Source organism: Somniosus microcephalus, chromosome 3 (assembly GCF_052327205.1).
Source record: "Somniosus microcephalus isolate GS21.2 chromosome 3, FLI_Smic_1.0, whole genome shotgun sequence".
Classification (NCBI taxonomy): domain Eukaryota; kingdom Metazoa; phylum Chordata; class Chondrichthyes; order Squaliformes; family Somniosidae; genus Somniosus; species Somniosus microcephalus.
Window position 1 is genome coordinate 117,570,540 of NC_140989.1, and position 72,089 is coordinate 117,642,628.

The 72,089-nt window shown below is 48.0% G+C and overlaps 1 pseudogene; it reads left to right on the top strand.

The window, feature by feature from the left end:
• The first annotated feature begins 26,007 nt into the window (after nucleotides 1–26,007).
• On the top strand, nucleotides 26,008–27,829 carry LOC147121299 (uncharacterized; annotated as a pseudogene).
• The last annotated feature ends 44,260 nt before the right edge of the window (nucleotides 27,830–72,089 follow it).

A 72,089-nucleotide genomic window follows, 5' to 3' on the forward strand; every position in this document is an offset into this window, starting at 1 on the left:
ATATGCCGGGCCATGAGGTTACAGGTTGTGGTGGAGTATAATTCTGCTGCTGCTGATGGCCCACAGTGCCTCATGGATGCCCAGTTATGAGCTGCTAGATCTGTTCTGAATTTATCCCATTTAGCATGGTGGTAGTGCCATACAGCATGATGGAGGGTGTTCTCAGTGTAAAGAGGGGACTTCGTCCCCACAAAAACTGTGCAGTGGTCACTGCTACCAATACTGTCATGGACAGATACATCTGCAACAGGTAGATTGGTGAGGACGAGGTCAAGTAGGTTTTTCCCCTCATGTTGGTTCTCTCACCACCTGTCGTAAGCCTAGCCTGGCAGCTATGTCCTTCAGGACTTGGCCAGCTCGGTCAGTAGTGGTGCTACTGAGCCACTCTTGGTGATGGACATTGAAGTCTCCCACACAGAATACATTCTGTGCCCTTTCTGCCCTCAGTGTTTCTTCCAAGTGGTGTTCGACATGGAGGAGTACTGATTCATCAGCTGAGGGAGGGCATTAGGTGATAATCAGCAGGAGGTTTCCTTGCCCATGTTTGACCTGATGCCATGAGGTTTCGATGTTGAGGACTTCCAGGGCCACTCTGTCCTGACTGTATACCACTGCCCCACCACCTCTGGTGGGTCTGTCCTGTCCCACTGGCAGGACAAGGATGCTGATGGAGGAGTCTGGGACGTTGGCTGAAAGGTATGATTCTGTGTGTGTGACTGTGTGAGGCTGTTGCTTGACTAGTCTGTGGGACAGCTCTCCCCAGATGTTAGTGAGGAGGACTTTGCAGAGTCAACTGGGCTGGGTGTGCCTTTGTTGTGTCCAAATCTGATGCCTAGTTCATGCTTATTATACTTTGTTGTAGCAGTTTGGTACACTGAATGGTTTGTTAGGCTGTTTCAGAGGGCACTTAAGAGTCAACCACATTGCTGTGGGTCTGAAGTCACATATAAAACCAGACTGAGTAAGTGTTGTGTATGTACCTTTAAGGGAATAACTGGTCTTAGACTGCAGTACCGGCAGTGACCACCCCTGTAAAAAAGGCCCTAGCAGGCTTCGGTAGTTTCAGTTTCAAGCTGCCTCTTGTTCAGTAAAGTATCTGTTAAACTGTTCTCCCGAAGTCCGTGTATTATTGAGGCACGGGCTTTACAGTGGCGACGAGTAAGTTCGAACTCACCTGCAGTGTGGCATCATCTCACGGGGATCTCGCCTGAAAGCAAGGTCCTGGAAGGTCGTAGTCTGAGCAACGGGCGTCGACCGAGGGCAACTGCCCAAAGAATCCATCGGTGTTTGGAGAATTGCGGGAGAGACTGTGGTTCCAGCGAATCGTGCTGGTAGCAGGTAGCGCGCTGACCCTTCCGGACTGCGGCGGGCTCAAGCTCGATCGAGCGGCTCTACAAATCGGGCCGCGCAGCGTCGCCGGGAAAAGTAAACAAGAGAGAGAGGGTGGAGCGCACAGGGCGCGGTCGGTGCTCGAGAACAGGACAGCGGAAAGATACTAAACGGGGGGGAAGGAAAGCGAGATGCGCCGAAGCTGCGGGTCGCCGCCATTACCCCGTAGAACGCTAGGAGCAGCGTGGCAGTAAGGGGAAGAAGCAAAAGCGCGGGAGGCGCCATTTTATCCCGTTGGGGAAGAAGCAAAAGCGCGGGAGGCGCCATTTTATTCCATTGGGGAAGAAGCAAAAGCGCGGGAGGCGCCATTTTAAATCGCCCAAGATGCCGAAAAGTGGCAGTATCACTGCTTTCGGCAACGAGGTAGAAGACTGGACCACGTATGTAGAAAGAATCGAAGTGTACTGCAAGGCAAATGAGGTGGCCGATGGAAAGAGGACGTCGGTATTATTAAATCTGATGGGTGCGAATACGTACGGCCTATTGCGGAATTTAATTAACCCAGCTAAACCAATGGAGAAAAGTTTTGAGGAGATTGTTCATATCTTACAGGAACACCTAAGCCCTACACCACTGCTGACAGCAGAAAGATTCAAGTTCCATAAAAGAAACCAGCACAAAGATGAGAGCAATGCTGACTATCTTACAGAACTACGTAAGTTATCGAAGCACTGCCAGTTCGGAGCAGGACTGGCAGACACCTTACGGGATAAGTTTGTCTGCGGGCTCCAGAGTGAAGGAACCCAGAAACGACTACTTTCAAAAAAGGACCTGACGCTAGAACAGGCTTTCAGTGTGGCAGTATCCTATGAAGCAGCAGCACGAGGAGCTGCGGAAATACAACAGAAACCACAAGAATACAGCGCTAACGAAATGGCGTATGGAACCGAAAAGTGCTATCGCTGCGGCAGAACAACCCATGAGCAGAAGGACTGCTGGTTTAAAGACAAAATATGCAGGCAATGCGGGAAAATGTGACATATAGCAAGAGTCTGCAGGTCAGGAAAGAAGACCAACACGACAAGAACTACGAAGGAACAGTACAGGAAAGTAAAGAAACTGACAGATAGTAGTTCAGAAGATCAGGAGAGTGATAAGGACTCCGGGAGCAGGCGACTAAGTTGTTTAAAGTTACACAACGTGATCGCAAAAGAAGATCACCGAACCATTTGGGTCACCCTCATGATAGCAGGGTCCCCAGTGAAGATGGAATTGGACACAGGATCAGCCCTAACTGTCATGAATCGACGAAACTATGAGCGGCTATTCTCACACATACCCTTAAAGGACACGTCCATTGTATTGAAGACATACACGGGGCAAAAGGTCTACCCCAGAGGAAAAATAAGGGTGCCAGTTGAATATAACGGAAAGGAAACACAGAAACTATACATGTATATACTACGAGATGGAGGACCACCATTATTGGGACGTGAATGAATCCGAAGACTACAATTGGATTGGCATTCCATTCTGGCATTGACTGTGACTGACAAAAAAGATGATGACGTCGCACCTGGACGTCTGTCACAAATTCTATCTGACGCGGAAGAGGTGTTCCAACAAGGACTTGGGACTCTAAAAGGAGTAAAGGCAGCCATAAAGATTGAGGATAATGCAACCCCAAAATTTTTCAAGGCCAGACCGGTGCCATACGCGATACGCCCAGCTGTGGGAGCTGAACTGGAGAGTCTGGAGCATTCGGGGGTGCTGTCTAAGGTGGACTGGAGCGAGTGGGCCACACCCATCGTTCCTGTAACGAAGAAAGCATTGAGCAGCACGCCTGGGGAGCCAAGGAAGGTTCGCATCTGTGGGGACTTCAAGGTGACTGTGAACCCAGTCCTGCACACAGTACAGTATCTGCTTCCGCGGATAGAAGATATTTTCACCTCACTATCTGGAGGGAAACGTTTTACAAAGATTGACCTGGCTCAAGCGTATCTACAAATGGAGGTGGAAGAAGCATCTAGGAAATACCTCATGATAAACACTCACAAAGGCCTTTACCAGTACAATCAACTGGTATTTGGGGTAGCATCGGCCCCGGCTATGTGGCAGAGGGCAATGGAACAAGTACTGCAAGGGATCCCGGGGACCCAGTGTTATTTGGACGACATCCTGGTTACGGGCGAAAATGACAACGAACACCTTGCCAACCTGGAACAGGTGCTCACGAGATTGCAGGAATATGGGCTACGAGCCAACCGTCCCAAATGTGAGTTCTTCAGGAGACCAATCTCGTATTGTGGCCACATGATTGATGAGGAAGGGTTGCATAAGTCGCCGGACAATATTGAGGCTGTAGTCAAGGCTCCAGCACCAGATAATGTGTCGCAACTGAGGTCGTTCCTCGGGTTCGTGAACTACTACCATAAGTTGTTGCCGAATTTATCTACAATTCTGCACCCACTGAACGCCCTCCTTTAAAGTGGTGTAACATGGAAATGGAGTGATGAGTGTAAGCATGCCTTTCAGGAATGTAAATGCCAAATTACTTCAAAAGAAGTATTGGCCCACTACAACCCAACACTACCGATTCGGTTGGCATGTGATGCGTCACCTTACGGCATTGGAGCGGTGCTGTCACACAAATTCCGTGATGGTTCAGAGAGGCCAATAGCCTTTGCATCGCGCTCGCTAACCTCAGCCGAGCGTAACTACGCCCAAATTGACAGGGAGGCCCTCAGCCTGGTGTGGGGGGTGAAGAAGTTCAATCACTATCTGCACGGGCAGAAATTCACCCTACTGACTGATCATCAACCCCTGGTCTCAATTTTTAACCCAAAGAAGGGCGTTCCGGTGATGACGGCACAACGGCTGCAAAGATGGTCACTTTTTCTAGAGCACATCAGTATGACATAGAGTACAAAGGTACGAAACAACATGGAAACGCTGATGGGCTGTCGCGCCTACCGCTGCCTACGGCGGAAGAAGCACCTGCAGTGGACCCTGTGGAGATATTCCATGCGACCATAGTCGAATGTTTGCCTGTTACAAACGCAAGTATTGAGAAGGAAACCCGAAATGACCCGACACTCTCTCAGGTCTATGATTTGACGGTGAAGGGATGGCCAGCATATGGCGACTCACTGTTGCCAGCATTCTCGCCAAGGAGGGAACAGCTGTCAGTGTGCCAGGGAAACTTGATGTGTGGATCCCGAGTGGTAATTCCACCCAAGTTGAGAGATAGAGTACTCAATGAGCTTCACGAGGGTCATCTGGTAGGGGTAAAAATGAAGAGCCTAGCCAGGGCGTTTGTGTGGTGGCCGGGAATCGATAAAGAAATCGAGGATATGACCAAGAGATGCACAGGATGCCAGAAGGTCCAAAACGCTCCACCACAGGCCCCGCTACATCCATGGGAGTGGCCCTCATCTCCATGGCAACGGGTACACATTGATTTCGCTGGTCCATTTATGGACTCAATGTTTCTAATCGCTGTGGACGCCCATTCGAAATGGCCGGATGTCATTAAAATGTCCTCCACCACCACGGAGAAAACTATTGCAATCCTAAGGACCATCTTCGCCAGGAATGGGTTGCCAGAACAGATCTGTTCTGACAATGGCCCACAGTTTGTGTCTGAGGATTTCCGGAGGTTCCTGAAGAATAATGGGGTGAAACATTACACATCTGCCCCATATCATCCAGCCACAAATGGATTGGCTGAGAGGTTTGTTCAGACCTTTAAAAAGGCCATAAAGGCAATGTATAATGACGACATACCACTGCAACACAAGGTGGATAACTTCCTGTTTGCTTACCGGAATGCGACACATGCAGTAACCAACCAAACTCCAGCCGTACTGTTTTTCAACCGGAGACTAAGATGTCGCTTGGATTTGCTCAAACCAAACATAAGACGAGATGTTGAGGATAAGCAGTTCCAGCACATAAATGAGAAGCCAACCAGGAGCTTCAAGATAGGGCAACCAGTCTTGGCCCACGACTACCGAACAGAAAAATGGCAGCCAGGCACGATATGCACACAGCAGGGACCACTAATGTACACAGTGGACGTTGGAGAGAGCATCGTGAGACGCCATGCTGACCAGATTCTAGAGTCACAGGAACAAGCCAAACCTGTACCACAAGCATGTGCACCTGGTAATGAGCCCGAAGTACAGATTGCGTCTACCTCAGAAGCAGGGGTATTGGAAGCTGACGAACCAACCAATGACAATGAGCCAGAATTGACACCACCGCCAGAACAGGATACTCGAGAAAGGCGCTATCCAGTCCGGATCAGGAAGCCTCCTCAAAGACTGAACTTGTAAATGACTATTTCAGTTGATGTATATGTTACTGAGAAAATTTTAATTGTAATTAGTTATTATTTAGTTGTTACATGAATGTTATGTACTGTTTATCTAAAAGGGGAGGAATTGTTGTGTATGTACCTTTAAGGGAATAACTGGTCTTAGACTGCAGTACCGGCAGTGACCACCCCTGTATAAAAGGCCCTAGCAGGCTTCCGTATCTTATGTTCATTAATAAATAGACATTCTTATTATGAACACAGCTAGCTTTTGCTAGTTACTTTATTGAGCACATGTGGACTAGGTACTGTATCTGTAGAGGCTTCCACCTTGACTGCTGCCTTGTGGGTGGCCTAGTGCCTCATGGGTAATGTAGTCTTAATATACATACAGCTGGGTAGTGTAGTCTTAATACATACAGCTATATACAGCTCTACACAGCTCTACGGCTCCACCTAGTGTCCACTATAGAATGACATGTTATTGATCATTACACTGTAGTTTCAGTTTCAAGCTGCCTCTTGTTCAGTAAAGTACCTGTTAAATTGTTCTCCCGAAGTCCGTGTATTATTGAGGCGCGGACTTTACAGTAAGGACGGCAGATTTCCTGCCCTAAAGGACATTAGTGAACAGGATATGTTTTTACGACAATCCAGTAGTTTCATGGTCACCATTACTGGTACTAGCCTTTTATTCCAGGTCTATTTAATTAACTGAATTTAAATTCCACAGCTGCTGTGGTGGTTTTGAATGATTAGTCCAGGCCTCTGGATTACTAGTCCAGTAACATAACCACTATGTTACCATTCCTGGTTCAAATATCCTGTGCTGAAATTTCAGCCAGGGAGTATGGGGTTACTTTTAACACCCAAAAGTGGGTGGATAGGGATCGGGTCACATGTTAAAATTTTAAAACTCTGGAACCTGACCCCAACCCGCCTACAACCTTTCGATTCAATGGAGGCAGTCACTCTATCCTTAATTATGGACTCCAGGGGGGAGAAATTCGGTATCGCCCGATTTGGGGCGCAATTATCGGCCGGGCACAAAGTTTAGTGCCTGCCGCTAATTATCGCTCCGATTGCAAACTTGGCTTCTATCACCCCTGGAGTTGATTGGAGCGCTAAATCAGGTGCTACACACCTCTCTTAAGGCGCTAACACCGAGGAGCGAGGTGCTACCTCAGAGCGCTGGCGAAGCTCATGTGATGTCTGTCAGCAATGGAACACAGACACACAGCTGCCGGCCAGTTCTTAAAGGGGAGGGTCGATCTTGCTCCCCATCCACACCCTGCTAATTGCAGGTTGAATCTCGGCCTGGAGAGACCTGTACATCAAATCTGCTGGAAAGAACAATGGAGAGGCCCAGGGAAAGAGCTCAGAGTGCAGCTCCCATAGTCTCTTCTAAATCGATGCAAGGAAGGTCAAATCAAAATGCACCTGCAAAGAACAATGGAGAGGCCCAGGGAACGAGCTCAGAGTGCAGCCCCCATAGTCTCTTCTAAATCGATGCAAGGAAGATCAAATCAAAATGAACCTGCAAAGAACAATGGAGAGACCCAGGGAAAGAGCGCAGAGTGCAGCCCCCAAAGTCTCTTCTAAATCGATGCAAGGAAGGTCAAATCAAAATGAACCTGCAAAGTGCTGTTCAGGACCCAAAACTCCTTCACACAGCGCTGAATCTCTCCAGAAGTCTCTCTCTCTCTCAGAATGTATGGTGCAAACGTGTCACCGACAAAAAAAGGCAGGAAGCGTTCACCTTTAAATAGCGTTCTCCCAGTCCTTTCCTGACTGCAAAACACTCCCCTCAACCTGTCGTTACTAGTGGCAGGCGGAAAGGCAGGGGGTGCCACTCAATATCCGGTCTGGGGCGCTACCGGGGCGTTTCACGCTCGACTGACGTCACGATCTCTGGGCGTTGGAGATCGTGGTCGTAGTGTTTAGCGCCGCCGCAAAATGTCTGGTCAATTTCACGAGCAGTGCAAACATCGCCGCGCTTGGGCGCTAATTGCTTTGTGTCCCATTAGTGCCCTCTTAGGGCGCTAACGGGAGGCGCAAAGCAACCAAATTTTTCTCCCTAGTAATTTCCCGACAACTGATGTTAGGCTAACTGGTCTATAATTCCTTGGATTTCCTCTCTCACCTTTCTTAAATAGCAGAGTGACATGCAATGTTCCCTCTACTGTAACTACTGACGCAAATTAATTATTTTAAATGCCTGTCGTTTCCTAATTTTCATTTACATTATCACCATTATCAGTTTTTAAGGGGCCCACATTGCTCTTGACCACTTATTTTTCCTAATATAATTGTAAAAAAACTTTACCTTAGAATATAAGAAACTAAATAGGGTAGAAGAGCAACATGATCTAGGGATACAGGTGAACAAATAATTAAAAGCAGCACCGCAGGACAGCAAAGCAATTAAAAATGCCAACAAAGCACTGGAATTTATTTCTAGGGGTATAGAATTCAAAAGTAGTGAAGTTATGTGAAACCTGGTTTCACCATAGGACCCTGGTTAGGCAGCACTTGGCGTACTGCGCACAGTTCTGGTCTCCACACTATAAAAAGGACACTGGAGAAACTGTAAAAAAGATTTGCAAGGATGGTGCCAGAACTGAGAGATTACAGCTATCGGGAAAGATTGAACAAGTTGGGGATTTTTTTCCATAGAAAAGAGAAGACTTCGAGGAGACTTAATAGAGGTCTTTAAAATGATGAATGGGTTGGACAGGGTAGATATGGTGAGATCGCTTCAACTTGTGGGAGAATCTAAAACTAGGGGCCATAAATACAAGATAGTTACCAATAAATCCAACAGGGAAATAAGGAGAAAATTCTTTACTCAGAGAGTGGTTGGAAAGTGGAACGCGCTATCATAGGAAGAGTTTGAGACAAATAGCTTAGATGCTTTCAAAAGGAAACTAGACGACTACATGAGAGAAAAGGGAACAGAATGATACGCTGAAAAGCTGAGATGAGTTAGATGGAATAGGAGGAGACCAATGTTTCCTCTAAGCTGCGTGCGTGCGCACAGTAATCTGTGAGGATCCGTGCCGGCCGCCCACAAGATCTCCCATTGAAAATACCACGCATGTGCAGAAATTTAAAGGGACCGCACATTGAAATAAACAGGCCACGCAGAACAAAGCGCAGCTTAGAGCGAGCTTTAGAGGAGGCTCGTGTGGAGTAGAAACACCAGCACAGACCAGTTGGGCTGAATGGCCTGTTTCTGAGCTGTATATTCTCTGTAATTCTGTGTCATTTTATTTAGTATGGTGAACATATTCTCGGGATGGCTCGAATCCATGGGTTGCAGAGCTTCTCAATGTAAAAATTAATGCTTAAATTAAATAGAAACATAGAAACATAGCAGATAGGAGCAGGAGTAGGCCATTCGGCCCCTCGAGCCTGCTCCGCCATTCAATGCGATCATGGCTGATCATCCAAATTCAGTACCCAGTCCCTGCTTTCTCCCCATACCCCTTGATCCCTTTAGCCTTAAGAAATATATCCAACTCCTTCTTGAATATATTTAATGAATTGGCCTCTACTGCCTTCTGTGGTAGAGAATTCCACAGGTTCACCACTCTCTGGGTGAAGAAATTCCTCCTCATTTCTGTCCTAAATGGCCTACCCCTTATCCTTAGACTGTGATCCCTGGTTCTGGACTACCCGACCATCGGGAACATCCTTCCTGCATCTAGTCTGTCCAGTCCTGTTAGAATTTTATAAGTTTCAATGAGATCCCCTCTCATTCTTTTAAACTCCAGCGAGTACAAGCCCAATCGACCCAACCTCTCCTCATACACCATTCCTGCCATCCCAGGTATCAGCCTGGTGAATCTTCGCTGAACTCCTTCCATGGCAAGAACATCCTTCCTCAGATAAGGCGACCAAAACTGCATACAGTACTCAAGATGTGGTTTCACCAAGGCCCTGTACAACTGCAGCAAGACATCCTTGTTCCTGTACTCAAACCCTCTCGCTACGAAGGCCAACATACCATTTGCCTTCTTAACCGCCTGCTGCACCTGCATGCTTACCTTCAGCAACTGGTGCACAAGGACACCCAGGTCTCGTTGCACTGCCCCTTCTCCCAATCTATTGCCATTCAGATAATAATCTGCCTTCCTGTTTTTGCCACCAAAGTGGATAACCTCACATTTATCCACATTATATTGCATCTGCCATGCTTCTGCCCAATCGCCCAACCTGTCCAAATCATCCTGGAGTTCCTCGGCATCCTCCTCACCGCACACATGCCCACCCAGCTTTGTGTCGTCTGCAAATTTGGAGATAATGGCCCAGTAATTCCTGTCGGGGGCTTGCCGCGCGTACAAGCTCCCGATGTGCACTTACCCGGTGCGCCGACATCTGAAACCTGGCCCGCAGTGGATTTCCTGTAAGTGGCCCGGTTCTGATGTCGGCGCGCTGTGCTAACCTGACCCAGCGGCGTAGTTAGTGCGATGTGCCGGCTGGGATCAGGTGAGCACTGTTCAGCCAATCAGGGGAGGGGAAACTTCATTCATAAGTTTGATAGTAAAGACTGTCAAACTCATGAAAAGTACGGCACCCCAAAACACTACTTAAACTTTAAATAAAATTTTAAAAAGCACCCCAATAATTAAATTAACTATGAATAACTTTAAAAAACTATTTTAAACAATTAATAAAATTTTTGAAAAAAATAAAACTTTTAAAAATAGGGTCTAAAACTAAACTTACCTTACTGTAGATTCTTTAAAAATAATAAACCTGTGGAAAAAAAAATTCTAAATTGTACTAAAAGACCACTTACCTGTAAAACTAAGTACTTACGTGTGGTTTTTCAATGTGTAAAAACCGGAGCCCTTTACACATGCGCAAATCTGTAAAAATACAGGAAATCCAAGTCGCACGCGCTGCCTGATACCGCGCATGCGTTCAGCCTCTTAACCCCTTGGGTCAGAGGACAGGAAATGCCGGTTTTCAGCGCATGCGCTGTGCATGCTGAAAACCGGCAATTCCTCCTGGCACACGCGTGAGTACCCTGTCCGTACTCACGCGTTGTGACAGGAATTACTGGGCCATTACATCTCGTTCCCTTGTCTAGATCATTAATATATATTGTGAATAGCTGGGGTCCAAGGACCGATCCCTGCGGTACCCCACTAGTCACTGCCTGCCACTCGGAAAAAGACCCGTTTATTCCAACTCTTTGCTTTCTGTCTGCCAACCAGTTCTCTATACAAGTCAATACCTTGCCCCCAATCCCATGTGCCTTAACTTTACACGCTAATCTCTTATGCGGGACATTATCGAAAGCCTTCTGAAAGTCCAAATACACCACATCCACTGGTTCTCCCTTATCTATTTTATCAGTTACATCGTCAAAAAATTCCAGTAGATTAGTCAAGCACGATTTACCTTTTGTAAATCCATGTTGACTTTGTCCGATCCTGTCACTGTTTTCCAAGTGCTCTGCTCTTACATCTTTTATAATGGACTCTAGCATTTTCCCCACTACTGATGCCAGGCTTACCGGTCTGTAATTCCCCGTTTTCTCTCTACCACCTTTTTTGAATCAATGTTTTAAAAAGAAATTGCAGATGTGTGATGTAACTAATAACAAGCAGCAGGGGGTTAGATACCCTTTTCACACGGTGGCTCAGTTCAGTGTGTTGGGCTTAAGCAGTGCTACAATTTAATGACTTGGTTTTCATTAATAAAATGCAATCCTTTTTCCAGTCATTTCTTCATTTACTAACAGTTTATAGTAATATTGCATGAATTTAAAGGAGTTCTGTTCCAGAATTGGACACGATACCCCAGCTGTGGCCAAACTAGTGTTTTACAAAGGTTTAGCTTTTGTACTCTATGCTTTTATTTATAAAGCCCCAGGATCCCATATGCTTTATTAACTGCTCTGTTAACCTGTCCCGCCACCTTCAAAGGTTTGTGCACAAACACCCCCAGGTCTCTCTGTTCTTGTACACCTTTTAAAATTGTACTATTTACTGTGCATGGTCTCTCCTCATTCTCCCTACCAAAATGTAACACCTCACACTTTTCTGCATTGAATTTCATCTGCCACGTGTCCGCCCATTCCACCAGCCTGTCTATGCCTTCTTGAAGTCTATTACTATCTTCCTCACTGTTTACTACACTTCCAAGTTTTATGTCATCGGCAAATTTCAAAATTGTGCCCTGTACCCTCAAGTTCAAGTCATTAATGTATATCAAAAACAGCAGTGGTCCTAGTACTGAACCCTGGGGAACACCACTGTATACCTCCCTCCAGTCTGAAAATCAGCCATTCACCACAACTCTGTTTTTTATCCCTTAGCCAATTTTGTATCCATGCTGCTACTGCCCCCTTTATCCCACGGGCTTCAATTTTGCTAACAAAGCCTATTATGTGGTACTTTATCAAATGCCTTTTGAAAGTTGAGGGGTAAGAAATTGGGCTCTGCAGCCCCATTACTGGGGCCTTACGAGTGCTGTTAAGGATCCAAACTGGCGCCTGCACCTAACGTCCGCCGGAAGTATGCAGAGCAGGCAGATCATGATGTCAATCAGCATGCAACGTTGATTTGATGACAGCGCTGCTATTTTGGAGCTCAACGCTCCAGCCGATACCCTTTCTTAAGCTCACACAGCTGAACACACGCTAAGCAGCAGGAAGGACCCCCCACCAGTGCTATTTAAAGGGATCATCAACTACTTACAGGTTAGTTGCTGGTTGAATTCTTCTGGCTATTGCTACACTTCTACAAATATTTGGTGCTTTCTATAGTTGTTTCAAGTTTCAAAAGTCCACAGGGAGTGGTGTGGCAGGTGCTGAAGTACTTTTTGCTAACTTCAAGGCTTCTGCACAAACCAGCTGCTCCCAGACACGGGTGCACTAATTGGCCTTCCTCTTGGAATCGAGCATGAATGGGAGAATGAGCAGAGGCCACGCAAAGCAGGACAAGCTGTTGAAGATGGAGGAGGAGGAGAGGGCTCTCAGCAGGAGGCCATATCCGCCCAGGGTGTTTAGGGAGCAATTCTCCTTCCTGAACATCAGCGACGACCAATGTTTGTGATGTCTGCGCTTCACTCGGGAGGGCCTCACTGAAATCTGCCAACTGCTGCAGCCACAACTGCAACCTCAGAGCAGGACAAGGACCCTGCCTATAATACATACCCAGCAGCATATTAGCTCCTCTATTGTTCCTTAATTCTAACCCAATAAATTCTGTCTTTGAACCCTCAAGTACATCATCCCTTTTCAGTGCTGTGAAAGTAGCTTTGACCAATACTGCCATTCTTTAAGGAATTAGCACACGCTAGCGGGGTTGGGGTTATTTGTCTCTGGCCAGTCAGAAGCCTCTGAGCTGCTCCAGGGACCCTCTTGCGGTTTCGAAGCGCTCCCCTATTCCTGAGTTCTGACCGCCGGACTTATTCGGTAGCGATGTAGACAGAAAACAACGTGATTCATGGTTTGGGTGCAAAACAGACCAGTATTTATTGAAAACAAAAGAAAGAAACAACTTAGAAAAATCGATATCGCTCTTATGCCTGGTACAACACTTTTGCTTAACGCAATACCCTCAGTGTCCACTAGAGCGCTCCCTGCTCAGTGCAACACTACTTTATTTTAAATACACACAGTACACTCAGTGTCCACTAGAGCACTCCCTGCTCAGTGCAACACGACTTTATTTTAAATCCAGCACCTTTTGCTTAAAAACCCTTTGCTCACTACAGCACCTTAGCTTAGTGGCTTTTACTTAAAAACAGCACTTTAATACAGCTGTAAAGTGTTCACTGAGCACTTCTCTGCTTAGCGCAACACTCCTTTTAACAGCACTTTTAATATAGAAACACTTTGCTCACTACAGCCTTAGCTTAGTGGCTTTTACTTAAAAACTGCACTTTAAATACAGTTACTTAAAAAAACAGCTAACAGCATTCACCACAGCACTTCTTTGCTTGGTGCAACACTCCTTTTAATACAGTTTTAAATACAGTACTTTGAAACAGCTACTCCTTTTTAATACAGTTTTAAATACCGAATTCAGTGTTCACTATAGCACTTCTCTGCTAGGTGCAACACTGTCTTACTTAAATAGGGGAGGAGAAACGGACACAACAAGGGAAGATCGACTAAAATCACAGTTCTTAACAAAATTCCCTTTAATTCCCACCCCTATACCTATCCTAAGTTGCCTTGTGGGAGGCCAGAAAAATATATGCTCACCACTGGAAATGCCTGCTCCATGCCCTGCAAACTTAGATCTTCACTGCCCCGAAGTAAGAAACACCCCAGTGTTTTAAAAGTAAACTGCTGGTGTTCTACTTCCTCAGGCAGGCTCCCACGCTGTAGAGGCACACGGAGGCGAGGCCAGAGAGAGAGAGAGATTCTGGGAAGCGATCTTTTATACCCCCATTTGGGGCCCGCCTAGATCCAGATGTTTCTGGGCAAAAACAAAAGGGATCCAACTGCCCCATTGTCCAGTAATGGGTTTGGATGAATCACCCATTCATTTTAAACTGTTCCAATTCTCAGTTTAAATGTCTCTTCAATTGTCTGTGCTGAACTTTGAATGTATTTCCATTCATGATTGATGGGTTTTGAATGGAGCTGTCGTGGTTTGAAAAAAACATGTCTTTCTGTGATTACTATGTAAACAGCTTGGGAGGCTAGTGTAAACAGAAGCCATTGTTAGTCATTGTTCTTGTGGTCAGGCTGAAACCGCAGTCAAGTGGTTAATCCTTTGTGCAAACATCTTGTAGCAGTTTCTGTAAACATATCGATTGTCTGCGGCAGGGGGGTGGGGACTCCCCTTTGATTGGCAGCTCCATTGAACCTTTCTCACAGACACACAGAAAGCTGTTTTCCAAGTCCTTTGTCTTTGGCCATGTGGTCGGACAGCCATTTTTGATCCCTGACATTTTTAAAGGTGTATCACCCAGGGATTCTTTACTCAAAATTAATCTTCGGAGCTGTAAATTATTGCGAAATCTTACACTTCCTTTTTTTACTTTCCTAACTTCCTGAATACCTTGTAGCCAGGAATATTAAGTTCCCATTCCTACACTTGTTTGAACTAGGTCTCCATTATTTCCACTATATCATAATCCCATGTGCCTGCAGCTCACTAGCCTTATATAGCACTGTCAGTGCATTTTCACACATGCACTCCAAACCCATCCTAGTCGCCTCGCATTCCCCCCCATCTAATCCCTCTTTTTTCTGAACTACACTTTATTGTCATGCTGTTTGTCTCTCCCAGTCCTCTGTGGACCTTGTTTCTCCTCTCTAATGCTTCATCCTGGTGCCCCTCCCCTGTTTCCTCCTCTCTAATTCTAAATCCTGTTATCCCTTCCCCAACCTAATTAATTTAACCTCTCCTCCACAGCACTGGTTAATTTTCCCTCAAGGACATTGGTCCCAGACTTGTTGAGGTGCAACCCATCCATCTTGTACAGGTTCAGCTTGCCCCAGACATGATCCCAATGCCCCAGGAATCTGAAGCTCTCTTTCCTGCACCATTTCACCAGCCACACATTAACCTGCCTTATTTTACTGCTCCGATACTCACCAGCACGTGGCACTGGGAGTAATCCAGAGATTACTACCTTTGAGGTCCTGCTCTTTAACTTCCTCCCTAGCTCCTAAAACTCTGACTGCAGGACCTCAACCCTTTTCCTTCCTACATTGTTGGTTCCAACATGGACCACGACTTCTGGCTGTTCCCCTTCCCCCTGCAGAATGTTCTGCACCCGTTCTGTGATGTCCTTTATCCTGGCACCAGGGAGGCAACACACCATGCGAGACTCACATGGCGGTTGTAGAAACGTCTGTCTATCCCCCTGACGATCGAATCCCCTATAATCACTGCATTTCTACACTCTGCTGTGCAGTTCTTTGCCCAATGTTGCCATGGATTTGCTCTGGACTGCATTCTCCCGAGGTGTCGTCAACTTCATGGGTATTCAACACTGATAACCGGTTATTGAGTGCACTACTCCTGGAAGATTCCTGCGCTGCCTGCCTCCTCTTCCTAACCTGCAAGATGGCCACCCAGTTACTATCCTTCTGAACTCTCTGTGACCACCTCCTGGAGCATGTAATCCATGAAATTCTCAGCCTCCTGTATGCCTTGCTGAGCTTGCGTTCGAGCAGCTGAAGGCAGTTCCTACACAAGTGGTTATCCAGCACACATGAAGCTTTCTGGCGTTTCCACATGGCACAGGAATTGCAGGCTACCTACTTAATCTACTTATGTTATATATATATGCTTTAGTTTAGGATCCCATTAACTCCTGTGACTGATTTCAATAAGATGAAAATCATGTAGGTTCTATAATGAGTGGGCAATTCGCTCAGCCAGGTTACCACCCATAGCGTGAAGAAGGAAATTTACCACTGTGTTTCTATTTTCAACTGCAATTAAACAGCAGTTTCAGACCTGAATGCAGGTAGATCGAAGGCCAGCTCCTGTCAACCAAAGTTAGCGTACTCCACTAAATTTGGTGTTCATTTAGTTCAATGTACTAGCAGCACCTACAGGAAGCTTTACAGCCCTCTCCTCCATGCCCAAGGCTGACAGTAATGCAACAACCTTGTGATAATATTGAAAGATTATGCCTGGGTCTCTGAATGTGTCACAGAATCTGATTGTGACAGTTTTCAGATTTCTCAATAAGGAGACTAGTGGCAAGTACTATTATTATCATAATTGTGCCAACCCCTGCCACATCACTGAAACAGCCCCAATCAAAGTCACAAATAACATCCATCCCTCCTGCAACACCTCTTCCCTATTGTATAGCAGAAATGGACTGCCCTCGTCTGGTTCCTCTCTTAGCTTTCCAGTCGTAGCCAGAGAATTTTCTGCAATGGTTTCTCTTCCCAACCATACACCATTACCTTTGGAGTTCCCCAAGGATCTACCCTTCATTGCCTTCTATTTCTCATCTACATGTTGCACCTCAGTGGCATAATTTGAAAACACAACGTCCGGTTCCACGAGTATGCTGACAACACCCTGCTCAACATCACCACCACCTTTGTCGACCCCTCCATTGCCCCTGTGTTGTCAGGCTGCAGGAGTTCCTCATGGGCAGTGTGCTAGGCCCAACTGTCTTCAACTGCTTCATCAATGACCTTCCCTCAATCATAAAGTCAGAAGTGGGGATGTTTGCTAATGACTGCACAGTGTTCAGTTCCATTCGCAACTCCTCCGATAATGAAGCAGCCCATGTCCACATGCAGTAAGACCTGGACAACATTCAGGCTTGGACTGATAAGTGGCAGGTAACATTTGCGCCACACAAGTGTCAAGCAATGACCACCTCCAGCAAGAGAGAGTCTAACCACCTCCCCTTGACATTCTACGGCATTACCATCATCAAAACCCCCACCATCAGCATCCTGGGGGTCACCATTGACCAGAAACTTAACTGGACCAGCCACATAAATACTGTGGCTATAAGAGCAGGTCAGAGGCTGGGAGTTCTGTGGCAAGTGACTCACCTCCTGACTCCCCAAAGCCTTTCCACCATCTACAAGGCACAAGTCAGGAGTGTGATGGAATATTCTCCACTTGCCTGGATGAGTGCAGCTCCAACAACACTCAAGAAGCTCGACACATCCAGGACAAAGCAGCCCATTTGATTGGCACCCCATCCACCACCTTAAACATTCACTCCCTCCACCACCAGCGCACTGTGGCTGCAGTGTGTTCTATCCAGAAGATGCACTGCAGAAACTTGCCAAGGCTTCTTCGACAGCACCTCCCAAACCTGCGCCCTCTACCACCTAGAAGGACAAGGGCAGCAGGTGAATGGGAATACCACCACCTCCAAGGTCCCCTCCAAGTCACACACCATCCTGACTTGGAAATATATCACCGTTCCTTCATCGTCACTGGGCCTAAATCCTGGAATTCCCTATCTAACAGCAGTGTGCGAGTACCTTCATCACGCTGACAGTAGCGGTTTAAGAAGGTGGCTCACCACCTCTTTCTCAATGGCAATTACAGATGGGCAATAAATGCTGGCCTTGCCAGTGATGCCCACATCCCATGAATGAATTTTTAAAAAATGTTCGACATCCAGGTCTGGATGAGCTGAAATTTCCTCTGTATAAACATTGGGAGGCCAAAACAATTGTCTTTGGCCCAAGGCACAAACTCCGAATCCGAGCTATCAACTTCAATCTTCCCTGGTCACTGTCTCAGGCTGAACCAAACAGTCCACAACTGTGGTGTCGTATTTGACCCTGAACTGAACATCTGACCCCATATCCTCTCCATCACCAAGGCCGTCTATTTCCACCTCCATAACATTGTCTGTCTCCGCTTCTGCCTCAGCCCATCTGCTGCTGAAATCCTTATCCATGCTTTTGTTGCCTTCAGACTTGACAATTCCAGTGCTCTCCTGCCTGGCCTCTAATCTTCCACCCTCCATAATGTTATCCAAAACTCTGCTGCCTTTACCCTAACTTGCACCAAGTCACGTTCACCCATTATCCATGTGCTCACTGACCTACACTAGGTCCCGGTCCAGCTTCAGCTCAATTTTAAAATTCTCATCCTCATGTTCAAATCCCTCCATGACCTCACCCCTCCCTATCTCTGTTACCTCCTCCAGCCCTATGACCCTCTGAAAACTATGCGTTTCTCCAACCCTGGTCTCCTGTGCATCCTCCATTTTCTTCGCCCCACAAATGGTTGTGCCTTCAACTGCCTAGGCCCTAAGCTCTCGAATTCCCTCCCCAAACCTCTCCACCTCTTCACCTCTCTCTGCTCCTTTACTATGCTCCTTAAAATCTACCCTTTTGACCAAGCTTTTACTCACCTGTCCTAACGTCTCCTTTGGCTGTGTGTCAATTTTAGTCTGTTTATACACCTGTGAATCGCCTTGGGACATTTTACTACGTTAAAGGTGCTACTTAAATGCAAGTTGTTGTTGATTTTGAAGCCAGCAGATATCTCACCATGAATCTGATGTCAAAGGCTCCCCAGTGGCTTGGCTGACAAATGCACTTCCAAGTGTGGAAATGAACCATAGAAACTAAGTTCAACCCCTAGTGTGCTGAGTTAGCTGATCTTAGCATGAACAATAATAGGGGTACTACAATTGGCCTCAGTATCCCTGGGGTAGGTAGGGAATATTGAGACAAGGTGCCCATTCTTGATCCCTATCCACTAATTCCTGTTGGTAGTGTCCGTGCGAGGATGTTGGGTGGGGCCAGGATCAGCACAGCTGTAGTCTTCCCCTTGAACAAATAGCTACCAACATGTGCTGTCCAGGCTGACACACAAAGAATGGCTACTTGGGCAAGATACTGGAAGACAGCTGGCCTTTTTGAAAGTGCTGTTAGAGATGTTGTCTTTCAGATGAGGCATTAAAGCAAGATCCTGCCTGCCTGTTTCAGTGGCCAAGGTGAACGTTAAAGATCCCATGACACTGTTTGAAGAAGTACGAGAGTCCTCCCAGTGTCTTATTCAACATTTATCCCTTAACCAACACGATCAAAAAATAGAATAACTTGTCATTTATCTAATTTATTGTTTATGGAATCTTGTTTTGCGCAAATTGTCTGTGCCATTTGCCTACAATGACTACACTTCAAAAGTAATTAATTGGCTGTGAAACGCTTTCGATATCCTGAGGGCGTTAAGGTGCTCTGAAAACTCAAGGTTATCTTCTTCAGGAAAGCAGGAGCAAAACTTGGAGAAGAGAAAAGAGCTTGCTGCCCAACACTAAATGAAGTCTAAGCCTTCCTTGCAGCGCTGTCTTGCAGTCTGTTCCATTAATGGCCCACAGACCTAGAATAATGCACTCTTGCCTCATTCACAGCTTAAGAGACAAGTATACATGATTTGCCACAAATGTTATGGCAATAGAATTTAAATATTATCTGTGAGCAGCCTAATAAAATATTCGAGAATATCAGTGCTAATTTGATCCTGTGAGAGACAACATCATTCATGTCTGAGGCCGGGACCCAGGAACAAGGTCCAGCCCAGCAGCGAGGTCTATGCCCAGGAGTGGCGCAGCGTGGACCAGCAGCGGGGTCAGGGCCCAGGGAAGGTGCAGCACGGGCCAACAGCGAGGTCAGGAGGACCACAATGCATCCTACGAAACCCAAGCAGAGAGGACCTGCGGGAAGGAGGGAGGAGTGTGTGTGCTAGGCCGTTGTAGCAGAGCCTGGTCTCCAATCGTCTTGAATCCCCTTGCCATTGGACCAAGACCGCGTGGTAGCTGGTGTGCAACGGCCACCCCACGTTAAAAGAGTCCACGCACAGGCATCTTCCACCCTTTAAAATGAAGTTCGGGACCTGGAATGTCAGGACTCTCATGGACAACCCCAACAGTGACAGACCGGAATGCCGTACTGCTATCGTTGCCCGGGAGCTCAGACGCTTCGACATTGACATCGCCGCCCTAAGTGAGACCCGGAGGGCAGGGGAAGGCCAGCTGAAGGAGCAAGGCGGTGGTTACACCTTCTTCTGGAAAGGCAAACCTGAAGAAGAACGCTGCCTCCATGGGGTAGGCTTTGCCATAAAAAATGAACTGGTTGGGCGTCTCAGAGACTCCCCTAGTGGTATAAACGAGCGCCTCATGACTCTTCGACTCACCCTAGCCCAGAACCAGTGCGCTACGGTCATCAGTGCGTACGCCCCAACACTGGAAGCCACAGACGAGACCAAAGAGGAATTCTACTCCAGCCTCGAACAATCCCTGTCCGGAGTCCCAACGGGCGACAAGATGATCCTCCTTGGCGACTTTAACGCCAGAGTTGGAAAGGACACAGACCTCTGGGGAGGTGTGATTGGCAGAGAGGGGGTAGGGAAAGCCAACTCCAACGGTACCCTCCTCCTGTCGAAATGTTTAGAACATGGCCTCGTCATAACCAACACCTTGTTCCGTCAGAGAGATAAGTTCAAGGCTTCATGGCAGCACCCTCGCTCCAAGCACTGGCATCTGCTGGATTACTTCATCGTCCGAGCGAGGGACCTCAAGGACGTCTGCATCACCCACGCCATGACAGGAGCTGATGACTGCTGAACAGACCACCGCCTGTCATCTCCATCAATGTAGCCCCAAAACAGCGGCGGCAACAGAAGCAATGCCGCAGGAAAATTAACGCTGGAGCACTCAAAGACCCCGCTAAGAAAGCCCTATTCAGCCTGCGCCTCACAAACAACCTGACGACTCCCAGTGATTCAGAGACACAGTGCTCACAGTGCCTGGTCTGCACTCAAGGCCTCCATAATCAGCACCTGTGAAGAGACACTCAGTCACTCGACCAGGAAACACCAAGAGTGGTTCGACGAGAATGACCAGGAGATCCAGGAGCTAATAAGCCGCAAGCGCAAGGCATTCCTGGAGAGGAAACAGCAACACAACTCGAGAGCAAGAGAGCAGCTCTACAGAAGTCTGAAGGCCAAGGTCCAACAAAAAACTCGCGACCTAAAGAACAGATGGTGGGTGGAGAAAGCGCAGGAGATCCAGCAGCTAGCCGGCAACCACGACGTGCATGGATTCTTTAGTGCAGTCAAGAAGACCATCTACAGCCCAAGCATCCAAGGCCCTTAAACACTGCGGGCCAAGAATGAAGAGGTACTCATCAAGGACAGAGAGGCAGTCAGTGCCCGCTGGAAGGAGCACTTCGAAGATCTCCTTAACCACGATTCTGTCTTCGACACGAGTGTCCTCAACTCCATCCCACAGCATGCTACCCGCCACCATCTCAGCACAACTCCAGCCCGGCATGAGGTTGAAAAGGCCATCGACAACTGAAGAACAACAAGGCCTCAGGAGTAGATGGAATCCCCGCCGAGGCACTATAGCATGGCGGAGAAGCACTACTAGCGCGAATTCATGAACTAATTTCTCTTATCTGGAAGGAGGAGAGCATGCCAGGGGATCTCAGAGACGCCGTAATTCTGACCATCTTCAAGAAAGGTGACAAGTCCGATTGCGGTAATTACAGAGGAGTTTCCCTGCTGTCTGCCACAGGGAAAGTCATCGCAAGAATCCTCCTCAATCGCCTTCTCCCAGTGGCCGAAGAGCTCCTCCCAGAGTCGCAATGCGGATTCCACCCACTAAGGGGCACAATGGACATGATCTTCACCGCACGTCAATTACAAGAGAAATGCAGGGAACAGCACCAACCGCTGTACATGGCCTTCTTTGATCTTACAAAGGCCTTCGACACTGTCAACCATGAGGGATTATGGAGTGTCCTCCTCAAATTCGGCTGTCCTCAAAAGTTTGTCACTATCCACCGCCTGCTTCACGATGACACGCAAGCCGTGATCCTGACCAACGGTTCCACCACAGTCCCAATTCACGTACGAACTGGGGTCAAGTAAGGCTGTGTCATCGCACCAACGCTCTTCTCGATCTTCCTTGCTGCAATGCTCCATCTCACCCTCGGTAAGCTCCCCACTGGAGTGGAGCTAATTTACAGAACAAACGGGAAACTGTTCAACCTCCGTTGCCAGATCCAAGGTCGTCCATCCTCTGTTGTCAAATTACAGTATGCAGACGACATTTGCGTCTGCGCTCACTCGGAGGTCGAACTCCAAACCATCGTCAACACCTTCACCGAAGTGTACGAGAGCATGGGCCTTACACTAAACATCCGTAAGACAAAGGTCCTCTACCAATCTGCCCCCGCCACACAGTACTGCCCCCCGATTATCAAAGTCCACGACAAGGCCTTGGACAACGTGGACCACTTTCCATACCTCGGGAGCCTACTGTCAACAAGGGCAGACGTCGGCGACGAAGTCCAACACCGCCTTCAGTGTGCCAGTGCAGCCTTCGGTCGCCTGAGGAAGAGTGTTTGAAGACCAGAACCTCAAACCCGGCACTAAGCTCATGGTCTACAGAGCAGCAGTGATACCCGCCTTGCTGTATGCCTCAGAGACATGGACCATGTACAGCAGGCACCTCAAAACACTGGAGAGGTACCACCAACGCTTCCTCCACAAGATCCTGCAAATCCATTGGCAGGATAGGTGCACCAACGTCAGTGTTCTTGCTCAGGCCAACATTCCCAGTATCGAAGCTTTGACCACGCTCGATCAGCTCCGATGGACGGGTCACATTGTCCGCATGCCCGATACGAGACTCCCAAAACAAGCGCTCTACTCGGAGCTCCGGCTCGGCAAGAGAGCCCCAGGTGGGCAGAGGAAACGCTTCAAGGACACCCTCAAAGCCTCCTTGAAAAAGTGTAACATCCCCACCGACACCTGGGAATCCCTGGCCCGAGACCGCACAAAGTGGAGGAGAAGCATCCGGGAAGGCGCCGTACACCTCGAGTGTCTTCGCCGGGAGCAAGTGGAAGCCAAGTGCAGGTAGCGCAAGGAGCGCACGTCAACCCAAGCACCCCACCCACCCGCCCCTTCAACCACCGTCTGCCCCACCTGTGACAGAGACTGTAGGTCCCGCATTGGACTAATCAGTCACCTGCGAACTCATTTTTAATGTGGAAGCAAATCATCCTCAGTTCTGAGGGACTGCCTAAGAAGGAGAAGAAGAAAATATTCTTTAAGGGAAACATACTGTAATTTCAGGTTACCATACGTTAGGAACATAAGCAACGTAACTGCAAGACTAGCCACCAACTAATAATGCAGATAGTGAGGTAGATTAGGCCCTTCAGAATCTCTCCTCCTGGGGTGTCCTCTTCATTCATATGAGATACCCAAAGCATGCAGAGCTATTAAAGCACAATTAAAGCTTTATTACTACTTAGGATCTGCTAATATGAAATTGAATTTCCTCTAAATTGATCATCTGCAATCACTGTTTAGTGACCTGTGTTTTAATATACAAGTTCACACCTCCAACTGAACGCCAAATGTCAGTCATCATCTCCTATATAGCAGCTGTACTGTTTCCTGACTACCTCAGTTCATGCTTACTCCACACCTTCCAAGTGTGTAGATTCATAAAACTTAATAAGGCTTTAAGGCTTGTACACTGTCATGTACAATTTCCTGTCCAAGCTATTATATATAGGATTTCAAAGTCAGTTAGAAAAAAAACAGAACTTGCATTTATATAGTGCTTTTCACAACCTCAGGGTGCCCCAGAGCTTCACAGCCAATGAATTACTTTTGAAATGTAGTCACTGTTGTTAAATCTGTGTGTTCCAGTTATATTTAAGGTCAATTACTGACACAGACTACAAGAATAACTTTTCAATAGGTCTTTACTATTCGGAGGTTAGGGCTGTACTACCCAGCAAATTACTACACAGCACTTATATCCCGGTGTGGTCACCACCGGTATTACCGTATACAGCAGCCAGAGAAAGTAGTACATCTCTTAAGGTGGAACAGGTTTAAGTTCTCTTAAGGTGGAACAAGTTACATACACCACAACTGTCATTTCGTAGGCAAATGCATCAGCCTTTTGTGCACAGCAAGGTTCCACAAACAGCAAACGTTTATCTGTTTTTGATGACTTTTTTTTTCCGCACATAATGTGTCCTGGATCTAGCAGGGTAAACAGTGGGCTGGGGTCCAGTGCGCAATAGGAGAAGAAATGATTTTGAAGCTTCATTTAGATCATCTAAATAGAAATCAGGGGGTAAAATCTCCATGCCTGATGAAGTATTGATTACATGGCAGACATAAAGGATGAAGACTCATTACATAGAATGTACAGCACAGAAACAGGCCATTTGGCCCAACTCGTCCATGCCGGTGTTTCTGCTCCACACGAGCCTCCTCCTACCCCCCTTCATCTAACCCTGTCAGCACAACCTTCTACTCCTTTCTTTCTCTCATGTGTTTATCCAGCTTTCCCTTAAATGCATCTATGCTATTCACCTCAACCTTTCATGTGGTAGCGGATCCCACATTCTAACCACCCTCTGAGTTATGAAGTTTCATCTTAGCTTATGCATCCATGGTTACCTCATACAGTCCCCCTTCGCTCCCTCCCGCTCATTAAATGATTGCAGGGTTTTCTCCTCCATTACTCTATCAGGAAATCCGTTTCAAGTGTTGATCACTCTTGGTTGAAGACCTTCTTGACAGCAGTCCTAATTTTGGCTTTTGCTAGTTTGCACCTTATACACATTAAGGAGCAAAGTGCACAGGAACATTTTAAATTCCTGTGAATATACTCATACCCTATCCCACAAACTTTTCCTTTTGCAAATATTGCAGTTACACAGGAATCTCCCTCACGTTTGTGTCATTCCTGCACCAATTCACACTAGAGGAAAGGCAAATATAGCCGCTCCCAGCTCAATACCAATCCTGTTTAAAGCCAGGGCCCAGGATATTCCCTTCCGGAGTGAATTGGAGGAATGCTGGACACAATCAAAGCTAGTAACCTGCTATATGGGGAAGCCACGTGCATGAACCAACATGAACCGGCATACTGTGCCACAAGTATATTTCTTCTATAAATTTCAAACGCTAAATATTATTGATTTGAACAAAGACACAGACACAGGACTAACATTTTGATTACCCCAAAAATGAGCACGCCCGTTCAAAGTAATGCAGGCAGCACGTAAAATTCATACTGCCTGTTAATTATAATGATTGCGGCATGCAGCCCAGCATTGGACGCGCTGCTGAGTGGCTGCACGCCTCAGCAGGGCACCCAAGTTCGTGTGAGGCTAGCACAACTTAAAGCTAGCCTGCACAACTTAAAGGCAGACTGCACCTCTTAAAGGGGAGTTGCATTCTGGATGCAGCAGGTGATTCAACTGGCTGGGGAACAGAGTCTGAGCAGGAACAAAATAAAGTAATGGTGCAATAGGGCAGAGAGCAAGCTCCAAGATTCTCTGATGCAGCACTGGAGGCTTTGGTGCAGGAGGTGGACAGGAGGAGAAAGGTCCTCTATCCACAGGGGGCCAGGAGGCCCTCCAGACAAACTCTGAAAAGGTAGTGGGAGCAGATGGCCATCGTGGTCAATGCCAGCAGTGCAGCCCCGAGGATCTGGATGCAGTGCCGCAAGAAGTTTAACTATCTCACACAACCTGGCCAAGGTCAGTTAATTCATCTTCAAATGCCATATCCTTACAATTGTACCACGAAGTTCACACACTGCTCAATTCACCACACCCTCATCACTCACCTACCAACAATCTCTATCAATCACGACTCATACCTCACAATCACCTAACCCTCACGCACTTAGCACTGCTGCAAACCTCACACCCACATCTCACAGCTTGCACACACTGCCAGCTATTCAACTATAACAGCCACATCACCCAAACACATTGTACCACACTCAGTGACACACTTTACTCTCTCTTGCAGGACAAGGTGTCTCACAACCGGAGGCAGCAGGGGCTCCCCGCAGGGAGACAGGCGCACCTGCAGGACCTAACCCCCATGGAGGAGATGGTGTTGGTTATAATTGGAGTGGCCATCGCTGAGTCCGTGGCCAGCAGCGGGGCTGAAACAATCCAAGATGACGGTAGACTCATACCTAATCCTCCTGCTCACATCCCACTTGCCCCTCATCCCACAATCTCTGCTGATTTACAAGCTGCAGATGGTGTAAGCGTGCACCTTTTGCTTTCCCCGCCTCCCCTCACCACAACCCTACCCTTGTGCCTTTCTCCTTTCAGATAGCCAAGAACTGAAACCTGGCCAGGCAGTAGTGGAGGAGCAGGAAGTGATTCTGAAGATGTCGCACTCGCAGCCACCAGCTCAGATACTGACACTCCACATACTTTAGAGGACAGGTTCGACACGGGATCTGCACGTGGTGAGACACCTGCCACGAGTGGTCTGCAGCCAGGGCAGGGGGAAAGGGTAGTGTAGGTGCCAGCTCCCTGGAGGGCGAGATTGCACACATGTGCTGCTGCACAGGACCCAGATGAGGACTTTGAGGGCAGTGCCTACAGAAGAAGGTTGATGCTCAATGAAATGCTTGGTGCATTGGCAGGCTTGCCAGATATCCTGAGTGCAATGTCAAGGAGCATGGAGGAGTCCAACACCAACCTTGCACAGGGCTTTGTGCAGAGCTTGGGGCCCATCGTTCCCAGCATGAAAGTGATGGGTAACTCCAGCTTCTGATGTCCGATGTCTCAGCTTTCACTGAAGCACAAGTAGAAGTCACCCAATGTCTGAGTGCTGCAGTGGAAGCTCTAACTTCTGCCACGCAAGCTCAGACTGCTGCCATCATGGCTGCGGATATCAGTGTTGAAAGGGGCTTGCAGGTTTCACGGCAGTCCAGCAATCTATCCTCCAACAGAGTATTTGGATTGCTGAGGCGCCGCGCTGGGGGATTGGTAGTGGCTCCATGGAGCACGAACCTGCTGTCCTCTCTCAGGATGACAGCTTTCATGCTCCCACCACTGCCATTCCGCCAGTGCCCTTGCTTTTGCCTGTCAGCCAGCCAGCACAGACTGCAGTTGTACATGCCGAGGTGGTGCAGTCCGAAGCCGGGCCTTCTAGACCCAGAGCTGCTCGAAGTCATCCTGCAAGGCCATCTGCAGTCTCCCCCACTGAAAGTCAGCAGCTTTCCACCATGCTGCAGCCACTGGGGTAGCAGTGCATAGGAGCACTAGGACAGGCAAAGGCACACGGAAGACAGGCACTAAGGGAATCCACAAGGGTGATTAGTTGACTTTGGTATGTAATATTAGATGGTTTGATTTATAAAGTTGCTTTGGAATGTTTGTTTTGCAGTGGCTTTTATTGTAGCATAGTGGCCAAGAGGACGCTGTGATGGTCAGTAACAGAGGAAAGCTAAGGTGTGGGACTTTTGTTGAATGGGGAATTGGGGTTGTGTTCACTGGTACCACAGTCAGATGAATCGATCATGGACAGTCTGGCCAGAAAGGGGCTGTGTTGGTTGCCTCCTCATTCCTCTTTCTCCTCTTCTTTCACTTCTTCCTCATCCTTCTCCTCTTCCTCCTCCTCCTCCATCTCCTCCTCAACACTTTGCCATATACTGATGGTGATGACTAGGTTGTGGAGTATGCCGCAGACCAAGATAAATCTTGAGATGCCCTCTGGCGAGTACTGCAGGGCTCCTCCAGGCAGTGGAAGCATTGTTTAAGCACCCCAATCGTCTGCTTGATCACTTCCCATGTGGCAGCATGGCTTTCGTTATATGCATGCTGCACACGTGTGCTTGGATGGCAAGAAAGCTGACTGCTACAGTCAAGGTGAAACATCTTCCAGTGCCCCCCAGATTGAGTAACTACCAACCAGTTCAGTTTGAGAATACTCCATGTTAAGTGAAGAACTTCACTATACATACTGTCTCATTATCCGAATTTTATACTAAGTGAATAATAACTTTTGTAGAATCCCTTATATAGTAAATGATTTGTACTTGTTTTAGCATATGAATTATATTACTGTAGAATCTACATTTTAAAATAAAGCCTGACCTTACGGGGACTAACGTGTGGATTGTTTCATGAAAGGTTCCAACCAAGAGCCAAACATATAGAAAGAAAGAAAGATTTGCATTTATATAGTGCCTTTCATGACCACCGGATGTCTAAAAGCGCTTTGCAGCCAATTAAGAACTTTTGGAGTGTAGTCAGTGTTGTAATGTGGGAAACGTGGCAGCCAATTTACGTACAGCAAGCTCCCACAAACAGCAATGTGGTAATGAGCAGATAACCTGTTTTTGTTATGTTGGTTGAGGGGTAAATATTGGCCAGGACACCGGGGATAACTCCCCTGCTCTTCTTCGAAATAGTGCCATGGGATCTTTTACGTCCACCGGAGAGAGCAGTTGGGGCCTCAGTTTAACGTCTCATCTGAAAGACGGCACCTCCGACAGTGCAGCACTCCCTCAGCACTGCACTGGAGTGTCAGTGTCATATAAGGAGATCTTTGAATTAATCTAGCACCAGGACCACAGGAGAACTTGCTCCTCTATAAATAACACCCACTTGAACAGGCATATGGTTGTTTAATTTCATGTCTCATCTGAAAGACATTAAATTGCAGGGCAGCACTCCATCAGGACTGAACTACAGTGTCAGCCTAGATTATGTGCTCAAATCCTGCATTTGGGATTGCACCCGGAGGGGTTATTTTGGCCAAAGGATGAAAACAGGTGCTAAATGGGTGCAGTGCTAATAACCTGGGGGGAGAAATTCCCTACCTTACTGCCACCCGTTAGCACGGCGTAATGTGGAGAAAGCGGTAGTTGCCGCTCTTTCGCCAGCTGGTGGCGGGTCACGCGGCGTGCTCTATTTTCGTGGACCTGGTAGCACTGCCGGTAAGTAGTATCGCCCTGAAAATGGCGCTGTGGTGGCGTCAGTTGGTGTGCAACGCCGACTTAACGTCACCATGATGAACTTCGACCCAAGCGCTGAGTTCAGGGCTGGGACCTAAGCATGCCAGGTAAACAAAGTGATGGAAGGTGTCATCGACAGTGCTATCAAGCAGCACTTACTCACCAATAACCTGCTCACTGATGCCCAGTTTAGGTTCTGCCAGGACCACTCAGCTCCAGACCTCATTACAGCCTTTGTCCAAACATGAACAAAAGAGCTGAATTCTAGAGGTGAGGTGAGAGTGACTGCCCTTGACATCAGGGCAGCATTTGACTGAGTGTGGTATCAAGGAGCCCTAGTAAAACTAAAGTCAATGGAAATCAGGCAAAACACTCCACTGGCTGGAGTCATACCTAGCACAAAGGAAGATGGTTATGGTGGTTGGAGGTCAATCATCACAGCCCCAGGACATCGCTGCAGGAGTTCCTCAGAGCAGTGTCCTAGGCCCAACCATCTTCAGCTGCTTCATCAATGACCTTCCCTCCATCATAAGGTCAGAAGTGGGGAAGTTCGCTGATGACTGCACAGCATTCAGCGCCATTCACAACTCCTCAGATAATGAAGCAGTCCATGCCCGCATGCAACAAGACCTGGACAACATTCAGGCTTGGGCTGTTAAGTGGCAGGTAACATTCACGCCACAGAAGTGCCAGGCAATGACTATCTCCAACAAGCGAGAGTCTAACCACCTCACATTCAATGGCATTACCATCGCCGAATCCCCCACTATCAACATCTTGGAGGTCACCATTAACCAGAAACTTAACTGGACCAGCCACATAAATACTATGGCAACAAGAGCAGGTCAGAGGCTAGGTATTCTGCGGCGAGTGTCTCACCTCCTGACACTCCAAAGACTTTCCACCATCTACAAGGCACAAGTAAGGAGTGTGATGGAATACTCTCCACTTGCCTGGATGAGTGCAGCTCCAACAACACTCAAGAAGCTCGACACCATCCAGAAAAAAGCAGCCCGCTTGATTGGCACCCCATCCACCACCTTAAACATCCACTCCCTCCACCACCGGCATACCGTGGCTGCAGTGTGTACCATCTACAAGATGCACTGCAGCAACTCACCAAGGCTTCTTTGGCGGCACCTCCCAAACCCGCAACCTCTTCCACCTAGAAGGACAAGGGCAGCAAGCACATGGGAACATCACCACCTCCAAGTTCCCCTCCAAGTTCCCCTGACTTAGAAGTATATCGCCGATCCTTCATCGTCGCTGGGTCAAAATCCAGGAACTCCCTACCTAACAGCACTGTGGGAGTACCGTCACCACACGGACTGCAGCGGTTCAAGGAGGCGGCTCACCACCACCTTCTCAAGGGCAACTAGGGATGGGCAATAAATGCTGGCCTTGCCAGCGATGCCCAGATTCCATAAACAAATTTTTAAAAAAAGGAGGATTTGACGGAGTGTGGCATCAAGGAGCCCTAGTAAAACTGAAGTCAATGGGAATCGGGGGAAAAACGCTCCACTGGCTGGAGTCATACCTAGCACAAAGGAAGATGGTTGTGGTAATTGAAGGCCAATCATCACAGCCCCAGGACATCGCTGCAGGAGTTCCTCAGGGCAGTGTCCTAGGCCCAACCATCTTCAGCTGCTTCATCAATGACCTTCCCTCCAACATAAGGTCAGAAATGCTGATGACTGCTGATGACTGCACAGTGTTCAGCGCCATTCACAACTCCTCAGATAATGAAGCAGTCCATGCCTGCATGCAACAAGACCTGGACGACGTGCCAGGCAATGACTATCTCCAACAAGCGAGAGTCAAACCACCTCCCCCTGACATTCAATGGCTTTACCATCACGGAATCCCCCACCATCAACATCCTGGGGGGTCACCATTGACCAGAAACTTAACTGGACCAGCCACATAAATACTGTGACAACAAGAGCAGGTCAGAGGCTTCAGCGGCGAATGTCTCACTTCCTGACTCCCCAAAGCCTTTCCACCATCTACAAGGCACAAGTCAGGAGTGTGATGGAATACTCTCCACTTGCCTGGATGAGTGCAGCTGCAACAACACTCAAGAAGCTCAACACCATCCAGGACAAAGCAGTCCATTTCATTGGCACCCCATCCAGCACCTTAAACATTCACTCCCACCACCACCAGTGTACCATAGCTGCAGTGTGTACCATCTACAAGATGCACTGCAGCAACTCGCCAAGGCTTCTTCGGCAGCACCTCCCAAACCCGCAACCTCTTCCACCTAGAAGGACAAGGGCAGCAGGCGCATGGGAACACCACCACCTCCAAGTTCCCCTCCAAGTCACACACCATCCTGACTTAGAAGTATATCGCCGATCCTTCATCGTCGCTTGGTCAAAATCCTGGAACTCCCTACTTAACAGCACTGTGGGAGTACCTTCACCACACGGACTGCAGCGGTTCAAGAAGGCGGCTTACCACCACCTTATCAAGGGCAATTAGGGATGGGCAATAAATGCTGGCCTTGCCAGCGACGCCCACATCCCATAAGCGAATTTTAAAAAATGCTGAAATAAAAGCCACCACAAAACAAACTTTCCAATCCAACTTTATACATCTATCCATTCAATATGTCATCAAGATATCAACTCATCAGCCTTATGCATTCCCTTAGTGACTGTCTTGTATGTGCCTTTGCATATCCTGGTGATGTCATGCAGTGCTACCCCAGTGGCTGCGGCACGGCTGGTTGAAAGGCTGCTGACTTTCAGTGGGGGACACTGCAAATGACCTTGCAGGTCGACCTTGAGGAGCTAGTGGCTGGGAGTGTGAAATCGAGTGACGGTGTTTCTTCTTCTTCTTCACTCTCCTCTCCCTCTTCTTGGTCACCCACTGGCTGGACAGGCTGCATTTCTTGGGTGTGTGAACTAAGGAAGGCATAAGGGTGGAGTTGTTGTGAGGGGAGGCAGGAAAACAAGAGGTGCATGTGAGAAGGAGGATATCGTATGAGGATACCAGCATCTTTTATCCTTTCAGCCCCACCGCTGGCCAAGGGCTCAGCTATGCCCCTGCCAAGAATGGCTAGCGCTGTCTCCTCCAAGGGGGTGAGGTGAGGCTAGGAATGTGAGACGTGCCTCGTGATTTGTACAGATTGTTGGTAGGTGAGTGATTGGGGTGGGGTGGGAGTTGTGCATTGAGCAGTGTGTGAGGCTAGTAATTCAGTTGGTAGGAGACGGCTTTTGAAGATGCATTCACTGACCGTGACCAGTGGTCTGAAGTCATGAAGCTTCTTTGGGCACTGGAGCCAGATGGTGGGGGCGACACTGCTGGCAGTGACAGCCTCAGTCATGTATTCCCGTTCTTTCTGGAGGGCCTCCTGACCCCTGTGGGTAGAGGGCCAGTCTTGCATTGTTGACCCCCTGCACAAAGCTGGAGTGCGGTGTGCGAGACCCTGGGTGCCCCTTCCCTGGCTTGCTGAGTCCTTTGTGTAAGTGCTGAATCATTCTTCCCATTTTTTGAGGCTCAGAAGGGAATTCAGCTTTAAGTGCTGAAGACTTCTATTTGGGATAACAACAGAAAATGCTGGAAAAACTCAGCAGGCCAGGCAACATCCGCGGAGAGAAATTACAGTCGATGTTTCGGGTCTAACCCTTTTTCAAAACTGGAAGGGAAATGAGCTATCGTACTCCTATTTGGGGCTTCTTTTTAATGTTAATTTTTTTTTTGAAAGGCACTAAGGGCTGGAAACTGCATTTTTTAACTTCATTTTAATTTCCATTAGTTCTGAATGCATTGCCCCTTTAATTCATAGCCCTTTCAATTGCCCACAATTCATTGCGAACTCCACAACCTCGCTCCCAGCGGCTGTAATAAGCTGGAACGCTGCTACTGGACAGGAACTTCAGGTAGGATGCTGCCAATAACATCACCAGGAGGCTGTTATTTTTAGCCTCCAGCACAGAGGCCGCAGTGACACCAGCAGATTGTTGTCTGTAAAGTCTGTGTGTTCTAGTTGTAATTAATAACACACAGACTACAAGATTAAATTTCAACAGGTCTTTACTGGTTGGAGGTCAGGACTATACTAAATACAATCTTACTACACAGTGCTTATATACCGGTGGTCACCACCGGTATTACGTATACAGCAGCCAGAGAAAGTAGTACATCTCTTAAGGTGGAACAGGCTTAAGTTCTCTTAAGGTGGAACAGGCTACATACACCACAATCCTCCCTTTTTAGCTTAACAGTCATATCCCCATTTAACATAACATAATAACATATATACATATATATAACTTCAGGTATAAACAGTTCAAAGGTTCAGTCTCTCAGGAGGCCTTCTGATTCGGTTTGGATAACGCCTTTCAGTGGTCTCTGATTCTTGTTGCTGAGGTGACTCTTCTTGTTGGTTTCCTATGTATTGGATGTCATCGTCAGGTACAGTCCCTGCCGAGGTAGATGCTTCAGGTTCATTAACGTCTTCCACAGTTGTCTCTGTCGCAACCATGGGTTCGACCCTTGCTCTTGATTCTACCAGTTGATCCGCATGACGCCTTATCACATTGTTACCAATATCTACTGTGTACATCAGAGGTCCTTGTCTGGTCCGAATTGTTCCGGACTGCCATTTTTCGTTTCCATAGCCCTTTGCCAACACTGGTTGTCCTACGTCGAAACTTCGAGTGGACTTGTTATTAATATGCCGGAACTGTTTGTTTTCCACTTCCCTCCGCACATTTGGTTTTAACAAGTCCAACCTGGACCGCAACCTCCTGTTATAAAACATCATGGCAGGACGTTGGTTAGTCACTGCATGAGCGGCGTTTCGATACGCCATTAGGAAATTGTCCACCTTGTGCTGTAGCGGAATCTGATCATCGTTCATGGCCTTTATTGCCTTTTTGAATGTTTGGACAAATCTCTCGGCCAACCCGTTTGTCGCCGGATGATATGGGGCAGAGGTATAATGTTTCACCCCATTCTTCTTTAAGAATTTTTGGAATTCTTCTGACATGAACTGTGGTCCGTTGTCCGAACAGATCTGTTCTGGCAATCCGTTCCTTGCGAATATTGTTCTTAACACCGCAATTGTCTTTTCTGAAGTAGTGGTATTCATCTTGATCACTTCTGGCCATTTGGAATGTGCGTCCACCACAATTAGGAACATGGAGTCCATGAATGGACCAGCAAAGTCAATATGTACGCGTTGCCATGGGGCTGAAGGCCATTCCCATGGGTGTAGTGGTGCGATCGGAGGTGCATTTTGCACTTTTTGGCACCCAGCGCAGCTTTTCGTCAACTCCTCTATCTGTTGGTCAATACCCGGCCACCATACATAAGCCCTAGCAAGACTTTTCATCTTAACTCCCCCCAGATGACCTTCATGCAGTTCTTTTAGAACTCTTTCCCTTAACTTGGGAGGAATAATCACTCTTGTCCCGTACATCAAAGTACCATGGCAGACGGACAGCTGGTCTCGCCTTGCCGAGAATGCCGGTAACAGAGGATCACCACGTGTTGGCCATCCTTTCACTGTCACCTCGTAGACTCTGGACAGTGTCGGGTCATTCCTAGTTTCTCTTTCAATACTTGCATTGGTGACTGGTAAACACTCGATGATGGTCGAATGAAATAACTCAACAGGGTCAACTTTCGTCGTTTCTTCTTCTTCAGGTAGTGGCAGGCGCGACAGCCCATCAGCATTGCCATGCTGCTTCGTACCTTTGAATTCTATTTGATATTGATGTGCCCCTAGGAAAAGGGACCATCTCTGGAGACGCTGTGCTGTCATCACTGAAACACCCTTCTTAGGGTTAAAAATGGATACCAACGGCTGATGGTCTGTCAGAAGTGTGAATTTTTGGCCCTGCAGGTAATGATTAAACTTCTTCACTCCCCATACAAGGCTGAGAGCCTCCCTATCGATCTGCGCATAGTTGCGCTCAGCGGAGGTCAATGATCTGGATGCAAACGCGACTGGCCTTTCCGTGCCATTTGGCAACTTGTGTGAGAGTACTGCCCCAATACCATATGGAGAAGCATCACAAGCCAACCGAATAGGCAGTGTCGGGTTGAAGTGAGCCAACACTTCCTCTGAGGTGATCAATTCTTTGCTTTTGCGAAATGCCTTCTTACAGTTTTCGCTCCATTCCCATGGTACCCCCTTCTGTAAAAGAGCGTTTAGCGGGTGCAGTACCGTGGATAGATTTGGTAGAAATTTATGGTAATAGGTAATCAATCCTAGAAACGACCTCAACTGAGAGACATTATCCGGAGCGGGAGCCTTTACAACTGCCTCTATCTTGTCAGGAGACTTATGAAGCCCCTCCCGGTCAATGACATGACCACAGTACGAGATCCGCTTCTGGAAGAACTCACATTTCTGCCGATTAACTCTAAGTCCATACTCTTTCAGTCTGTTGAGCACCAGTTCCAAGTTTGCAAGGTGTTCTTCATCACCATCACCTGTAATCAGAATATCATCCAGGTAACATTGTGTGCCTGGAATTCCCTGTAATACCTACTCCATGGCCCTCTGCCAAATTGCTGGAGCCGATGCCACTCCAAAAACCAGCCTATTGTACCGGTACAAACCTCGATGCGTGTTGATCGTGAGGTATTGGCGTGACTCTTCTTCAACCTCCATCTGCAAGTACGCCTGCGCCAGGTCTATCTTGGTGAAGTATTTCCTGCCAGACAACGAAGCAAAAATATCCTCAATCCGCGGAAGCGGATACTGCACCGTGTGAAGCACTGGATTAACGGTGATTTTGAAATCTCCACAGATGCGAACCTTCCCTGGTTCTCCTGGCTTGTTACTCGAAGGACGTTTCATAACGGGAACAATGGGCATAGCCCACTCACTCCAATCTACCTTAGACAGTACACCTGAACATTCTAGCGCTTCCAGTTCCGCTTCTACAGTAGGTTGTATTGCATAGGGTACTGGTCTGGCTTTAAAAAACTTTGGGTGTGCATGTTCATCAATCTTGATGTTTGCCGTAATTCCTCTCAGTTTTCCCAGTCCCTGCTGGAACACCTCTTTAGCATCATCCAATATTCTGGACAATCGTTTAGGTTTGACATCTGTTTCCCCGGAATCTACCGTTAGTGCCTTCAAGGAGTGCCAGTCCATATTCATTTCCCTAATCCACTCCCATCCCAGTAGTGGTGGACCTCCTTTAGGTAGCACATATAAGTCCATTACTTGGCTTTCTTCGCCCTTGTGGACCATCTTTACCTCTATCTTTCCGATGGGGTACACTCTTTGCCCCGTGTATGTTTTCAATATAATCTCCGTATCCCGTAGGGGAATATGTTGGAATAACCTTTTGTAATCTTTCTTATTCATGACCGTCAATACCGATCCAGTGTCCAATTCCATCTTTACTTGGACTCCTGCTATCTGAAGGGTGACCCAAATTGTCTGGAGATCTGCATCCTTACCAACGTTGTGTACTCTTAAGCTACCCAGTTCATTACTGCTAGCGTCTGAATCTGACTTCTGTTCGGTCGAACTGTTCTTTGTCACCTTGCGTACCTTTATGTATTTTCCTTGCGGTGACTTTTTGTTGCTGGTCTTCTTTCCTGACCGGCATACTTTAGCTATGTGGCCAAGCCTGCCACACGTTCTGCATTCTTGGTTTTTAAACCAACACTGGTTCTGATCGTGCGTTGTCTTTCCGCAATGATAACATTTTACAGTACTCAAACCCAAATTTATTTGTACTGAGTTCCGGTGACCATTGCTGCATTACTGCCGTGCCTCTCGCTGCGGCTTCGTGTGCTGCTGCCATAGTGACCGCTTTCTCAAGCGTCAGCTCATTCTCCTCGAGCAATCACTTTTGTGTATCTTCTTTTAATAAACCACACACAAATTTATCTCGTAGCGCCTCTGTCAGTGTCGTTCCAAATTGACAGTACTTTGCTAGCTTACGCAATTCCATTAAATATTCAGCATTGCTTCCATCCTTCAGCTGCCTTCTGCTGTAAAATTTAAATCGTTCCGCTAGCATCAGCGGCGTGGGGTTTAGGTGATTTTTCAGGACAGTAACAATCTCCTTGAACGTCTTATCCGCCGGTTCATCTGGTGATAAAAGGTGTTTCAATTGCCCGTATGTCTTCGCACCCATTAAGTTTAATAATGTTAGTGCTTTCTCTTCATCTGGGATTTTATTTGCTTTACAATAATTTTGTATGCGTTCTACATACATAGCCCAATCTTCGATGTCGCTATCAAAGGTATTAATGTTCCCATGTTTAGGCATCGTTGCAATTTAATTTATTTTTATTTTTATCCAAGATGGCGGCTTCCGCGCTCTTGTCTTCGTCCTCCGCCTACAAAATGGCGGTTTTCCCGCGCTTGGCGGTCTTCACCCGTCCCCCGACGCTGTCTCCGCTTCACCGCGGCTGTCGCGCCTTCAGTTGCCCCCAGACGCTGCGCCTTTTTAGCCCGAATGCGGCCCGGCCCTTATCACCAGCCGCGATCGATGTCCCCGCGCTGCGCCTTTCGGCCCGAATGCGGCCCGGCCCTTATCTCCGGTCACGATCGACCTCACCGCCCTTATTCCTCCGTCTTCCCTCCCCGTCTGTACAGCCAACGCGGCCGACTTTCTGGTCGCGTCGCTGCCTGGCTTACCCACTACCGAGGTAGAAAGAAGATAGCTGACAGCCGCTGATGAAGGCTTCGAGTTCAGGATGTCTTCTGCACTCTGGTTTCTCGATGTCTGCCGCGCGACGTGTCTTCCAGCAGGGTGATGAGGGTGGAAGCCTCTCTTCGACGTCCGTTCTGTGGACGAAGCCGCCGTGGATATAACTGCCGCAGGGTAAGAATCTGACTCGTCGCCACTGTAAAGTCTGTGTGTTCTAGTTGTAATTAATAACACACAGACTTCAAGATTAAAGTTCAACAGGTCTTTACTGGTTGGAGGTCAGGACTATACTAAATACAATCTTACTACACAGTGCTTATATACCGGTGGTCACCACCGGTATTACGTATACAGCAACCAGAGAAAGTAGTACATCTCTTAAGGTGGAACAGGCTTAAGTTCTCTTAAGGTGGAACAGGTTACATACACCACATTGTCGATGTCCAATTTCTAGGCCCTGGCAGTTTAGCACTCAAGAGCGGATTCGACGCAATTTTTGTGGTGCAGTATATGTGGGCTCCTCGCACCCACTTCCACTGAAGGTGTGGAGTACACTGGCTGGTACACAGCGGCACATCGCAAGACGGCTCAGGGACTGAGGGGGAGGGCGCACAGGTTCTTGGATGCGACAATGGAGACCCTGGTGGAGGAGGTCCAACATAGGAGGATGTCCTGTACCCGCAGGGGGAAGGACGCTACCTCACCCTCCTGTCCCTCTCTCCTGCAGCAGCTGGTGCTGCTCTGCCTGGTCTCGTCAGCCTACAATTCCTCGTCCAGACCAAGGGAGACCCCTAGCAAGATGCCCATGACCAAGCCCACCCTTTTTCCTGGTGGCTCCTATAAGGTGTCCAATAAGGTGGAATAGCACAGTAGTCACTCTTTCTAGGTGTTGTTCAAGTGTTGGTGAAGTCTTGACAAAGTGTCCCAGAAAGTCTCCCGATGTGCTTCAGAGGTCCTCTTCACAGCTCCAGCAGCAAGTGAACATGAAATAGTGAGTATCCCTTTAAGTAGCACTTAAAATTGACATCAATGCTGTGTTTACTCCCAAACAGCTAGTCGCTGTTAGGAGAGGATGTTACGACAAGTGCTAGCCACCAAAATGCTGTACAGCCTCTTTAATGAGTATTAGCAGGCATTTTAAATGGCAATCAGCCCCTTAACGAGCCTCTGGGTGGCTGTTCCAAGTGCAGACTTCAACTCCTTTACCAAGGTAGCATCTTACACTAAGCACAGGCTGAACTGACGTTTCAGCTCAAGACCCCACCTTGGCCCCCTACCTCGGATGATCGTTAGCGCTTGAATGTGCTGCCGAAGATCGCCCCACAATCTTCTGACTCAGAGTTGAACATGCACAACTGAGCCAAGGCTGGCACAATTATGTTACCATCATGATAATAGTACTTGCCACTAGTCTTCTTATTGAGAAAGCTGTAAATTGTGACATTCAGATTCGGTGACACATTCAGAGATCCCGGCACAATGGTGCCAAGTTTTGAATCTTATCACAACATGGTTACTTTACTGTCTGCCTTGGGCATGGAGAAGAGGGATGTAAAGCTTCCTGTAGGTGCTGCTAGTACATTGAACTAAATGAACACCAGATTTAATGGAGTACGCTAGCTTTGGCTGACAACAGCTGGCCTTTGATCTACCTGCAGCCAGGTCTGAAAATGCTGTTTAATTGCTGTTGAGAATAGAAACACAGTGGTAAATTTTCATCATCGTGCCATGGGTGGTAACCTGGCTGAACGAATTGCCCGGTCGTTATAGAACCTGCATGATTTTCATCTTATTGAAATCAGTCTTCTTCTTTCGTATAGTAGTAGCAAAGCAGATCAAATGTCAATATCTAAGTTGGATATCCAGGCCAAAGCTTCCAGTGTAACAGCGTGGATATCTTGTAGGCTGCCTGCAAATTTCCTCTGAGGGCAGTGCTCAATGATGTGCTCCAGGGTCTGATCAGGATCTGATCAGGAGCGCCACAGTCGCATGATGGGGATGCTTTAATCTTCCGTCTATGGAGAAGGTGGCAGCATCTACCATGACCAGTTCTGAGGCGGTTGATGGGTGTCCATTGTTTGCGAGGAACGTTTGATCCTTCAGGTTGTACTGTGGGGTCCTTTATAAGGAATCCATTCCGTATGTCGAAGTTCTTTCAAGCATTTCGCCATCGGTCATCAAGGCCGAGGGGAGATCTCTGAAGGGCTTTGGCGATGATCCAAAATGGCCTTCTAGATTTGAGATGGGTTGGTGGTAGGTTGTTCAAGTCGGCCTGGATTGGCATGACTTTGCTGGTGTAGTGGTTGTATTCTCTAGAGACTGCATATTCGCGGCATAGGTGTGGTGGTGCGATGTTTGCAAGCACTGGCAGCCAAGGTGTTGCTGTCGATAAAAGCGTACCGGTGATAATTCTCATAGTAGAATTTAGCTGGACATCAGCGGATTTGACATGCGGACTTGATAGCCATGCCGGAGATCAGTACTCCGCTGTAGAGCACACCAGGGCGCGTGCTGCCCTATGGAGGGTTTGAGCGTCTGCTCCCCATGTGGATCCGGCGAGTTTTTGGATCAAGTTGACCTTACTCTTTAATTTCTTCCCATGGTCCTGGAGATGTTGTCTATATGACGGGGTGTGATCAAGCGTGACTCCTAAATAGGAGGGTTTTTTGGCATGGTTTACCTCTGCGCCGCAGAAGGAGACTTTCAAAGCTTGGTTTGCTTAATGGGTGTTGAGGTGGAATGTCAAGGTGACTGTCTTTTTCAGGTTTGTCCAAAGTCGCCATTGGCGGAAGTAGGGCTCCATCCTCTGTAAATCACTGGTTAGGGTCTCTTCGGTGATGGACAGATCCATGTTTTGCATGGCCAATGCAATGTCATCAGCGTATACGAACTTGCTGGACTCTGTTTCGGGCAAGTCACTGGCGTAAATGTTGAATAACATGGGTGCCAGGACAGAACACTGTGGGAGTCCGTTGTTCAATGTCCTATATCTGCTCTTCTGGGTGCCAGAGTACACATGGAAGCGTCGGTTGCTAAGCATGCAGTTGAGAAGATAGATCGTTGTTCTGCAGGGTAAAATGGTGGAGAGCTTGAAAAGCAGTCCATGCTTCCATACTGTGTCACACACCGCTGACGAGTGCTACGGTGGTCTTGAGCTGGCGCTGGAAGCCTGCATCAATGTGCGTTGTTAAAGCTACCTCTTGGTCACAGTAGTTACAGCTGCTCCAGAAGCCCACTTGCTCCTTAGGAATGGTTGGCTCAATGATGGGGGCTAGTCTGTGGAGTCTCCAGCCCTTTATAACAAGTGCAAAGTAAGGAGATCGGGCAGTAGCTGGAGGCTTCATGAGCATTCTTCCCCTGCTTCAGGAGGGCAATTATTTTAGTCTCCCTTCAAATAGGTAGAATTTTACCAGTTGCCAGCACCACAGAGAAGAAGAAGGTCAACTATCTCTTCGCTTTGGGTCCCAGTGCTTTTAGGAATTCTGGGTAAACACCATCTGGACCAGCAGCTTTTCCAGATTTGGTTGTCGGCAGGGCTGCGTTTGGTTCGTCCAAGGTGAATGGATCAGACATAGTTGACGATCTTGGTGCCGCCACCAAGTTTGTCGAAAGCTGCTGCTTCACCTGGCGTCGAAATTCTTTGTCCACCGAAGCCTTTGATGTTTGTATCAAGTGGGATGCAATGGCGTCCGCTCTGATGGTCGTCCTGTGTTTATAGGCGGGGTTTGCCCCGCTAAGTTGACGGAGCAGGGCCCATGCTTTCCTGTTGGAGTGAGTGAAGTTAGTCTTCTCCACAAGGCTCCTCCACCTTTCACATCTCGCCGAGTTCAAGGACTCCAGCATTGTACTGGCTGTGGCTGAGTTCTTGTTCAGCGAATGCTCCTGGTAAAGAGTCTCGCTTTCTTCCGTCCAACAAGGAATACATGTCTTTTTAAACCCCCGAGGTATACTGGGGGAAAAATTGGGTGAGTAGTACCACCTGTTAGTGCCTAAAGAGGCAGTCAGTGGCTGTAGTGCCACTGGCTGCGCCTCCCGCGATATTCAGCAGGGGCACTAATGGTGGCGTTAGCCATTTGCGCTGCGCCGCCACCGATGATGTCATCGGTGTGTGCAGCGCCCCATTCGTGCCCCGTTCACGATATTTGGTAGCGAACACCGCAGTTGCGCCGTTCGCTACCCGCGCCCGGTTCACGGGGCTTTACTGTGCCGGCAGCGGCGCAAGTTAAGGTGGAGGTGCGGGGCGGCCGCCTTTTTCGGCAGCCGCCTGTCAGCACCTCCGTCCCCGGCCTCCTGACACCCCCCCCCCCCGCGGCATTGCCGGCTGTTTCCCGAGAGCCCGGCACTTCTCCTTGGTGCCGGGCTTGTTTGCCGGCACTCGCGAGCGGGGATCGCGCTGTTGCAGGCCCCTCCCCCTTAACAATGGGAGGAAGGCCTGCAGTACCACAGCGTGCCGTGCCACAGTATGTGGCGCTGTGGTACATTGCGCTGCGATATTCAGTTTCAGCGCCCGAAGAGGGACGCGGAGCGCCTCGAGCCTCGCCCCGTCTCCCTCTAGGGGCAATGGAACTGAATATCTGACGATCGCTAAAGCCTCGAACGCTGCGCTAAATCCTGCGCTCAGGTGACTTTTGCGCCACTTTGGCGCCCCAACCCAATTTCTAGGCCACTGTGTTTTGCGGCAGCTTTAATAATTCCTATAAATCTGTTGAAGGCATTGGTGGTTGGTGGAATCCACCTGATGTTGCTGTCAACTGATCTTTGGAAGGTTTCCTGGTCTGCTTTTTTGAAGTTCCATCGTGGTTCCGGTGTTGATGTAATGACAGGAATTTCGATGCCAACGTTGATGATTGAGGGCCTTTGTTGACTGTTGGGAAAATCATCAAGAATGGTTTTGGAGGCGATTATTGGGTTTCCTTTGCTGCCTTTAGTGAGGAAACATAGGCCTGGGTTATATTCTGTCTGCCACCTTGACGAATGAAACATACCTTGATCTTTGGCATCAAAAATCAGTCATAGGAGCTAAGGGGATACTAAACTAAAGTATATATATAACATAAGTGCATAGACTTTTAAATAAATGATGGGACAGCTGAGACCTGTTATCTGCAATTCCTGTGCCATATTGGAACTCCATGATGCTTCACAAATCCTGGCTAACTACTTGTGCAGGAAGTGCCTCCAGCTATTCAAGCTTGAACTCGAACTCAGGGTTTCTGAGCTTGAGGAGCGGCTGGTATCACTGCAGGGCATACAGGAGGCTGAGAATTCCCTGCATTACATGATCCAGGAGGTGGTCATCCTGCAGCCACAGAGAGTTCAGAAAGATAGTAAGTCAGTGGGCAATGTTCCCATTAAGCGTGGCTGTGTGGCCACGCAGCAGTCTGGAGGTCCCACGCAGGCACTCAGCAGCTTTACAATGGAAAAACTGCGCATGTTAAAGGGGCCACGCATGCAAAAAATAAATTAGTAGGCACATTATTGGTGGCCATTCGGCGGGGGGGGGCGGCGCGAAGAAGAGGCAGGCAGTGTAGGAATCAGCTGGAAAAGCGGTTTACAGTGCTGAATACCGGTTAGGGTGACAATACCGCAAAGGAGTGCAGTCTAGAGAAAATCCACGGCACCATTGGGTAAATTACTACACAGGGAGGTGCAGCAAAGTGTAGAAATGCAGTGGTCAGAGGGATAGACAGGCGTTTCTGCAAATGCTGACATGAGTCTCGCTTGGTGTATTGCCTCCCTGGTATCAGAAGTCATGGTCCATGTTGGAACCAACGACATAGGAAGAAAAGGGTTGCAGTCCTGCAGTTAGAGTTTCAGGAGCTAGGGAGGAAGTTAAAGAGCAGGACCTCAAAGGTGTAAACTTCTGGATTACTCTCAGTGCCACGTGCTAGTGAGTATCGAAGCAGTATGTTAAGGCAGGTTAATGCGTGGCTGGAGAAATGGTGCAGGCGGGAGGGTTGCAGATACCTGGGGCATTTGGACCAGTTCTGTGGTAGGAGGGACCTGTTCAAGATGGACGGGTTGCACCTCAACAGGTCTGGGACCAATGTCGTTGCTGTTATATCCGTGTATCTTAATGTCGTGCCCTTCAATAATCAGACAACAGACTGCAGGGAACGATCAACAGGTGTTTACTGAATGAGGGTTCAAACTGCAACTAACTGTACAGATCACGACTCAGGGTTTATATACAGGTGTGGTCACTGCCGGTACTACAGTAAACAGGAGCTGTAAAAAGTAGTTCTCTCCCTTAAGGTATATATACATTACATACATTACAATTCCTCCCCTTTTAGATTAACAGTACCATAATACTCATTTAACAATTAACATTTTTAATATACAATGTTGTATGAAAATAGTTCATTCATATATTCAGTCTCTGGGGAGGCTTCCTGATTCTTTCTGGATAACGCCTTTCTCGAGTGTCTCACTCTTGGTGCGGAGGCGATTCTCGCACCCTGTCGTCAGTTGATTCATCAGCTTCCAATGCTATTGTTTCTGAGGTAGATGCGACCTGTACGTCGGGTTCCTCACCAGGTACGTATGGCCGAGACATGGGGCTAACTCGTTCCTGTGACTCTAGGATCTCCCCAACATCCACTGTGTACATTAGTGGCCCCTGCCGTGTGCATATCGTTCCTGGTTGCCATTTCTCTGTTCGGTAGTCGCGGGCCAAGACTGGTTGCCCTACATTGAAGCTCCTTGTCGGCTTCTCATTGATGTGCTGGAATTGCTTACTCTCAACATCTCTTCGTACATTTGGTCTGAGCAAATCCAGACGAGATCTCAACCTTCGGTTAAAGAACATCATGGCCGGGGCCTGGTTGGTGACTGCATGTGTCGCATTTCTGTAGGCTAACAGGAAATTGTCCACCTTATGCTGCAGTGGAATGTCATCATCGCACATGGCCTTTACTGCTTTTTTAAAGGTTTGTACGAACCTCTCAGCCAATCCATTTGTGGCTGGATGATACGGGGCGGATGTGTAATGCCTTACCCCATTCCTTTTCATAAATCTTTGAAACTCTTCGGACACAAACTGTGGTCCATTATCAGAGCAAATCTGCTCTGGCAAGCCGTTCCTGGCAAAAATGGTCCGTAGGACTGCAATAGTTTTTGTTAGAGCCTTGTATTTTGATGTTGTGTGTCCTTCTATAACTAAACATGAGACTGCAGGGAACAATCAACAGGTATTTACTGGATGAGGGTTACTCTAAAACTAAACGTACAGATCCCTACTCAGGGTTTATATACAGGTGTGGTCACTGCCGGTACTACAGTTTACAGGAGCTGTAAAAAGTAGTTCTCCCCTTAAAGGTACATACACTACAATTCCTCCCCTTTTAGATTGACAGTACCATAACATTCATTTAACAATTAACACTTTTAACATGCACATTAATTGAAAATAGTCCATTTATAAATTCAGTCTTTGGGGCGGCTTCCTGATCCTTTCTGGATAGCGCCTTTCCTGAGTGTCTTGCTCTTGGTGCGGAGGCCCCCTGTCATCAGTTGGTTCATCAGCTTCCGATGCTACTGTTTCTGGGGTAGATGCTACCTGTATGTCGGGTTCATCACCAGGTGCGCGAGACATGGGGTTGACTCGTTTCTGTGACTCTAGGATCTGGTCGACATGGCGTCTCACAATGTTCTCCCCAACATCCACTGTGTACATTAGTGGCCCCTGCCATGTGCATATCGTTCCTGGTTGCCATTTCTCTGTTCGGTAGTCGCGGGCCAAGACTGGTTGCCCTACATTGAAGCTCGTTGTCGGCTTCTCATTGATGTGCTGGAATTGCTTATTCTCAACATCTCTTCGTATATTTGGTCTGAGCAAATCCAGACGAGATCTCAACCTTTGGTTAAAGAACATCATGGCCGGGGTCTGGTTGGTGACTGCATGTGTCGCATTTCTGTAGGCTAACAGGAAATTGTCCACCTTATGCTGCAGTGGAATGTCGTCATCGCACATGGCCCTTACTGCTTTCTTAAAGGTTTGTACGAACCTCTCAGCCAATCCATTTGTGGCTGGATGATACGGGGCGGATGTATAATGCCTTATCCCATTCGTTTTCATGAATCTTTGAAACTCTTCGGACACAAACTGTGCTCCGTTATCAGAGCAAATCTGCTCTGGCAAGCCGTTCCTGGCAAATATGGTCCGTAGGACTGCAATCGTTTTCTCCGTAGTGGTGGACGACATTTTGATCACCTCAGGCCATTTCGAGTGCACATCCACGGCTATTAGAAACATTGAGTCCATGAATGGACCAGCAAAATCAATATGCACCCGTTGCCATGGAGATGAGGGCCACTCCCATGGGTGTAGAGGGGCATGTGGTGGTGCATTTTGGACCTTCTGGCATCCTGAGCAGCTCTTTGTCAGGTCCTCGATTTGCTGATCGATCCCCGGCCACCACACATAAGCCCTAGCAAGGCTTTTCATTTTCACCTTCGTGAAGCTCATTGAGCACTCTCTCCCTCAACTTGGGTGGAATTACCACTCGGGATCCACACATCAAGGTCCCCTGGCAGACTGACAGCTGTTCTCTTCTGGATGAGAATGCTGGCAACAGTGAGTCGCCATGTGTTGGCCATCCCTTCACCGTCAAGTCATATACCCGAGATAGTGTCGGGTCATTTCGGGTCTCCTTCTCTATATCAGCGTTAGTTACTGGCAAGCGTTCAATTATAGTCGAATGAAATATTTCGACAGGGTCCACTGCTGGTGCTTCCTCCGCAGTAGGCAGTGGCAGGCGTGATAGCCCATCAGCGTTTCCATGCTGTTTCGTGCCCTTATACTCGATTTCAAATTGGTTCGCCCCTAGAAAAAGGGACCATCTTTGTAGCCATTGCGCAGTCATCACCGGTACGCCCTTCTTTGGATTAAAGATGGAGACAAGTGGTTGGTGGTCCGTCAGCAAGGTGAACTTCTGGCCGTGCAGATAGTGGTTGAACATTTTCACTCCCCACACTAGGCTGAGGGCCTCCCTGTCAATCTGGGCGTAGTTACGCTCGGCTGAGGTTAGTAACCGAGACGCAAAGGCTACCGGCCTCACCGAGCCGTCCGGGAACTTGTGCGACAGCACTGCTCCAATGCCAAAGGGTGATGCATCACACGCCAACCGAATTGGTAGGGCTGGGTTGAAATGAGCCAACACCTCTTTTGATGTGATCAATTGTTTGCACTTCTGGAAAGCTCGTTTACATTCGCCATTCCACTTCCATGGTACCCCCGTTTGCAGTAGGGTGTTCAGTGGGTGTAGCACTGTAGACAAATTCGACAAGAACTTATGGTAGTAGTTCACCAGCCCGAGGAATGACCTCAGTTGTGACACATTTTCCGGTGCTGGAGCCTTGACTACTGCCTCAATCTATTCAGGGGACTTATGTAACCCCTCTTCATCAATAACGTGGCCACAATACGAGATCTGCTTCTGGAAAAACTCGCATTTGTGGCAATTTGCTCGGAGCCCATATTCCTTCAATCTAGTGAGCACCTGCTCCAGGATGGCAAGGTGAGCACTGTCATTTTCGCCCGTGACCAGGATGTCATCCAAATAACACTGGGGCCTAGAAATTCAGTGGGCTTTGCGCCCAGTTACCGCCCAAATAGGGTTTCTGCGCCAGTGTAAGAGAGTGCGCTGATATTCAGCGCTGCGGTAATGGCGGCGGTAGCCGGTAGCGCTGCGCCGACACCGATGACGTCATCGGTGTGCGCAGTGCCCCGGTTCCGCCCCGCTTCCGGCCCAAACCCCATATTTAGTTGCGGCCGCCTCTTCTGCAGCGGCCGCAAACAGCGATTGAAAAACGGGGCCGTACTGCTGCGCTACTGGGGCGCTTTAAGGTGGAGGTGCAGCCGGCCGCTTTTTCGGTGGCCGCCTGCCCGCACCTTCTTCCCCGGCCTCCTCCACCCCCCCCCCGCGGCATTGCCAGCTGCTTTCCGCGAGACTGGCACTTCTCCGTGGTGCCGGGCTCATTTGCCGGCACAATCCAGCGGCGATCTCGCTGTTGCAGGCACCTCCCCCTTAAGAGAAGGAGGAGGCCTGCAGTACCGCAGCCTGCCGCTCCGCAGCGGGTGGCGCAGCGGGGCCTACAGCGCAGAAATTCAGTTTCAGCGCCCCAAGCGGGGGCGGGCACACCCTGGAATAGCGCCCGGTTCCGACTTGGGGGACAAAAGCCGAATATCTGACGGGCGCACCTGGCTCCGCGCGCAGCGCTAACTTTTGGGCGTTAGCCTGCTGGCGGGCCTTAACTGAATTTCTAGGCCTGGGTCCCTGGAATCCCTTGCAGGACTTGATCCATTGCCCTTTGCCAAATAGCCGGAGTTGATGCTACCCCGAACACCAGCTGGTTGTATTGGTAGAGACCTTTATGAGTGTTGATCGTGAGGTACTGTTTCGAGGCTTCTTCTACCTCCATTTGCAGGTACGCCTGGGCCAGATCAATCTTAGTGAAGCGTTTCCCTCCAGATAGCGAGGCGAAAATATCTTCAATCTGCGGAAGCAGATATTGTACTGTGTGAAGGACTGGGTTCACTGTCACCTTAAAGTCCCCACAGATGCAAATTTCTTTGGTTCCCCAGGCGTATTACTCAACGACCTCTTCATTACAGGAACGATGGGTGTGGCCCACTTGCTCCAGTCCACTTTGGACAGTACTCCTGAACGTTCCAAACCTTCCAGCTCTGCTTCGACGGCTGGGCGGATCGCATAAGGCCTTAAAAAACTTTGGGCTTGCATTTTCCTCTATTTTGATCGTCGCTGTTATGCCTTTTAGTGTTCCGAGTCCCTCCTGGAACACTTCTTGTGTGTCAGTTAGCATTTTTGACAGTCGTCCAGGTGTGGCGTCGTCATCCTTTTTGGCATCTACAGTCAGTGCTTGTATGGAATGCCAATCTAGCTGTATCTTCCGGATCCATTCACGTCCTAGTAGTGGTGGTCCTCCATCTGGCAATACATATAGGTCCATTTTTGGTGTTTCCTTACTGTTATATACAACGTTCACCCTTATTTTTCCTTTGGGGTAGACTTTTTGCCCCGTGTACGTCTTCAAGACAATCTCTGTATCTCTCAAGGGTATATGTGAGAATAGCCGCTTGTAGTCCCTTCGGTTTATGACTGTTAGGGCTGATCCTGTGTCCAATTCCATTTTCACTTGGACTCCAGCTATCTTGAGCATGACCCAGATAGTTTGGTGGTCCTCCGTTTGGATCACCTTATGTAGATTCAGACAACCCAGCTCCTTGCTTCCGGAGTCTGTATCACTTTTCTGTTCGTCTGAACTACTCTCCGACACCTTATGTACCTTCTTGTACTTCTCCTGTGGAGATTTCTTGCTGCTGGTTTTCTTTCCCGACCTGCAGACTCTTGCTATGTGTCCTACTTTTCCACAGTGTCTGCACACTTTGTCCTTAAACAAGTAATCATTATGGTCGTGTGTTGTTCTGCCGCAGCGATAACACTTCACTGTTCCGTATGACATTTCATTTGTGCCATATTCTTGCGGTCTCCGTTGTATCTCTGCAGCGCCCCGTGCGGCTGCTTCGTGTGATACTGCCATGCTGAAAGCCTTGTCCAGCGTAAGATCCTTTTCTGATAGAAGCCGTTTCTGGGTTCCTTCACTTTGAAGCCCACACACAAACTTGTCCCTTAAAGTATCTGCTAGTCCCGTTCCAAACTGGCAGTGTTTCGATAGCTTGCGCAGTTCCGTTAAATACTCAGCATTACTTTCATCTTTATGCTGGTTCCTTTTGTGAAACTTAAATCTTTCTGCTATCAGCAGCGGTGTGGGGTTGAAGTGGTTCTGTAGGATTGACACTATGTTTCCAAAATCCTTTTCCACTGGCTTCTCTGGGGTTACCAGGTTTCGCAGTAAGCCATACATTTTTGCACCCATGGAATTCAACAATACCAGCGCTTTCCTCTCATCTGGCACTTCATTCGCCTTGCAGTACACTTCTATGCGTTCGACATATGTCGTCCAATCTTCGACTTCATTGTCGAACGCTGTGATACTGCCACTCTTCTGCATCCCTGGGTGTGGTTAGACTGGCTCAAAATGGCATTTTCCCGCGCTTTCCCTTCTTCTCCGCTGCGGCTCAAAATGGCGTTTTCCCGCGCTCTCCCTTCTTCTCCGCTGCGGCTCAAAATGGCGTTTCCCACGCTCTCCCTTCTTCTCCACTGCGGCTGCTCGGCCGTTGAACACCGGCTGCGCTCTGCGTGTTTCCCTTTCTTCCCCGCTGACGCTGCTCGTCCTTTGCACACCGGCTGCGCTCTGCGCGTTTTCCTTTGCGCCTCTCTCTCTTCTCCCATCGACGCCGTTTGGTCTTGAACACGGGCTGCGCCCTGTGCGCTCTACCCTCTCTCTTCTCCCGTCGACGCCGTTCGGTCCTGAACACCGGCTGCGCCCTGTGCGCTCTACCCTCTCTCTTCTCCCGTCGACGCCGCTTGGTCCTGAACACCGGCTGCGCCCTGTGCGCTCTACCCTCTCTCTTCTCCCGTCGACGCTGCTCGGCCTTTACTGTGCCGTCGGTCGGCTCTAGCCGCCGCTGTCCGGGAAGGGTCTGCGCCGTACCTGTTGCCAACCCGTTTCGCTGGACCACCGTGACTGGAGAACCAAGCCCAGCTCTCAACAGCCTCCCCTGCGATGCTCAAATCTCTGCTGGATGACTGGACGGTTGCTCGTGGTCGACGCCCGTGCTTCTGGCCTCAACTTTCTTCCACTGTTCTCCAGGAGCGAATCCCTGGGAGGTAATGCAGAGTTGCAGGTAGGTTCGAATCTGCCTCGTCGCCAATGTTAGATCCGTGTATTTTGATGTTGTGTGTCCTTCAATAACTAAACACGAGACTGCAGGGAACAATCAACAGATGTTTACTGGATGAGGGTTACTCTAAAACTAAACGTACAGATCGCTACTCAGGGTTTATATACAGGTGTGGTCACTGCCGGTACTACAGTATACAGGAGTTGTAAAAAGTAGTTCTCCCCTTAAAGGTACATACACTACATTTCTCCGTGGTGGTGGAGGACATTTGGATCACCTCAGGCCATTTCGAGTGCGCATCCACGGGTATTAAAAACATTGAGTCCATGAATGGACCAGCAAAATCAATATGCACCCGTTGCCATGGAGATGAGGGCCACTCCCATGGGTGTAGAGGGGCATGTGGTGGTGCATTTTGGACCTTCTGGCATCCTGAGCAGCTCTTTGTCAGGTCCTCGATTTGCTGATCGATCCCTGGCCACCACACATAAGCCCTAGCAAGGCTTTTCATTTTCACCCCTCCCAGATGACCTTCGTGAAGCTCATTGAGCACTCTCTACCTTAACTTGGGTGGAATTACCACTTGGGATCCACACATCAAGGTCCCCTGGCATACTGACAGCTGTTCTCTTCTGGATGAGAATGCTGGCAACAGTGAGTCGCCATGTGCTGGCCATCCCTTCACCGTCAAATCATATACCCGTGACAGTGTCGGGTCATTTCGGGTCTCCTTCTCTACACCAGCGTTAGTTACTGGCAAGCATTCAATTATAGTCGAATTAAATATTTTGACAGGATCCACTGCTGGTGCTTCCTCCGCAGTAGGCAGTGGCAGGCATGATAGCCCATCAGCGTTTCCATGCTGTTTCGTGCCCTTATACTCGATTTCATATTGGTGCGCCCCTAGAAAAAGGGACCATCTTTGTAGTTGTTGCGCAGTCATCACCGGAACGCCCTTCTTTGGATTAAAGATGGAGACAAGTGGTTGGTGGTCAGTCAGCAAGGTGAACTTCTGCCCGTGCAGATAGTGATTGAACTTTTTCACTCCCCACACTAGTCTGAGGGCCTCCCTGTCAATCTGGGCGTATTTACGCTCGGCTGAGGTTAGTGACCGAGACGCAAAGGCTACTGGCCTCTCCGAGCCGTCCGGGAATTTGTGCGACAGCACCGCTCCAATGCCATAGGGTGATGCATCACACGCCAACCGGACTGATAGTGCTGGGTTGAAATGAGCCAACACCTCTTTTGATGTGATCAATGCTTTGCTCTTCTGGAAAGCTCATTTACATTCGTCACTCCACTTCCATGGTACCCCCGTTTGCAGTAGGGTGTTCAGTGGGTGTAGTATGGTAGACAAATTCGGCAAGAACTTATGGTAGTAGTTCACCAGCCCGAGGAACGACCTCAGTTGTGACACATTTTCCGGTGCTGGAGCCTTGACTACTGCCTCAATCTTTTCAGGGGACTTATGTAACCCCTCTTTATCAATAACGTGGTCACAATACGAGATCTGCTTCTGGAAAAACTCGCATTTGTGGCGATTAGCTCGGAGCCCATATTCCTTCAATCTAGTGAGCACCTGCTCCAGGTTGGCGAGGTGATCACTGTCATTTTCGCCCGTGACCAGGATGTCGTCCAAATAACACTGGGTCCCTGGAATCCCTTGCAGGACTTGTTCCATTGCCCTTTGCCAAATAGCTGGAGCTGATGCTACCCCGAACACCAGCCGATTGTATTGGTAGAGACCTTTATGAGTGTTGATCGTGAGGTACTGTTTCGAGGCTTCTTCTACCTCCATTTGCAGGTACGCCTGGGCCAGATCAATCTTAGTGAAGCGTTTCCCTCCAGATAGCGAGGCGAAAATATCTTCAATCCGCGGAAGCGGATATTGTACAGTGTGAAGGACTGGGTTCACTGTCACCTTAAAGTCCCCACAGATGCGAACCTTCTTTGGTTCCCCAGGCGTATTACTCAACGACCTCTTCATTACAGGAACGATGGGTGTAGCCCACTCACTCCAGTCCACTTTGGACAGTACTCCTGAATGTTCCAAACCTTCCAACTCTGCTTCGACGGCTGGGCGGATCGCATAAGGTCTGGCCTTAAAAAACTTTGGGCTTGCATTTTCCTCTATTTTGATCATCGCTGTTATGCCTTTTAGTGTTCCGAATCCCTGCTGGAACACTTCTTGTGTGTCAGTTAGCATTTTTGACAGTCGTCCAGGTGTGACGTTGTCATCCTTTTTGGCATCTACAGTCAGTGCTTGTATGGAATGCCAACCTAGCTGTATCTTCCGGATCCATTCACGTCCTAGTAGTGGTGGTCCTCCATCTGGCAATACATATAGGTCCATTTTTGGTGTTTCCTTGCCGTTATATATAACGTTCACCCTTATTTTTCCTTTGGGGTAGACTTTTTTCCCCGTGTACGTCTTCAAGACAATCTTTGTATCTCTCAAGGGTATATGTGAGAATAGCCGCTTGTAGTCCCTTCGGTTTATGACTGTTAGGGCTGATCCTGTGTCCAATTCCATTTTCACTTGGACTCCTGCTATCTTGAGCGTGACCCAGATAGTTTGGTGATCCTCCGTTTTGATCACATTATGTAGTTTCAGACAACCCAGCTCCTTGCTTCCGGAGTCTGTATCACTTTTCTGTTCATCTGAACTACTCTCCGTCACCTTATGTACCTTCTTGTACTTCTCCTGTGGAGATTTCTTGCTGCTGGTTTTCTTTCCCGACCTGCAGACTCTTGCTATGTGTCCTACTTTTCCACAGTGTCTGCACACTTTGTCCTTAAACCAGCAATCATTATGGTCGTGTGTTGTTCTGCCGCAGCGATAGCACTTCACTGTTCCGTATGACATTTCATTTGTGCCATATTCTTGCGGTCTCCGTTGTATCTCTGCAGTGCCCCGTGCTGCTGCTTCGTGTGATACTGCAATGCTGAAAGCCTTGTCCAGCGTAAGATCCTTTTCTGATAGAAGCCGTTTCTGGGTTCCTTCACTTTGAAGCCCACACACAAACTTGTCCCTTAAAGTATCTGCTAGTCCCGTTCCAAACTGGCAGTGTTTCGATAGCTTGCGCAGTTCCGTTAAATACTCAGCATTACTTTCATCTTTATGCTGGTTCCTTTTGTGAAACTTAAATCTTTCTGCTATCAGCAGCGGTGTGGGGTTTAAGTGGTCCTGTAGGATTGACACTATGTTTTCAAAATCCTTTTCTACGGCTTCTCTGGGGTTACTAGGTTTCCTAGTAAGCCATACGTTTTTGCACCCATTGAATTCAACCATACCAGCGCTTTCTTGTCATCTGGCACTTCATTCGCCTTGCAGTATACTTCTATGCGTTCGACATATGTCGTCCAATCTTCGACTTCATTGTCGAACGCTGTGATACTGCCACTCTTCGGCATTTTTGGGTGTGGTTAGACTGGCTTAAAATGGCGTCTCCCGCGCTTTCCTTTCTTTCCCGCTGCGGCTTAAAATGGCATCTCCCGCGCTTTCCTTTCTTCCCCGCTGCAGCTTAAAATGGCATCTCCCGCGCTGCTGCCAACGCCGCTCTCGGCGGTCCTCGTGGCAAATGGCAACGCCCTGTGGGTTTCGTGCGCTGCTCCTGTGCTGCTGCCAATACTGCTCTCTGCGGTCCTCGTGGCAATGGCAGCGCCTCGCGTTTTCCTGCGCGCCTCTCTCCCCCGTTGACGCTGCTCGGCCCTTGAACACCGGCTGCGCTCTGCTCTCTCTCGTCTCTCTCCCTGTTGACGCTGCTCGGTCCTGAACACCAGCTGCGCCCTGTGCGCTCTGCCCTCTCTCTCTCCCCTGTCGACGCTGCTCGGCCTTTTTCTGTGCCGCTCGGTCGGCTCTAGCCACCGCTGTCCGGGAAGGGTCTGCGCAGTACCTGTTGCCAGCCCGTTTCGCTGGACCACCGTGACTGGAAAGCCAAGCCTGGCTCTCGACAGCCTCCCCTGCGATGCTCAAATCTCCGCTGGATGACTGGGCGGTTGCCCGTGGTCGACGCCCGTGCTTCTGGACTCGACCTCCTTCCACTGTTCTCCAGGAGCGAATCCCTGGGAGGTGATGCAGAGTTGCAGGTAGGTTCGAATCTGCGTCGTCGCCAATGTTATATCCGTGTATCTTAGTGTTGTGTCCTTCAATAATCAGACAACAGACTGCAGGGAACGATCAACAGGTGTTTACTGAATGAGGGTTCAAACTGCAACTAACTGTACAGATCACTACTCAGGGTTTATATATAGTTGTGGTCACTGCCAGTGCTACAGTATACAGGAGCTGTAAAAAGTAGTTCTCTCCCTTAAGGTTACATACATTACAGTTGCGGGAAAATTAACTAGTGCCGTGGGTGAGGATTTAAATTCATTTAGCTTTGAACTCATTGGGCAGCAGGATGAAGCAATTGAGAGGAAAAACAAGCTGCACAGAGGACCGGGAGAGACAAACACATTAGAATGAAGAACTGTTCAGAAAAAGGAGGAATCTCTGCTGCCCATAGCCTAACTTGCACCAAGTCCTGTTAACCCATCACCCCTGTGCTCACTGACCTACACTGATTCCTGGTTGAGCAAAGCCTCGATTTAAAAATTCTCATCCTTGTTTTCAAATCCCTCATGGCCTCGCCCCCTCCCTATCTCTGTAACCTTCTCCAGCCCTATAACCCTCCAAAATGCCTGCATTCCTCCAATTCTAACCTCTTGCGCATCCCCGATTTTAATCACCCCACCATTGGTGGTTGTGCCTTCAGCAGCTGGGGCCCTAAGCTCTGGGGATGTGGATGATTTGTCAAGAAGATTCTTGACAGATCACAAGTTCCGGGTTTTTGCGCATGCGCAGTGCTTGTGGAAACCCGGAACTTGTGGGGCACTTACGGCTGTGTACTCACTGCGTACGTGGTCATAGGCCACGGAAAATCCGCGCCAATAGAGGAGCTATTATGCTGCTGGGTGTGTACTATAGACCACCAAATAGTGGGAAGGAGATAGAGGAGCTAGCTTTCAGGCAAATTGCAGAAAGATGCAAGAACTTTAGAACAGTGATAATGAGGGACTTCAACTATCCTAATATAGACTGGAAAATAATAGTGTAAAAGGCAAAGAGGGGGACGAATTCCTGAAATGTGTACAAGTGAACTTTCTTGATCGGTGTGTTTCCAGCCCAACAATAAAGGAAATATAGAATTACATAGAATATACAGCACAGAAACAGACCATTTGGCCCAACCAATCCATGCCAGCATTTATGCTCCACAGTGTTGGATCTGATTCTGGGGAATGAAGTGGGGAAGTGGAGCATGTTTCAGTGGAGGAACATTTGAGAAACAGTGATCACAATATCGAGTTTAGAGTAGTTATGGAAAAGGAAAAGGTACAATCAAACGTGAAAATACTGAACTGGAGGAGGGCTCATTTCAGTGGGTTGAAAAGGGATCTGGCCCAGGTGGATTGGAATTAAAGATTGACAGGTAAAACAGTAAATGAGCAATGGGAGGCCTTCAAAGAGAAGATAGTTTGGGTACAGACTAGACACATTCCCACGAGGGGAAAGGATGAGCATCCAAAGCTAGAGCTCCCTGGATGATTAAAAATATAAAGATTAAAATGAAACAGAAAAAGGAAGCTTATGATAGATGTAAGGCTCATAATACAGTGGAGTACCAAGCTGAATATGGAAAGTACAGAGGAGAACTGAAAAAGGAAGTAAAAGGGGCAAAAAGAAGGTATGAGAATAGATTAGTGGGTAACACAAAAGGGAACACTAAAGTCTTTTATAAAGATATAAATAGTAGAAGGGTAACCTAAGGAAGGGTGGGGCCAATTAGGGGTCAAAAAGCAGATCTTCTAGTGGAGGCACATATAGGAGACAGCAACACGTTCAAGGACTTTGAAGAGGAAATGTTGGAGTTGGGCTGTAGTTTGCAAGGATAGAGAGGTCAAGGGCAGGGTTTTTGAAGAGGGGGGGGGGTGTGGTGATGATGACAAATTTGAAAGGGAACAGGACAGTACCAGAGGAGAGGCAACTGTTTACAATAGCAGCTATCATGGGGGCCAGGAAGGGAAGTTAGGTGGTCAGCAGTTTAACGCGAATATAGTTGAGAGAGCAAGAGGTGGATCTTATGGACAAGATGAGCTCAGTGAGAGCATGGGAGGAAATAGGATAGAAACTAGAGAAAGATGCAAGTTCAGGGCTAGGGCAGGGGGAAACCCTGGGGGATGTTTGACTTGGTGGGCTAGGGGAAGGGTGGGATGTGCAGCTGAACGGATGGTCTTAATCTTAGTGACAATGAAGTTCATGAGCTTCTTGAACTTGTTGTTGGTGGTAAGGGTGGAGGGAGCAGGGGAGAGGGGTTTAAGAAAACAGCTGATAGTGGAGAATAGAAGCTGGGAGTTATCTTTTCATTCCAGGATGATCCTGGAGTAGTGAGCAGTTCTGGCAGAGGAGAGCAGGACCTGATAGTGCTTGATTTTAGCAATGATTGCAGAGCTTCATGCAACGACAGTTCGTACTGGGAATTCGGGTGGAACGACAGGGCCATTTTCCATCTATTAAAATGAACGAAGTGAAGCTCTGCGCCACAGCTCTTAATTTGTAAAATCTACCATTGCGTGCTTGCATGTTGTTTATTTTCTTTGATATTTCTTCAGTTGCTCCTTGTGGAGCAGGAGCGGTGAGTAGGAGGGAGCAGCGGTGAGGTACAAGGGGGTAGGAATGATGTGGGGCTTCAGCTATTTTTTTTATGATGACCGTGGTCAAATTCAAATTCCAGTTTCTCTGAGACTCTTAATTGGTCCAGTTGTTAAACAAAAGGCAGCCAATTCAGACTTGGGCAGTTTGGCAGACCTGTTTTGCAAAACAAAGGTTGGATTTGTCAGAGTTCAGTTCTGGTTCTGACATCCTTTTTTTGTAATCTCAGTGTGTTATTACATCACTGGGATGTCCTGCAGCTGGGAACTAAATTATTTCTGTGGAACAGCTTGTACTGAACAAACTATTATTGCCAAATAAATGAAGTAAAATTCAGACGTGGATCAAACTTGCCTTTAGGCAGAATGTCCTCAATTTAATTTGAGCAGTTCACAATGAGCATAGACACTTATAATATTCTGGTGGCTAATGTTTCATAGATTAAATGTGATTTTGCATTGTTTTGGTTGTTTGTGGGAGTGAAGGGAGGGAGGCTCTGCAATGGTTCCAGTAGTTCCCCATGACTGCTGATTGTTTATGTTTAGGGCAAAAACATGGGAAGATTGTGTCTGGTCCCTTGCTGGAGGGAGAATGCAAGGGAAATGATGCCATTAGGAATGGATTTGGAAATCACAATGCAGAGTGCTGTCTAATTGTGCACAACTGTATGTATACCCGCCCATTTGCAATATTCGTGGACAAATACATATGATATTGGGCCAGAACTTCGGGTCCCCACGGGTGAGTACGCGCTGGGTACTCACGCGTAGGCCCAACGAAAGTGCTGGTTTCGTGCATGCACTGCGCATGCGCGGGAAACCGGAACTTCCGTTCCCTTAAAGGAAGGGGTTCACAGGTCGAACGCGTGCACCGGAGAGGCAGCACATACGCCTGGAACTTCAGTTTTTTTTGCAGGTTTCTCCGGGAAGGTAAGTCTCCAGGAGCTATGTTTCTAAAAAGCAGTCGCAAGGCCTGCTTTTAACAAGGTAAGTGGAGAATTAAGTAAAATTAAAACATTTTTTCCACAGGTTTATTATTTTTAAATACTTTAAAGAAAGGTAAGTTTATTTTTAGCCCCGTTAGAAACTGTAAATAATTTTTTCAAAAAATTTAATTATTGTTTAAAATAATTATTTTATGTAATTTATAGTTATTTTAAAAATGTGATGTTTTTTAAAATTTATTTGAAATTTTAGTTATGTTTTGGGGCTGAATTGTATTCATAGATTTGACAGGTCTTCCTGTCAAATCTATGAATACAGATTCCCTGCTACCATTGGCTCTCCGTGGCCCATGTGATCCCAGGGGACGCTTCGAACTAACTGCGCCCCTGGGATATGCAAGCACTACGCGCCGGCAGTTGGAGCAGGCCCAGGATCGGAATCCCACACGGGCCCACAGCACAACGGCTGGTGCGCTAGGTAAGTGCAGGCCGGAGGCTTGCACCCGCGGGAAGCCTCCAACCCGAATTTCTGGGCCTATGACGTTCAGGCATCTGCTATCTTTAGCAGGTGATACCCCATTTATTGTCAGCGGGTTACCTTCTGTAAAAGAGTGGAAAGTGAATGCCTGATCACAAGATCCATAGATAATTAATGGATAGGGAATGCTTTTCAGCCCATCTTAACTCATCCATCCAGAAAGTTCTCCCATTGTAGCATCTGATTTTTTTTTTTACATTGATTCAAGGCTTTTATTTCACCTCTACTACTCTGGCAATCCATTCCAGATGTGGATCACTCTTTGTGTGAAAAAGAATTTCCTTAAATCAGTCCTAAATTTACTATTTTTATTAGTTTGCATTAAATGCTTACAAGTTAATAACGTCTCACATTTATATGTGAGTTCTGTATGATCCTGTATACACCACAGCTCAACCAGACATGTATATCCTGTAAATGACCATAAAGAAAATGTATATATAAGCCCAAGACACTTAGCTAAAAGGTTAAAATAGGAGTCACTCAGCAGCAACATTAAAAAGTGGAAGGTGGCCCTGAATAGAAGATGAGGTCGTGCTCTGGGTTTACACACACGTTTAACATAGTGTGACTGCACTCCATTTTCATCACTTGCAAACTGACAAATACAATTCTTGGGGGAACATACAAGAATATCGTGAACAGTTTCCAATTGGTGTAATTTATAATAACGTATTTCATTAACACTAAAGAGCAACTGCTTTAACTGTTCATTAATATGAAATTTTCCATTATTACCATCCATTTACTTTTATTGCTTAAGTCATGCACATACTGAATTGATCACAGCTGTGTTTGCTTAAATTTTCTATGCTTGATTAGACGTAACCGCAACATAAATTTTGCCTTCTTTTATTCAAAACTCTTGCCAACCCCCTTCCACTTACCTCTCCCCACCCTGTGGAATTAATCTGTAGTCCTTGTTCTTTTATACAGCCCAACAGCAATCCAGACAGCCTTTTGACAGGGACTTTTTCCAAATCTTTTAACCACTGAGGCCAAGTTTCAATTTGGACCAGCAGTGAAAACCTCACTGTGTATCTTGAATATTAAAGCAGGAAGATAGGAATTGTTATCTAGTTTGCTTTCTGTCATCCTGGTCATCGCACGATACAACGGTAATGGGGTTGTTGACTAATCATAGCAATCAATCTCTATCAATTAGTTTACAACAGACCCAGACATGAGGTGAGGAAACCCCCCTGTAGTGGAGAGCTTTGAGAACCATGGCCCAGAAATTGGCCTACTTACTGCCATGAGTTACCGCCGCAATCCTGTAAAAAAATGGTGGCCGCCACTCTAACACCCTACTCTGGTGTGGGACTCGGCGGCCGCCATTTGGTGAGGGTCCATGGAAGCTGCAATGATTTCATTGGAAGCTGCAACCTCAGTCATCAGACGCTGCATGATATTGTGCATCACAGGTCGCTGGCTGGAACTGGCCAGTCTCTCCACATTGGAGAGGATAGGTTCCAGGCTCTGGGTCACGCCATGGACCAAGATGGAGGTGGACTCCTCCATCCCACTAACCATGACCTGTAAGCTTTCAGGCAGGCTCTCCATTGCACCAAGCATTTGGTTTGTCACACCCATCAGCCTTCTTCTGAAGCTTGGCCCTTATCTGACTCCTCTACAGTAGAACTAGTTTGCGACCTTGTCCCCCAGGAAGGTGACACCTGTGATGTTCCTTCCATTTAGTGTGGCTGCTGTCCGCTCATGCCCAGTGCGTCCAATTGTGAGGATCCCTCTTCTAACATAGTCTCTAAGTTGTGCGTGGTGTTGGTCTCTGAGCTGGTGCCTGCGACAGTGGTAGCAATTGACGCAGTGCATTCGTCCTCGCTCTCCTCCTCCTCTTCCTCCGGGGAGGGGTGGGGGAGGTGGTGTGAGGTGGCTCTTGCTTGTTTTGCACTTGCTCTGGGGGGCGAGGTGAATGTTGCTCCTGGGAGCCTGCAATAATAAAGCTAGAAGGATTAGGGTGCAGCATGTGTGGCCACTATAGGAGGATGTATGTGAGGAGACCATATGGAGCTTGGGAGTGAGGATAACTTTGGGGGTTTAGGGAGCAGGAATAGTTGTGCATCTGTAAGGAAGCTGGAGTGGCCACATACCTCTAGGCGATATGTCCCATGCTCTGCCTCTGGCCACGGTGTCTCCCACTCCCCTCCCGATCACGGCCACCACTGCCTCCTCAAGGGGAATGATCTCTTGCAGTTTTGCTTCACCTCCCCCGGTCAGGTCTTGCTGGCTTCTGTTATGTGTTATCTTGTCCTGGATGAGAAAGAGTGGTGATTGTGAATGAGTGTATTGACAGGTGTGTTTGTGTGTGTGTGATGCCTCACATGGTTGAAGAGCTGGGAGATGTGTCTGAGGTGTGAGTAGTGCCTGTGAAGGATGCAATAGTGTGGGGGTGTGTGAGTGTCAGTGTATAATTAAATGGTGGATTAAGTGTGCAGAGGTTGTGATGCTCGTGGTGGTGCAGTTATTGAGCAGTGTGTTTGTGAGATGGGATCTTACCTTGACCACTCGTGTCAAGTCATTAAATTTCTTGCTGCACTGAAGCCATGTCCTGGGGCCAGGGCTCCTGGCTGTCACCTCTCGGACGATCTCCTCCCACATGCGTCACATTAGCTGCCTCTGTGGCCTCCTGCCCCACTGTGCAAATAGGACACCTCTCCTCCTCTGGACCTCCACCACCAGGATCTACAGTGACGTGTCTGAGAACCTTGGCGCCCTCTCACTCTGTCCCTGAGCCATCCTTCAACGTTGGCTTCTCTCCCAGCCAGCGCACTCCACACCTTCAGTGGAAGTGGGTGAGCACAGGTTACATATACAGATCTAGGAAATCGCGTCTAATCAGCGCTTGAGTGCTAAACCTGCAGGTGTCAGTTTCAGCGCCTGCAGGCACGTTTAAATCATGCTTATCATCAATTAGCCCAAAAATTGCATGCTAAATCCGCACTTCCAAACAGACATTTCTTATTAGCGCAGCACCCAGTTAGTGCCTGTTCTCACCCTTTCACCAAATTAACCCCCATAGAGGTGAAAATGGGACAGAAAAGGAGGCTTATGACAAATAGAAGGTTCATAATACAGTAGATAACCAAGCTGAATATAGAAAGTACAGGAAACTCTTTGGTATCCGGCACCGACAGGACCGGGATGGTGCCGGTTGATTAAAAATTCTGGATGGCGGAGAGGGTTATCTACCGAGACTATTTTTAACAAACAAAAATTAAAAAATCAAGAAATGTGCAGTATACAGTAATTGGGTACTCACCTACAGTGCGGGAGAGTCAGACTCCTGCTATTGAGGTGTTCGGAATTCCGACAGCGCCAAGAAGCCGAGTAGTGGCAGTTTGGAGAACTACCTGCACTAACTAACTCAGCCACCGCGGGGGACTTGGACTCGGCAACATTTCCAGTTATTGAGGTGTTTTCGGAGTATGAATTTTGCCGGTTAATAGAGAATTCCGGATATTTGGGTGCCGTTGATCTAAAAAGGGGAATAAAAGGGTCAAAGCGAGAGTATGAGAATAGATTAGCGGCTAACATAAAAGGGAACTCAAAAGTCTTTTATAAACACATAAATAGTAAAAGGATTCTCAAAGGATGCTCCGCAAAGGGGAAAGGGAGGGCAACCAAAGCCAGAGCTCCCTGGATGACGAAGGATTTGGAGAGTAGGATGAAGCAGAAAAAGGGGGCGTATGACAGATGTCAGCTTGATAATACAAGGGAGAATCAGGCTGACTAAAAAGTACAGAGGAGAAGTGAAAAAGGAAATAAGAGGGGCAATGGGACAGTACAAGAATAGATTGGCGGCTAACAGGAAAGGGTATTCAAAGGTCCTCTGTAGGCATATTGGGGCAGTAATTCCTCCCCAAACGCATGAGTACGGAAGGGGTACTCATGCGTCTGGCCGGAGAAAATGCCGGTTTTCAGCATGCACAGCGCATGCGCTGAAAACCGGCATTTCCTCTCCTCTAACCCAAGAGTTGAAGAGGCTAGCGCGTGCGCTGTGGGGGGCAGCACGTGCGTCTTGGATTTCCTCTGTTTTGGGGGATTTGCGCATGTGTAAAGTAAGTATTTATTTTTACAGGTAAGTGGTGTTTTAGTGCAATTTAGAATTTTTTTTCCACAGGTTTATTATTTTAAAGAATCTACAATACGGTAAGTTTAGTTTTAGACCCTTTTTACTAAAAATTTATTTTTTTCAAAAAAAAAAATTATTGTTTAAATTATTTTTTTAAACTTATTTATACTTAATTTAATGATTGGGATGTTTTTTAAATTTTTATTTAAAGTTTAAATAGTGTTTTGGGCCCCCGTAGTTTTCATGAGTTTGACAGTTCTTACTCTCAAACTCATGAATGAACCTTCCCCTCCCCTGATTGGTTGTACAGTGCTCACCTGATCCCAGCCGGCACATCGCACTAACTACGCCGCTGGATCAGGTAAGCACTGCGCGCTGACATTTGAACCGGGCCTGTGACAGGAAATGCAAGCAGGTCTGGGCTTCAGACGTCAGCGCGCAGGGTGAGTGCAGATCGGGGGTTTGCATGCGCGGCAAGCCCCCGATCCTAATTTCAGGGCCATTAACAGTAAAAGGGTTGTCAGAGGAGCGGTGGAGCCGATTAGGGACCAAAATGGAGATCTATTGGTGGAGACAGAAGGCATGGCTAAGGTATTATGGTCTAGAAATTTGGGGATTTAGCGTGGCTGTTAAGGCCCGATTTATAGAAAAAATGGCAGCCGCATCGCTTCCGGCCGCTTTCAATACGTCCTGAAGCAAGTGTCTCATTTCATGGTGGTCTGTTGCATACTTCACAACTTGGCCATTGTGAGGGCGCAGCCCTTGCCACCAGGGATTGCAGGACCACCTCAGAAGGAGGAGGAAGGAGAGGAGGTGGAAGTGGAAGAGGAAGAGGAAGAGGAGGACGACCAGGATGAGGAAGAGGAGGAAGGGAAGAGGCTGGCAGCAAAACCCCGGTCCAGATGGAATGTCGGTGAATGCCTTATCAGACTCCGATTCTAGTGAATGAAACCCCAGCTCCCCGTTCCTCACCACCTCCCCATCATACCATCCCTCTGTTATGGGACATCACAGCGTTCTCCTGGGCACAAAGCTGAAATGAGAGCCACCACAAAACACACATTCCTAACACAAATAATAAATTTATCAGAATCCAATCAACATTACAATATCAACTAATCACCCTTCTGCATTCCCTTAGTGCCTGTCATTCGTGTGCCTTTACCTGCTCTAGTGCTCCTACGTAGTGGTCTCCAACTAAATAAAGTCTGCTCTTATAACCCCCCCAAAAAAAATTCAAAGACAAAACCAAAAAGGAGAGAGAAAGACATGTACTAAAGTACAAGCCACAGAGTGGTTCGCTAGGCCACTACAGAGTTGGGTTTTTACAACAATTCATCAGTTTTCATGGCTACTTTTTGCAGACACCAATCCAGATTACTGAATGTAATTTCATAACTTGTCACAGTGAGATTTGAACTCCCAACCTCTAGGTTGCTAGTCCAGTACAATACTACTGTACTTGTCCTAAACCAATGGGATGTGATGCTATTACTGCAGATCCAATAATGTCATCCTGCATTTTATGTTTACCAATGGGATGTGTTTCTTTTGAGATGCTAGTGACCTTCACCATGTTAGTGACCTATTCAAAAATTCAAATAGCTTAGTCAGACATGACCTACCCTTCACAAATCTATGCTGACACTCTTTGATCAGCTCATGAAATGCGGCACCTTAACACTGGTAGCTAAGCCCGTTTTTTGGTGGTCCGGTGTGGCCCGTGCTGTTTGCTATCTTGGTGAGGGCGATAGTGTGGACGGTATGTGTGTGCACCGGCAGTATGCAGAGTAGCTAAGTTGTGATGCCAGTCAGCTTGACACACGACCTGCCATTTTCGATGTTGCCGCTCCATTCAATGCCATCTCCTAATCATGCACAGCTGAACATGCATTCAGCTGCAAGAAAGTCCCCCACCAGGCAAAATAATGGCCTTAACTACCAGCACTAAGGTGCTGAATTTCACGGCCCTTGAAATTGGTGCCTCCACTCTTAGCCAACCAATGCTTTGTCCACAATTTAGTGCTACTTAGCCTGGGTCAGTGCCTCCATTAAAATAAAGGATTTTCACACCAACTTGTTACGTGTTCAGACACCAATAATTGAAGTTCCCAGTTTCAAGACAATAGTGGACAATAAAGGGATACACCCAACTTGTAGGTCAGCTGATTATTTCTCTTGTACTGGCTCTTGCAGAGTTTGTAGGAGTTCTGGGTTGCTGGAAGACATTTATAAAGTTGTTAAAGTCTGCCGGGAGTGCTGCTGGATGTTGGGAAGGCTTTGGCTGTTACTGGAAGGCCTCTGGCTACACCACTTGCTCCCAGTCATGGGGGCTCTAGTTGTCATCCCCCTCGCACTGCAGCATGACAGGGAGATGGAGCAAAGGCAGCAAAGGCAAGCTGCTCACAAAGGGAGGAGGGGGAGGAGGGCTCTCAGCAGGATGCCTTACACACCTAGGGTCTTCAGGGAGCACTTCTCCTACCTGCACTTAAGCGAGGAACAGTATATTCGGTGGCACCGCTTCACCAAGGAGGTGGTCACAGAACTCTGCCAGTTCCTGGAACCAGACCTGCAGCCTCAGAACAGGGCGACGACGGCTCTGCCAGTGGCCCTCAAAGTGACCATGGCCCTGAATTTTCTCACCAGTAGATCCTTCCAGGTTGGAACAGGTGACATAGCAAACATCTCCCAGTTCATCGTCCATCGCTGCATCCGGAAGGTCACTGAGGCTCTGTACACTAGGAGACGGGACTTCATTTTCTTCTCTTTAAACAGAGAGAAGAAGGAGGACCGCGTACATGGCTTTGCAGGGTAGCGGGCTTCCCCATGGTGCAGGGTGCCATCAACTGCACACACGAGGCTTTGTGGGCGCCTAACCTCAATGGTGAGATGTTCCATAACTGCAAAGTGTACCACTCACTTAATGTGTAGTTGGTGTGCGACCATGCCAAGCACATCATGATGGTGAATGCCCAGTATCCTGGCAGCAGTCACAATGCCTTTATCCTGCGCCAGTCCACTGTGCCAACAATCTTCCAGTCACCATGTCGAACCCGAGGATGGCTGCTAGGCGACAAGGGCTATCCGCTCTACAACTGGCTGATGATTCCCCTCTGTAACTCCACCACTCGTGGCCAGCCCTCATATAATGACAGCCATGCTGCCACAAGGAATGTCATCGAGCAGACCACCAGTGTGTTCAAGCAACGGTTCCGCTGCCTTGACTGCTCAGGAGGAGCCCTCCAGTACTCGCCAGAGTGGGTATCCCAATTCGTGGTGGTCTGCTGCATCCTCCACAACTTGGCCATCATGAGGGCACAGCCCTTGACACCATGGGTTCCATGACCAACTCAGGAGGAGGAGGAGGAGGAGGAAGAGGAAGGGAAGAGGCAGCCTGCAAATCCACGTTTTGGTTTGGGCTGTCCATGAGCTCTTCATCAGACTCTGGTTCCCCTGAATGAAACCCCAGATCCCCGTTGCTCAACACTTCCCCACCCTACCTTCCCTCTGTCATGACTCATCACTGCACCCTCTTGCTCACAAACATTCCAAACCAAATTTATAAATCATTTAATCCAATACTACATAACAAAGTCAACGAATCACCTTGTGCATTCCCTTAATGTCTGTCTTCAGTGTGCCTTTGCCTGTTCTAGTGCATCTATGAAGTGCTACTCCAGTGGCTGCAACATGGCTGGTGGAAGGCTGCCCACTTTCAGTGGGGTACACTGCAGATGGTCTTGGAGGATGATCTCGAGCAGCCCTGGGTCTAGAAGGCCCACCACCTCAGCATAGGTGGCAGAGTCTGAGCTGGCTGGCTGACAGGGAACTGCAAGGGCACTGGCGGAGTGGCAGTGGTGGAAGTACAAACGCTGTCATCCTGAGAGAGGGCAGCGGGTTCGTGCTCCACGGAGCCACTGCCACTCTTCTGGGTCGGTGCCTCAGCAATCCTAGCCATCTGTTGGAGGACAGATTGCTGGACTACTGTGACACCCTGCAAGCCCCTTTCCACACTGGTGAACCCAGCCATGATCGCAGCATGGCTTGCGTGGCAGAAGTCTGAGCTTCCACTGCAGCACTCAGACGTTGGGTCGTTCCGCTCGTGCTGCAACGGAAACTGAGACATCGACCATCAGAGCCTGCATCATGGTTGGGTCCATCCTGGAAATCATTGGCTCCAAGCTCTGCGCATAGCCTTGTGCTAGGTTGGAGCTGGATCCTCCATGCTTCTCGACAGTAACAACAGGCTCTCGGGCACTCTTGCCATTGCACCTATCATCTCTGTGTGCATGCCCACCAACCTTCTTCTGAAGGCTGTCTCATTGAAGTCCTCATCTGAGTCCTCTGCAGTAGAACTTGTGTGCAACCTCGCCCTCCGGGGAGCTGGCACCTGTGCTACCCTTTCCCCCTGCCCTGACTCGCCAAGTGCAGATCCCGTCTCTATACTACCCATTTTAAAACGATGTATTTTTCTTTAATTCTCATGTCGTTTATGAATTTCACAATATGGAAAATAGTGGAATAAGCATTTTATCCCACTTGTAGGGAAGACATCATGCCTCACAATTGGGTTACTCACTTGTGGAATAAACTGCTGATCCACTTTCCCCCGCTCGCATCCCAAGTGTTGGTTGATCATGACAAGATTATTGATTTCAACATATACTAATCCACTAAAAACAAATTATCTGGTCATTATCACATTGCTGTTTGTGGGAGTTTGCTGTGCGCAAATTGGCTGCTGCATTTCCGACATTACAACAGTGACTACACTTCAAAAAAAAAGTACTTCATTGGCTGTAAAGTGCTTTGGGATGTCCGGTGGTCGAGAAAGGCGCTATAGAAATGCAAGCCTTTCTTTTCTAAAGTACGCTCAGTGCCAGTTTCTGAGCTGGTGCCTGCAAGTGTCACATCGAGTGACGGTGTCTCTTCTTCTCCATGACTCTCCTCTTGTTCTTCCTGCACTGGCTGGGAAGCTTGAAGTTCTTGGTTATCTGAAAGGACAAAGGCACAAGTGTCGGGTTGTGCAAGATGTGCATGCTTACACCATCAGCAGCTTGTAAGTCAGAAGAGATTGTGGGATGAAGTGTGTGACACGGAAGGTACATGGCGTCTGAGTCATGGAAATCGTCAGGTGATGAGTCAGGTGATTCTATTGTTTTCTCTCTGTGTTTTGTCTGAAAGCAGCTGGCTGATTCAGCTCCTAAATGTACTGTGAGTTTACTGGTTAATTTTTACTTAAATAAAACATTGATATTCTTTGTAATGAATCACAGCTACGCCTACTATTCTTAAAGAGGTATTGACACATGGTGGCAGCAGCAGTAGTGATTGTTTAACGCAACTTTCACTATTATTTTTTGCTGGACCACTCAGTACACGGCACAGGTTTTAAAGTTACCCGAAAGCTGAAGCGCGTGCACGATGGCGTCGGGAGGTGCTCTATCACCACCTCGGGCTCTCGAAATCCGTGATGCGAATGTTGCGGAAAAGTGGAAAAGATTCGAGTGAGCCTGGAAGTGTTATGTCCTGGCGATGAAGCTTGGCCAGGAGACGGAATTGGTGCAGGTATCGACATTTCTCACAGTACTAGGGGAAGACGCGCATGACGTTTACTCCACGTGGGCGGACTGGGCTGAGGATGGAGACAGAGACAAGTAGAGCCGGTGCTGGAGAAATTTGCTCAGTACTGTCAACCGCGCAAGAATGTTCCTTTTGAGAGATATAAATTCAACAGGAGAATGCAGGTTGCTGGTGAAACATATGACCAGTATCGTACAGCACTGCCAAAACCCACCGAAGGGTGTGAGTTTGACCATATAACGCCAGAAGAGATACTCAGAGTCTGACTCGTGTTTGGAATTGCGGACTCAAGGGCGCGATAGAGATTGCTTTGAGAGGCTAACCTAACCTTGGCGAAGATGGATGAGATTTGCCACGCAGCTGAAAGTAAGATGGTGCAGCTCAAAGTCATCGGGGAGTTAAAGGGACAGAAAATCAAGGAAATGCCTAAGTGAGACAGAGGCAGGCTTTGGGACAGCACTAAAGAATTCCCAAAGACTCGTGTGTGCGGGAAGAAACACGAGTTCCACAAGAGAGAGCTATGCCCAGACTTTGGAAAGTCGTGCAACAAGTGCGGAAAGAGCAACCATTTTGCAGCAAAATGCTGTGGCAAAGAATTGCCTGCACACAGACGCACAGCTAGAGCAGTAGATGAAGAACCAAGGACTAAAGAAATCTTTGTTGTCAATGAGGTCAGTGTTATTGGTTTGGAAGACTCGGAGTGTGTTACACTTAAACTGGAGTCAGGCAACTGCCTAAGATTTCAAATAGACAATGTAATGTAATTCCGCTGCATCTTTACAAAAAAGCAACAAGAGATTTTAAGCTAGCAAAGGTGGAACCGGTGAAGGCAGCGATTGTAACTTATTATAGTACAAGTCTCCCCACTAGAGGACGGGTGAGAATTCAGGTTCAACATGGTGACTACAAGTGTAAGCTGGACTTTATGCTAGTTGAAAATGCAACTATATGACCTCTGCTGGGTAGGAAGGCCTGCCTGGGCATGGACATCATTACATACAATGGTAATGATGAAATTAATAGAACATTTACTGGAGTGACAGCATATATGATCAGCCACTGACCAAGGAGTGTTTAATACAGAAACATCCTTGGGTATTCACTGATGAGGTAGAACAAGTTGAGGGATGTTGTGTCGGTACCTTTCTACCTAGACACAATTTAGGACCCAGAACTCAGAAATTCAAACATGAAGTGCTTTATTGGAAGGAAAGGAAGTTCTGGGAAGTTCTGAACAAAGAGAGCTAAACTTAACCGAGAGAATACCCAACCATTTATCTCCTGTGACAGCATCACCACAGGTGGGAGGAGAACACACAATAGAACACACAATACATAACATTTCCTCCCCTCTTAAATGGAAGGTCCACATTATTCCTCAACAGGTAAGTTACTTTCAATACACTCAACTAACCTAGGGTAGAGGTAGACTGCCTCAAACCCTAACTTTACCCTGGGGTTTATTCTGCCCCAGTCTTGTGGGTAAGTCACTAAGCCTACAGATCCAAGCATCTTGGAGGCCGCCACTCTCTGACAGGATACCGGCGGTCATCACTGGCTTTCACAGCAGTAGGCATTGACACAGGCCTGGATGGAGAAGGTGCCTGTGTCAGTTGAAAGTCAGGAGTTTGCACAGGTGGAACAGTCTCTTTGACTTCCTGTGTTGGAGAAGAGCACTGTGGCAAAGGATGCTGGTTTGCGGTATCATTCGGAAACAGTTCAGGCCAACCAGCCGTTGGAGCCTCTGTGGCTGTCTCTGCTCCTAGCAACAGTTGATCTGTGTGTCTTCTCCAGACGACGTCCTCAGCAGTCTCAACCGTGTAAGACACAGGGCCGGTCTGCGCGATCACCGTAGCAGGAACCCATTTCGGTCCAGTGTTGTAGTTTCGAGCTAGGACGTGCTCTCCCGGATGAAACCGTCTCTCCTTGGCTCTTTTCTCTCTCTTTTCAACTTGAGCTTGTTGTTGACAATGGACAACCTGCTCTGCCCTTGGAGGTTTGAGTAAGTCAAAACTTGTCCGCAACTGCCTCTTCATCATGAGCGAAGCGGGGTAAGTTTTGGTTGTGGCATGTGGCTCATTCCTGTAGGATAACAGGAAGCTGTTCAGACGTTGGTGGATTGAGCCCTGACCTTGCGATGCCTTTAAGGCGTGCTTCAAAGTTTGCACGAATCTTTCTGCCAGGCCATTAGTAGAGGGATGATAGGGCGCAGACCTGATGTGTTGGACACCATTCACATGCAGGAAGGTTGCAAACTCCTGTGATACAAATTGTGGACCATTGTCACTTACGAGTTGTTCCGGTGAGCCATAACAGCTGAACATCTCACCAAGTTTCTCAATTGTTTTCACTGCCGTGGTAGACCTCATCACAGCGACCTCCGGCCACTTGCTACGAGCGTCCACAACCACCATAAACATCTTCCCTTCGAAAGGACCGGCGAAGTCCACATGTACTCGCTGCCACACTTCTGCAGGCCAATCCCAGGGGTGTAGGGTTGCCAGCTGTGGAACATTCCGGACCCTTTGACATGGGGAACATGTTTTGGCTTTCTCCTCAATATTCCCATCGAGACCTGGCCACCAGAAGTAGCTTCTTGCCATTTCCTTCATCCGAACCATCCCACTGTGGCCTGTATGAAGTTGTTGCAGTATAGGTTCCCTCAGAGGTGGCGGAATTATGACACGGCGCCCCCAAAGAAGACAACCTACCTGGACGGAGAGCTCATTTCTTTTTGAAATGCAAGGTTTCAAACTAGGAGAATCTCCTATCGCTCTCCCTCGAATGACATCGTCCATTACCTCAGACAGGACTGGATCGTTGCGGGTATACCTTCGCACCTGAACTGCAGTGACAGGTGCTCCCTCCACTTGTCTAAAGTAGAAGATGTCTATCTGACAAGGCTCTGGGGGAGTAACAGGCAAGGGTAGCCTCGAGAGACCGTCTGCGTTGCCGTGCAAGTCTGATTTGTGATATTTGATGTCGTATGTGTGTCCTGACAACAGTAAAGCCCACCTTTGCATCCTGCTTGCAGCGAGAGATGGAATTCCGGTGTGGGGCCCGAAGATTGAAGTCAATGGACGGTGGTCTGTCAGGAGTGTGAACCTTCTCCCAAACAGGCACTGATGAAATTTTCGAATTCCAAAAACAATTCCCAAGGCGTCATGCTCGATCTGCGCATAGTTACTCTCGGCCTTGTTCAAGGTGCGTGATGCAAAGGCGATAGGTTTCTCTTCACCCGAAGGCATGATGTGGGATATGACTGCTCCCACACCATATGGTGATGCATCACATGCTAGCTGCACGGGTAGCTTTGGGTCGAAGTGTGTCAGGACCTCCGAATTCAGCAATGCTTTCTTTGCTTGGGCGAAAGCTTCATTGCACAGTTCAGTCCATTTCCATGTTTTGCCTTGACATAGCAACTGATGTAACGGCTTCAGCAATGTTGCTAAGTCTGGAATAAACTTCCCATAGTAGTTAAGTAGCCCCAGAAATGAACGTAACTGGCTCACACTCTGGGGTGCTGGGGCCTCCACGATCGCCTTGACCTTTGGCGGTGCCTTATGCAGGCCAGTAGCGTCAATCACATGCCCCAGGTACTCAACTGAAGATTGAAAGAATTCACATTTGTCTTTACGAACTCTGAATCCGTACTCTTTCAGTCATTGTAGTGTCGCATCCAAGTTCAGAAGATGATCCTCCTCATTTGTCCCAGTGACAAGGATGTCGTCCAGGTAGCACTGGACTCCTGGCAGTCCACTCAAAATCTGATCCATTGCCCTTTGGAATAGAGCAGGGGCCGACGTAATTCCAAACGGAAGGCGGCAGTACCTGTATAGCCCCTTGTGTGTCCCAATTGTCAGCAGCTCCTTTGATTTGTCATCGACATGCATTTGTACATAAGCCTGGCATAAGTCTATTTTGCTGAACTTTTGCCCTCCGGCCAGGCCC